This window comes from Lampetra fluviatilis, chromosome 40 (assembly GCF_964198595.1).
Source record: "Lampetra fluviatilis chromosome 40, kcLamFluv1.1, whole genome shotgun sequence".
Lineage (NCBI taxonomy): Eukaryota > Metazoa > Chordata > Hyperoartia > Petromyzontiformes > Petromyzontidae > Lampetra > Lampetra fluviatilis.
The window spans coordinates 3,435,176-3,507,264 of NC_136314.1; the positions used below are offsets into that span (position 1 = coordinate 3,435,176).

General features: G+C 45.3%; 1 protein-coding gene across 2 annotated transcripts; it reads left to right on the plus strand.

Annotated features, from left to right (window-relative positions):
• Positions 1-12,546: 12,546 nt before the first annotated feature.
• Positions 12,547-45,907, plus strand: LOC144946122 (dual specificity protein phosphatase 6-like). 2 transcript variants are annotated; one of them, XM_078874880.1, is made up of 4 exons: positions 12,547-14,488; positions 21,204-21,410; positions 28,628-29,002; positions 39,785-45,907. In XM_078874880.1, exons 1-4 carry the CDS (start codon positions 14,044-14,046, stop codon positions 40,198-40,200), a joined length of 1,443 nt encoding a protein of 480 aa, XP_078731006.1. In that variant the 5' UTR covers positions 12,547-14,043; the 3' UTR covers positions 40,201-45,907. The 2 variants fall into 2 exon arrangements, with proteins under 2 accessions (XP_078731006.1, XP_078731007.1); XM_078874881.1 differs by lacking the exon at positions 21,204-21,410.
• Positions 45,908-72,089: the final 26,182 nt, after the last annotated feature.

A 72,089-nucleotide genomic window follows, 5' to 3' on the forward strand; every position in this document is an offset into this window, starting at 1 on the left:
GCTCGAGATAGCTCAAGGGAGTCCCTCTAGAGCAGCGTTATTCACGATTATTTTTAGAGGTGGGCCACATTTCCCGCGTATTAAAAATCAGTGTGAAGGTTTTCATATTTGTGTTCTGTCGGGGGTTGCACGTCAGGGGGCCACATCAAAGGCCACCAGGGGCCGCCAGCGGTCTGCGGCCCTTGCAATGAAGTGGGAATTTGACCCACTCTTCCACGCTGGCTCGGCATCTTGAAAGAAGTTCAAGATCATTTATTAGGTATTGCCCTGTGAGCCATTCGGCTCTTGAATCGGGTGCAACCGTAACAAGCAAAAAACAAAAACATGAACAAGAAAACATGTTAAAGGGATAATCAACGATTTTTGGGTTTAGATCGCGTTATTTATAAATGTGTCGTAACCCTCCACCACCCGACACGGCCAATCAGTAAAAAAGTGTCACGTTGACAAAAGACAAATAGTTCACTGCTTTAGCCCACCGGTGTGTTGAAGCGTGAAACCACAACATTTACAATTTGAGTACGACGTTTCGCTGGTAATTGCATCCAGCATCATCGGGCAATTCGCCAGAATGGTGAGGCTCTGCTGTGTCTCCCGTTCTTATATAGAGCAGCAGCAGGGTGACGTCATCATTAACTCATTAACTCATCAGGTGCAAAGATTTGAGGGGGGGGGTTATTGTAATTATATACTTGATTAGTGATTTTTTTACTGATTGGCCGTGTCGGGTGGTGGAGGGTTACGACACATTTATAAATAACGCGATCTAAACCCAAAAATCGTTGATTATGAACAATATTGGTCGCGAAAGCCTACGTGTTAAAATGTTAAAGGGAATATGTGACTAAGTGCAAACAGAAAATCCAAGAAAAGGCAGCAAAATATTGCAGAAAAAACACCGTACACCAACGCTGTGTGCAAAAATCCCAGTGGGATGCAAGTCAAAACAACAACAACAACCACAAGACAACTTAAATTAAGGCCATCAGTCTTACTCCGTACTACAACAAACAAACATGGCCAAACCAGTAAACTTTTCGAAATCACCAAAATAAAGCAGTACCCACACTTTACCCCATCACACGCGATCTGCAGATTGACTCTGGTGTGCACATTTGTACTGCTGGATGGACAGAACTGGGAGGGACGGGGGGGTGGCAGGCGGTCAATAAATAAACGTGCATCATTGTTTCAGAATGTTTTTTTTACAAAAGCATAAAAAAACACCTGATTCATTGAATGATACTTTATTACGGACGTTTTCGATTTAAAGCTTTCGTGACTGCAGGGATTCATCTTCTTGGTTCTTTCGGTAAAGTCACATAGAAGGGAAGTAATATAAGAACAGGTCTGTCAGACGCTGTCTTTCCGACAGACCTATTCTTCACCTGAGGACGGCTGCTTGCGTTGTGGCCGAAACGTCGTGAGAATAATTTTATAATGTTTTATTTTTTATTATTTTATTATTTCCCTTCTACGTGACTTTACCGAAAGAACCAAGAAGATACGGACGTTTTATTCACAATTGGCTTTTTGTGTCGATATAATGTCATTTTTTTACTGTAAGCCTCCACCAGTCGAGAGAACCAATGAAATTAAAGTTGTCACGTGGGCAAAAATGCGAATTGATTTGGGTTCTTCATGAAACCAAAATGTTAAAGAGCCAGCGAGATTTTGACAACAACAAAAAGCGTTGCCAAGTCAACCCCACCGAGTCACATTTTAAACTTAATAAAACTATGAACTATCTATTTTACCAGGTAAGGCTCACTGAGCTGCATATCTCGGTTTCAGAAGCGAGCTGGCCACAAATATGCTCAACGAAGTGGCTCATCACGTGGAAATGTACAGCGGCCAAATATTCAAAACGCACGTTGATTCTAAAATGTGGACGGGGGAACAAAACGGACGACCCGGAGAAAAATCGACGAGACCACGGGGAAAACATCTAAACCTCTCTAATATACAGGCCTCAGCGTCGAGATTGAACTCACGACCTGTTTACAAGGCGAGGTAATTCACATCACGTCACCGCGTCGCTCCTAACCCAGCGACCTTCCGAATTGCGGGCTACTCGCTCGACCACTGAGCCACCAGTTGATTGCATCTCTCCCTTTCCTCCCCCCCCCCAGCCTGAGCTAAAACTTCTTTAAGTCCATTTCCAGCGGCTCTAATTACAAACCCTTGGGCAGTGGTCGATGATTGTACGTGTGCCTGCCTGCCCTGCTCCCTGTGTGCGTGCGTGCGTGCAAAGCGTGCCTCTTACTTTACAACGCATTCACTATTGGGGTCACCTCTCCCCAGTGACACACCTCTGTGGCATTAAGGCGATATCTAGGGCAGTGTGAGAACCCATAGTCGTTGCCTATGGTTCCAAAGTCTCACTTAGTCTCGCCTCATTAAAGGCAGGTGCACTGTACTGGGTACACACACAGAGCGCGACTGTTTGCATTCGCAAGAAGGTCAAGGACGTCCTCAATAACGATGATAAAAAAAGCGCAGCATTTGAAGGCGGCGCGATGGCCACCACACACATTTATGCGCGCATCGCATTCGGGGCTTCAAATCTCACTCGGCAATTTCCGAAACGGCGCTCGGCTGGCTTGAAGTAGGGATTATCGGCGTAAGGCACTACCACTAGAACCAGGGCCGTCCATGGGCTTGCCGACGCCTTAAAACTAAACCGGAATTTCAATATCACACCTGACGCCGTGACGTCAAAGCGTGCCCCCCACCCCCCCCCCCCAATTGCGGGGCCCAGGGCAGTCGCTCCGATTTACCGTACCCCACGTCAATAATAATAATCCTCAAGTGATTATCTAGTAGCCCGGAGCACTGCAGTGTTTGCGAAGGTTTATTGCGCGCCACCTCGCACAATCACCCCACCACAGGCTACGAGGCATCGTGAAGGACGCGATAAGGCGCGACGGATGCGGACTGTTCCGGTCGAAATGAAGCACCGCTTTTATTTTTTATTTATTTATCGAAATAGATATTTGACTTCATATATTACAGCATTTGAATGTAATCTAGCTCTACGGTAGTGGAGTTGGTGGATCACGCAGTGATTATCATTCTCCGTGCGTCTCTCAGCCTACTGGCAGGCGAGGTGACCAGTGGGTGACGCTTCAACAAATCCATCTGTGTGGATTTAATGGTAAACATGTTGATTTGTACACGCATGCTTCGGTGCACGCGTTGTGAGCTTTAGAAGCAAATAGTGTACCTCTAATATTTAAAATATGAATGACGTGGTTTTGTTTAGTACTTTATGCATACATCTCTGCTCACTATGTGCATGTAGTGCTCACGTTTTTTTTAATGAAACACCAGCAAGGAACTGGGGGGGGGGGCGGGGGGGGCAGCCTGTCACGAGCATCTGTTTCACTAATTAAAATGTTACTGGAGGGCGCTATTAATTCATTCGGTGTATTTGTTCAGATTAACTCAAGGCACCTGTACATACGACTGTATAGGAGGATCCACGAATCGCATTTAGCAATACGAATGGTGCACAGAAAGAGGGGATTTTGTTTTATTTGTTTTCATAGATGTTACAGTTTGCGGCAAGAAAAACATCGACGGGAAGAGGCACGCGTGCAGGATGGAGGAGGGCAGGTCACCGAGGCAGTCTTCAAGTGGCATTCAGAGGCAAACGGCCAAGGGGAAGACCTAAAAGCAGATGGTGTTGGTGATGGTGATGACCAGACTAAGAGCGGTCTATAAAGGACGTGTTGACTGTGCAACATGGGGAAGGGGGGCAATAGCTAAATAGTGGTGTTGATGAGATTCTAAGACCACACCTAAAGGAGTTCGGTTGTGACTTTTGCAACAGCTTCAGTGACTCAGCACCTGGCCTACAAACAGGCATTAGTCTGCCAGTAGTAGGGCGAATAGTTGCTCTGTAATGCCAACTGAGTAATTGCAGGTCATTTTTCGAATTCGAATGACAGTCAGTGGGGTCTTTGACGTCCACTATGTATATGTGTATGTTGAACTTCTTTCACACCGTACATAACCAACCGTGCTAATTGGAGGTGCAGGGGAAATACAACAAACTAAGCACACAAAGCAGTTTTGAAAAAATTAGTTTTCAATCTATATTTAAACGTGCATAGCTCCAGTGGCTTCCTAATATCGGAAGGAAGAGTGTTCCAGACAGCCGCAGAAGCACGTTTGAAAGCGTGCGATGCAGTGACCGTCTTTGTTTGATTACTAGCCAACAGCTGCTGCAAGGATGACCAGAGTTCTCATCATGGTTTATGTTCCTTGATGGAATCAGCAAAGTATCGTGGTTCATTTGTGGCAAGCACTTTGTGTGTAATATGTGCGACCTTAACACATTCCTGCGGAGGGAGCTGGTAGGAACGTTGGGTTGCTCGGTCAATGGCCAGGGTCAACGGCGGCGTGGTGTATTCCGCAAATATGCCCGACTGTGAGGGCGGGCACAAGCCGGCGTGAGTAGGTTAAACGTTGAGTTTTTTAAGGGCACCACGGGGTGACCAGCCCCTCCCCACCCAGCCCCACCCCTCCCACCCCCCACCCAGCCCCACCCAGCCCCTCCCCACCCTCTCCACCCAGCCCCACCCTCCCCACCCAGCCCCTCCCCACCCTCCCCTCCCCACCCAGCCCCTCCCTGCACGACGGACGGACACAATAATCCCCTGTGGGCTGGTGTAACCAGTAGGTTCCTACCAGTATAATGCATTCGTTCAGCAACGAAGCAGGCACGTATGTTTACGGTGAATACACTCGCAGTAATAACCAGGGCAGCCTGCTGAATTTGAACGCGCTACCTCTGGGCGACGTCACCTCCTCACATTATATATATGTATGGCCGTGTGGTGTGCATATGTAAAGAAGCCTATAATAATGATGCATAGAAGATTCACTCTTACAGAAGAGTTAGGGTTATAAACTTAATAATTGCAGCCAGAATAGTCTAGAACGCAGTTCCGTGAATTATATTGGCACACTATATACACCTCATATTGTTTTCATGAAAAAAATGTGTTCATACCTTGCATACCTTGTATGCCTATCTAGTGGCATTGCATTACGCCAAAATCGATTTTTCAAAGCCAGCCTCGCAGTGTCCCAGAAAATATCGAGTCAGAAATGAAGCACTGCCAACCAATTCAATTAACATCTCAGTTTTAGTTACCAATAAATTAACAGAACGCCACCATCGCAGTTATGTCAAGCAGACCTGCCTTGACTGCGTGTTAAATGAACAGGTCTGGTTGCATAAGCAGTGAGACGTCATACATATTAAGCTCGAGAGAAAGGGAATAATATAATTTTACCTGATTAAAAAATAACACCGTGTTCTTTTCAGTTACCTCTGGGCAAATTAATTTACATATTATACAATCACTGTTTATTGTAGTTGTGTTTCATAAAAAAAAATACCTGCTGCTCTGCTGCCAGTTCTGTGTTTGAATTCTGGAAAATAATGAAAGACATTTTAAACACAAAAATCACATTCGTCACAGCATGTTTTTTTTAATGGACACTCATTGGATTGACAAATGGTGTCTTGACAACAGAATCTTAACACATATCTCTCACAGGAATCTTAACATTCCTGTGAGAGATATGTGGCAAATAAACACTTAAATTTCGTCCATAAGGAATTCAAATGTGCCAAAAAGAAGGCACCTTAGTTTGAGTTGCCTGAAGCTCACTTTCTGGGAACCATGAGACTGCACGTACCTCTTTGTTGACTCAAACATGAGTCAGATTATTGATGTTATCGTGACGCAGCTAACAAGATGACATGGATGAACTCACTTAAGCGTCATGTTAAAGTGCTACAGAATCGTAGGCATCTAAAGATACACGGAGTCATCGATCCGTCGCAATCGTATGCTCGCAATGCACGATTCAATGTGTGACAATTGATGATTTTACAATTCGCGAAAGTATTTATGCGAATGCTTTGCTGGTGTTACATTCAGGCTAATAAAGGAAACAAAAAAAAAAGCGGTGTTCAGTGCTGGTTGGTGGGTGTGGTGGGACAAGGATCAATTTATATATCGTTCGCCACTGATATAAACCTTGGATGGGGAATCGAACTCTTAAAATACAGAAACACCGATGAGTCATATGCTAAAACGCACACAATGTAATGCTTATTGTACAAATCACTCTGAATTTATTGTATTTAAGAGATAAGTCTTCTTTGGTCAAACCGTGTAATAATGTAGTCTCAAAATAATGTGGTCTCATGCCACAAAGTGGTGGCTGTATATCCACTCAGACTCACGCGCATAAACACTGGAGTGGCATTATCAAGCCTGAACCCAGGAAGCCTTTATACTTTCTTATTTAATTTGGCCATTAACTCCCCATCCATGATCCATTCACAAGGTCTCTGACTCAGAGATGTATCTATATATATATGCGGATGGCTGTACGCTATTAAATGAAGATACTTTTACAATTTGATGGGCTACTCAGCTGCAGTGATGTTCTCTTCATCAAAATTGTCAAGCGTTCTCTTGGAAGACAAATTGATTGATCTTGATCCGTGATTAACTGTCCTCGATGGCTTGAAAGCCTCTCCTCTTGTTATACGTGTGTCACTGTCACGCTCACGGAGATTAAGTTGCACCCGAGGTGGAATACAGGGATAGCTTCTCGTATCAGTAGTGATGCGGTGGACCAATATCAGAGATCATATCATCCGCAATTTTACTCCACTTATTTTTCTTGGGGGGAAACTAGTGGATAATCACGGATATAGATATAAAGAATAGATCAATTGAATAGAGCCATTGACATAAGAATACACTTTCCGCTTACGTGTTAAATTGCTGCTTCCCTACAATAAGTCTGCTATTCTGCAGCAAATGACACGATGGAAGAAGATGGGAAAGAGGCGTTCACCTGTATTGGTATATGTTCTTCTGTGATTTGGAGAGTAACAGTGGTGATGCAGTGGTTAACACTTGTGACAGATGGTGTCTTCATAATAAAGTTTTTGGGTTAGATCGTGTTATTTATAAATGTGTCGTAACCCTCCACCACCCGACACGGCCAATCAGCAAAAAAGTGTCACGTTGACAAAAAACAAATAGTTCACTACTTTAGCCCACCGGTGTGTTGAAGACCTCCCTGGTGTGGGCAGGTTTTCATCCAGCAGTAGAGTGACAATTGGCTGTTAAATTCCTGGCAAACATTAGTGGTGAGTGGTATACATGGTGCGTGGTATCCATGGATTGAAAACATTAGAACACCATCATGTGTACAAATCTTTTTTTTTAAACAAGTGGTGTTTATAAATCATTAGAATAATGAAGCCAAAAATAATTACAGAATTGCAAACAGTACAAATGGGTACAACCACAGTTTAGATCGATGTGTGTCTCGTATGGTGGGGTAAAGTGTGAGTACCCAAGTTTGCGCTCCATAGCTCTCTATTGTTGAGTGCCTTCCAGCAGTTAGTGACCAGGGCATCACATATTACATAACTGATTTTTGGGTCAGATCGTGAAATGTAAATGTTGAGTTGTGTTTACCCTTCTCAAGCCGACACAGCCAATGAATAAAGTTATCACGTAGGCACACGTGCCAATATATGACTGCTTCAGCACACAGGTGTGTTGGAACAATTCACAACATTTTGGTATGACGTTTCGCTGGTAGTTACAGCCAAAATCATCAGGCAGTTGCCAAATATCAGAAAATGTCCTTCAGTTTTGGTGACTTCGATGCCATATGGTCTTTTGTGTGGTCGTCTTTGTATGCTTTACCAGTTGACAAACTGGTTACAATTATTGCAGCATCACCTGACTAATATACATTAAACAATAAAGTATCAGGAATGTACAACACGATGCTATAACGCACGTAAATTTTCTTATTCTTTGGGTCTTTCGGTAAAGCCACGTAGATAGAAAAAATAATACAAATAATAACAATATCACGACGTTTCGATCGCAACACAAGCAATCGTCATCAGGTGAAAAAGAGGGGGAAAGCTGCTGAGGCAGGCTGTTTATCAAGGTTTAGAGATGGGCGGGGCAGCTAATGTTAATGTAGGAGAGGTCTCCGTCACCTGCAGTAGGTCTACCCCAATCAAAGAGCTGTTTACCAAGGTTTGAGATGCTTGTAAATGTAAGCTTGGAAAATTGTTAGGAAAGAGCCATCACCACATAGAGGTGGAAAAGGATGGCAAGCCGCCATTTACTAACACAGCTAATGATGGCTGTTAGTGAATGTAACTCAGAGAGTGGAAAATAACTGCTAACATTGGTAGGTAGGGAGGGAACATCACAGCCAGTTATGACCTAAACTGGTTAATAACGTCCTTCCAATGATTACTCAGTTTGTACCCATCTTCTTGGTTGAAATTGTGTCTGTGTTTATACATCTGGATTGCTTCATGAACGAATCTTTGCTGATAGCCAGTGTTTTTGCAGAGTATCTTCGTCTTGGCAAAATACATTTTGTGTGTTCCCACCGCATTAAAATAATGATCAGCGACGGCTGAGGAATTGGTCCTACCGTGTTTCAGATCTGCCTTATGCTCACGAACCCGGTCCGAGACATGTCGCTTAGTTTCCCCAATGTAACTGCTGCCGCAGACACAGCTTAGTTTGTAGACACTGGGGTATTGCATGTCAGGGATCACATCCTTCACAGATAGGATCAAATCACGAATTTTACGTACTGTGTGAATCGTACCTGGATCTTGTGTTTGCTCATGATTTTAGAAATATTTTGGTGACCCCTGCTATGTATGGCAAGGTGATGGTTTTGATTGGGTCCTCAGATGGTTCTTTCCCAACGGTTGGGGTGATAGCTTTATGGATTGTGTAGTCTGAATATCCATTCTTCTTGAGGGCTTGGTGTACGTGCTCCAGTTCACTGGCTCGGTGGTGATGGTCGGAAATACGAGCTCTATGGTGTAGCGTTTTGATGAGGGAATTCTTCTGGGATGGATGGTGGTGAGAGTCAGATTTTAGGTAGGCATCCGTATGGATGACTTTCCAGTAGACAGTGTCCCATTGAGCCATCAGGTCTCTTTTCGATGAAAACATCCAAGAATGGTAACTTGCCATTCTTTTCCACCTCCATGGTGAATTTGATGGCTGAGTGTATGGAATTGATGTGGTTGAAGAATTGGTCCAGAGCTGGTAGGCCATGTGGCCAGATGATGAACATATCATCTACATATCTCTTTCACAAGGAAGGACGTAGGGTGGATGCCTGGATGGCATCTGTCTCGAATTTCTCCATGAAAACATTGGCTACAACTGGAGATAAGGGAGAACCCATTGGGGTACCTTCAACTTGTTTGTAGAATGTTCCATTCCAGGTGAAGTGTTGGTGAGGCAGTGTCTAACCAGGGCCAGTACACCAGCATTCAGTCCTTATTGGACCAAATCTTCAATTATTGCAATGGTGTCAGGCACAGGAACTTTGGAAAACAATGATACCACATCGAAACTGACAAGCAAATCACCTGGAGATAGTGAGATGTCCTTAATTGAAGATATCAAGTGAGCTGAGTTAAGTACATCTGAGGAGGTCTTACCAGTGAATGGTTGCAAGGTCTCAGACAGAAATCGGGCCAGTTTGTAGGTGGATGCGCTAATGGTGGAGACGATAGGACGGAGTGGTGTACCTTTTTTATGGATTCATGGTAAGCCATAAAATCTGGGTGGTTTAGCAGCAGAGGGTTTTAAGGAAAGCCGCTTGCTTGGTACGATTAAAGATGTCGAATCAGTGATGATGTTGTTGGTTTTCGTAACCAGGCGATTGGTAGGATCTCTATTAATTTTGGTATAGCTGCCATCATTAAGTAGGTCCTGAATTGTATTGTATGTGGTTCTGTCCATGATGACAGCAACATTGCCCTTATCGGATGAGAGGATGACTTTGTCATCTCTATTTTTTTAGTTAAAAAAGCTCAAGGCGCTCATCCTTGCTGTTGTTAATAGGTGTCTTAGCACTTTTGAGGATTTCAGCAATTTCCGATCTTGCGTGTACGTTGTTTATTTGGCTGACGTGCTAGCATATAATTAATCAGAAATTACTGTATGTGTATATATATACTAAAAGTAATTTATCCAGTCGAGAGTGTGAATTCTGGCCTCTTGTCAATACGTGTCTCATTCACAAAAGCTTTTTGAAATAAAATAAAATAAACTTTCTCAAGGTTTAACTGAAAGCAGCGAACAGTAACAGCCATGACATGTTCTTCGCTGGAGTCATACTGTAGCCTTCACTGACCAATGCAATGTTAGGCCAGTTGGATATTTGTTGATTTTCATTCATACCCTTGAGCTTGTTTGAGACGCAGTGCCTTTGTTTAGTTTGCCAGCCATGCCCTATCACACACACACATGCGCTGTAAAGCTTGTATGCCTTCCTTTCCTATGTGCGTTTTCCTTGGTGTTGCATTCACGAATGTACTCATTATGTTATGTTTATTTAAAATTAAAAAAAACACCAGTGCCGTTGTATACGTTTACGTGGGTTTTCTGAACGCCGGTTAAACTGCGTTTGCTTTTAAAGAGGAAATAAAGCCACGCAGTCTGTACAAACATGACGAACAATGATTGAGGAAGAAGCGCAATATTGTGGTACCAAAGCTGGTTTTGTTGGTTTTTATTTGATTGGTACATATGAACCAGTGGGCAATTACAGTACCGCCGGCGGTTTGACTGACATTTCATGAATGGGCAATCGTCTCTTTTAAAGAATGGGATTAATGAATGGATTTATATAATGACCGGGCAGTAACATTTGAACAAGGACATGGACAAAAAAAGGTAAGCTTGGAACGGTGATCAAATACGTGTACAGTACTGTAATGGAAACGTACACATCTTATACGTTCAACTACACCACGCATTTTACACGGGATGTTGATTGTAATGTACTCACGTCATTACCCTATTTAACCACTTCATGACCAAATTAGACATTTTCTTGGTTCTTTCGGTAAAGTCACGTAGAAGGGAAATAATAAAATCATAAAAATAAAACAATAAAATAATTGTATTAATAATAAAAAATAAAACAATACAATTATTGTATTAATATTAAAAATAAAACATAGTAAAATAATTGTTTTATTCTGTTTTAAATTGAAAATTAGACATTGTTTGCACTAAGAGGCCATCGATTTGTTTAACAGTATCAAGACCAACTGAGATTTTAATATATAGGACATTTTATTTGCTAGTGCTGCTGTTGTACCTGAAACGTCGAATATATTATTTCCAGGCAGTGTTGTTGACGAGTGTCTTGTTTTTATATACATAAGAGATGCATATTATTTGGTTCTTTCGGTAAAGTCACGAAGAACCAGAGTCCCTGCAGTCACGAAAGCTTCAAATCAAGATTATAAGAGATGCAATTTATGTTACTGGAACTGAATTATGCTCATTTCTGTATTCTATTACAAATCACAGAGACGTTTTAATAAGACCTGGGAATTATAATACACGCTCCATCCTCGTCTCTAACCATTAAGTGGCAACCTTAAATGTACATTTTGCGTGCAGTACTTTCTATGCGTTCTACTTTAACCGTGCCATTGAGCACCCATTGAAGGCCACTTTGTTGACAATGGCGCGCTCCATTCATGCACTGTCCTCTCTCCCGTGTCTACCATATGGGAGGTGACAGGACACACTGTGCAAACACACAATTACAAAGTCACAGGAATATTACACGAAGCATAGGAGGATGGGGGGGGGGGTAAATACATCTATACAATACATAAAGTGCGGTGCAAGAGTTAAAACTAAGCACTCAAATTCCGCTGCTGCTGCTGAGGATGAAAGTCCCATTCACAAGAATCACGCCCACGCGCCCCCATTCCTTAGAACCGCAAGAAACCCACGCGCGCCGAAAACTTTCACTAAACGTCCACAGGGCGGCTACCCTGGCACCACCGAGTTACATAACAAGCCGCGTTCGGTGCCTCCGAGGCGTTTTGCGATTTCAGAACGAAACAGTTTCCGGATTTAGTGGAGGGGGAGGAATTTAAAAAAAAATGTCGAAAAAAAACAAGTCCCCAATTCCTCACCCCCTTACCACCCCAACACCCCCCCACGTTACCGTGGCAACGGGCTTGACGTCACCCCCGAATCCTCGAGCCTATTGGCCGAGCACGAGAAAAGTGGGCGGGGTCGCGCGGGGTGGCTGGCGGGCAGGGGGGGCCGAGGGGGGTGACGGAGCAACGCGTTCAGAGGGAAGAAGGGGGGGGTGCGTGGGAGGGGCGAGGGGGGTGAGGGGAGGGGTGAGGGGGGGGACGAGCGGAGGGCGCGAGGGGGGGGACGAGGGGAAAGAGATTACCCACTATATCACATTTCCTACAACGCATAAGCCTAGCACGGTTTCCAACAGCCAATGGGCGCCGTGCGGGGCGGTGACCTGCGGCTTGCTTGTTGACGCCCACCGCCGTGCCTATCCGCTGTAGGTATTTAAAGGGCCCCTCCCCCCCACCCCCTTCCCTCCACCGCGTGAGGGTTATTAATGAAAGAGGCTGCGTGGCCGCGGCTTCTATTCATGAGCTCAGTCGCGACGCAGCAGTCGCCTGTGCCACCAGCATTCTGTCTACGTCCCCACATCACCATCACCACCATAGCAGAAGGCTTCCTTCCAGCTTACACCGAATCTTCATCTCGTCTCGCTACTTGGCCTATCTTGTTGTTGTTGTTATTGACCGGTGATAGCGGCCGAGCGCGGTCGATTTGTAGTATTAGGTCGTCGATAAGCGAGTGGTGGGTTTTTGTTTTGTTTTGACCGGTTCATTTTGTTTGGGGTTTTAGGGGGGAAAACAGCGTTGTTCCTTGGGGTAGGTGATGTGCGTTTGGCAATAGGGCTGTTAAGTTGGTGGGTTGGGTGTAAAGCAATGGTTTTGTTTACGTTAAGACCGTGTCGCTATACGTGCTGCCGCGTGTAATATCAGCATGCGAATGAAATGTACGATTGGTGAACGTTAATGTGTGGCGAATACAACTTATTTGCTCGTTCATTTAGGCGTTACGGTTTAAACTTTGGTCGCTCAACCCCGCGGGCAGTAGTTTAAGGTAGCAGGAGTTACGATGTCTCGCGAAGATATTCGCGCAACGTGTTAACAACGTTGACTTTTCTTTACGAACGTTTTGAGTTTTAAAACAATGGTACAGCTGAGCGTGCACATTAACAACAAGACATTGCTGGGCAGAGAGGGGCAAGGACAAACATTGACTTGTGCCTGCTAACGCCAGGAAGGAACAGGCTTCGGCACGAAATCCACGTTGTTTTTCCTTCACTGCAAGACAATTATTTTTTTAATTTTCAAACCGATAAGAATTAAAAACATCCTTTTTTTCGGAAGAACGTCGTGGCAGCTTTGGGGACCAGACGTTGTTGTCTCTTAATTCACTTGTGAGAGAAGTAACTTTGATCAAGGACCGTGAATATTGCGACTTTGAAGAAACGGACAAAACTCCAAGCTTCAAGAAATACTTTGGAAGATTGTTTACAGATCATCATCGCCGTCGTCTTTACGTGTAACCAAACATTTTAAATCACCCCCACCCATCCATCGCATATTGTTTTTTTAAATAACTGACATATCTCTAATACACCACATCAAGATACATATTAACAAATTATGCTCGTATCAGCAGAGTGATTGCGTAATTAAGTTTATTTGACTTTTTAAAACATTCTAACGCATCCTGTTAAACCTCGCCAAAACATTTTTATATTTATCAATCGTCACCGCACGCCACCCACTACAACTCGTTTAAGTCCTTAACATCGAACCACATTCACAAATTAAACAACCAATCGACAATCGTCCAACTCATCGCTGTGTGTCAAGCCCACGGCATTGTAGAATCACAACAACAACAAAAATTTCAATAATTCAACCAATTTTTGCCAACACCACACCAGAATCTTCATCATCGTCATCACCAAACGCAGCATTTACCACCAACAAAGAAGAACCTCCTTGTAGCTGGTGGCATTTGGGAGGCTTGACCCCAAGATCTGCTGCTAAAACAGCTGCCAATTGCCTCCTCGGCCATGTCCAACCGTGCCAGGAGTGTGGACTGGCTCCAGGCTCAGCTAGACAGCGGTGGGGCCCTCCTGCTACTCGACTGCCGCGCCCGGGAACTCTTCGAAGCGGCTCGCATCGAGGGCGCCGTGAACGTCTCGCTCCCCACGCTCATGCTGCGTCGTCTGCGGCGCGGAAATCTCCCAGTGCGATCCCTCTTCGGTAACGGCGAGCTGGAGAAGGAGCGAGTGGCGTGCCGTTGTCGGAGCGAGGTGGTGGTGCTTTACGATGACCGGGAGTGCGATGTCGATGGGAAGGATAAGGAGGCTGCGGGTGGTGGTGGTGGTGGCAGCCACGGAGAGTCGGAAGGGTGCGTCGGAGACGCGGACGGCGATGGGGAGAAGTGTGGGTCGTTGCTGAGGCTGCTGCTGCAGAGGCTGTCCGAAGACGGATGCAAGGCGTTCTACCTTCAAGGTAAAATGCACGACTGTGGTGAATTTGTTTTCTTCGACCTTATTCAAAAAGGGGGTCTAAATAAGTGCAACGGCATCGCAAGATGTATGCTGTAAACTAAACTAAAACTAATTTTATTTTGCCAGGTTAGGAGGATCACTGAGCGATGTAGCGCTTTCTTTTGCGGTAGCTACCTGGCCACAAATGATGGTTCAACTAAGTGGCTTGTCACTTGGCAATGTATAGCAGCCAAATAATATAGTGCGTGTTTGGTGCAGGTACAGATCCAGTTCGTGCCATACAGCAGTCGAGAAATACTGACCATCCACTGAAGTTGACTTGAGATTTCAAAAACGGAGACCTTAGTGGAGTAGAGCGAGACGCGAGGAGACGTGCATCGTGTGAGTCAATCAATTAAGGATGTTAAGATCAGAATCAGAATATGTATTCATACTGGAGAAATCCGATGAGCTATACAGCTCTTTTTCCAAATATCCAGGGTGTGATCGTGTAGTTGATGTTGGGTTTTCATTCGGAGGGCAACGTGGGAGAGATTTTAGGATTTGGGGTGATTTGGTGTTTATTTTCTGATTGTCAGAGAGAAGTCTTGCAGTAGTGGCACGATTTATTTGTAGAACTACACGGTAACATTTCTTCACAGAAAATCATTGCCCGTCCAGAGCAAAGAGCCGATGCGCTGTGGTTTGTTTTTGTTGCTTGCAATATAGTGTACATTGTTCTGTGCTTTGCAGCTGTGCCCCCTTGCAAATATAGACTTGTTGACTCATCCTGTTACCAAGAAAATAATAAAATATACCAGGCAAGAGTATAGTACTGTAATGGTGCATAATTCAGCGGAGACATCGCTCGAAAGGTTGACTTTTTTCAGTTACAAGGCAGCGTTTGTTGTCAATGGGCCATGCGTGGTGAGCTCCCACAGTCTTGGCGGGCCGGACGGACCCTGAAGCATTTTTGGTTTCATTAGGGAAGTGTTTGCTTGCTTTTGCTGCTGGTGGGGTGATGTCTTTGGTTGGTTGGTGATGGGGGTTTTGGTCTCGTATGATGTGAGGAGGCGTCTGACTGCCTACAACATTTGGCAGCCCAGCAGAGTACATGTTTACCAGGTCTCACTCGGGTGACGAAACACAGAAAGGTGGACACCACTGTCGGTTCGCTTTACACAAACGCTGCTGGACGCAACAACATTCCATCTGGAAGGCGGCCGATAGGCTGATTGATATATTTCTTTAAATTGGGGATATGGATAGGTGTTCATTTATTAAATAATCCCATGTGTGTTTCATTAGTGTCGCTTGTTATTGGTAAATCTTACACGTACAAAATAAAGTGGCACCTTAGCGCTCGACCATTGCTTTAAGGTCTGAAAGCGCTTGTGTTATATATAAAATGTATATAAAAAGATTGCTTGAGTGGCATCTCCCTTGGTGACTCCATACGGTTTATAAACTGGTCGAGATGTCACTTGAAGTGTTTTACGTGAGACGCCATGACTGCAAAAAGGCACGATAAAAAATATATAGGTGGTGATGAAGTCACAGAGTAGACCGAGCGATTACACTGTAATAAAAGCAATAAAAAACCTTTTGATTTATGACGATCGAGACAAAAAAAAAGTCCGGCAAGGAAAGACTGTGGAAATGGAAATAACACAGCAGAGTACGATCATACTGGCTAAAAACGTGCAAAATACATTTACTGAATATCGCTTTGCCCTAAATCAGGTTATACATAATGCAAAGTACCATCCTGGGGAAAAAAAATATTAGATTGTCAATGAATTGACAGGAAAAAAAATGCAACCCAGTGTAAAACAAGTCTAAAAATATGTTTTATGAAAATAGTGCACTATCTTCTGGGTGTTTAAGACCCCACGACATCAGTCGGTCACAAAAAGGCATTTTCATCTTTGTCTTTGCCTAAATTTTAGACTCCAAAATATGAAAAATAAATGACATTCCTTGAGTCTCTGTCTGCAAGTCTCCCTTTCAGAAGACTCTTTCGATGGAATACCTCCCTGATGTATTAAGGGCAACTGCTGGCTTGATTTGCTATTGAACAGCATTGTCAAAAGCTTTTGTAAAAATATTAAGCCGAAAGCAAATATAGTTTTGTGTATGTGGCCAGGCTTATCGTACAACCAAAAAAAGCACCCTTCTATCATCGTGATCATCTGTCAGTATTAGCAGAGGTCATAGTTCATTGCTCTTAGTGCTAGCAGCTTGCCTTGGTAAACAGTTTCGGCCTTCCTGTTTTTTCGCAGCAAGTTTAGCAATGAGAATTACTATCCTGTGCACTGTGCTGTGGGGTCAGTTGGCAACTTGCTCATGGTGGGGTCAATTGTGGCTACTCGCACGGCAGACGATCCATTTGGCCAGCGTGCAAGACGTTGGTAAAATGTCAAGATAAGACATCCTCTTCTTCCTACAGTGGAATAAGTACGGTGTCATTTAAGAGGTCTTTAGATCTTTGGGTGAGAACCTCTGCAGCTTTCTCGACTGGCCCAAGACAGTCATGGGCAAATATAAATGTTTTAACACGTGGCAGTGAAACGCCACAATGAGCCTACCTTGTGCGCAAGTAGACCTTCACCCGTTTAACACGTAGGCTTTTGCGACCAATATCCATAATACATGTTTTTTTTGGATTAGATCGTGTAAATATATGAATGTGTCGTTAAACCCGCCACCACCCGACACAGCCAATTCGTAAGGTTTGTCACGTAAACAGAACATGCCAATTCCTTACTAGTACAGTACACCAGTGTGTTGGAGAGCCAAGCCACACCATTTACATTCAGATTGTAAATGTTATGTGCTGTACTCGTAACGAATTGACATATTCTGTTTACGTGACAAACCTTACTAATTGACTTTGTCGGGTGGTGGCGGGTTTAACGACACATATTTACGCGATCTAACTAAAAAAACCTGTGTTATAGATCTTTACCCCCGTGTGCGCAAGTGTGAGCACACACACGCACACACGTATATGTAAAACAGAGACTTGGGCTTGGAACACAGTACCGCGATGATTTAACTGCGCATGCTGGACGTATTTCCGCAGAGATATGTCACCTATTTATATTAAATGTCAAGCTTGCGATCCCATTCACGGAGTCACATTTATGAATGCTAACTTCATCTGATCTGAAAGTTAAGCATAATAACTTGGTTTTACACAAGCACACCTGGCAATAACCAGACAGACTTTCATGAATGTCGCCAGCTTGATGTGTTTTCGTCGTCAAATGTGGGTTTTTGTTGTTGTTGGCATTTTAGCCCTTGCCTCCCCAATAACAAACCAAACACCACCAGCTCCTATACACTTCCCTATTTTCCATTCGTGTAACTAAAGCCATGTTGTTGATGCCACAAGCAATGTTGCCTGCTTTCTAGGTCTTTCTTGCGTTTAGGCAAGGCTCGGGTCACTTCCGCTCTACCTTCCCCCTCCCTTCTCCTTTCCCCCGTTGGTCTCTGTATCGTTTCCATTGTAAATGCAAGTTCTGTGATTTAACCGTGGTGCTGCATAGCGTTACAATGCTTTTAACTTGTGCCTCTAAGCTGCATTGGGAATGTGGTCTGTGTTGTGATTGTTCCAACCCCCGCAATTACCTAACAAGGGTCGTGGTATTTTAAATATTTATTTTTCCTCTGAGCAGTAACCTAATAGACGTCACAGAGATTTAGTGATAACAAGAAAAAAGATGGTTAAAGAAAAATATAGTGACCCACACGCAATGGTCCAGAATTGCTTTCAGAGAATAATAAGGACAAACCTTCCCCCCCCCCATGTTCTTTTATTTTTGCTCGCATAGATTAAAAACTACATATACTTTTTCATTGATCTGTTTGGTGAAATGCCTTCTTTTGGTTACACATCGGCATGCTGTGGGATCTGTTATGAATCCATCATCTTGTGTTTCTCGCAAGGCCGTAACGAGAGTAGAATAATGTTTAAGTTTTTTAATCGCCTATAGATTAACTACATTGACTTGTCCTTGATTTGATTCTTAATTGCCACGTGGCACACGGGATAATAATGCAAGTAGAGCTTGTTTCGTCTTGTATCTGCCATAGGAAAATAGCAAATCTGTTAGCCACAATCCACCAGTAAGTTTCTGCTGAAATGCAGTGATAATTTTACGAATTAAATTAAGAAGGAAAATGGTCCATGATGTCTAAGACTTGACTAATGATTCCGAAGACTCTCTTTGACAAGACTGAGACTAAAATAAAAAATGCTGACTAAATTTAGTTTTATGACATATCATGCTGTCTTTTTCTGGTGGTCGTATATCTGGTCTGAACCACATAGTACAGTCTATATGTTTATGAGCCGAGATCATATATTTAACTTTTGGTGCCACTTGGCATGGCATAACTATAGCAGTTCCAATTTATTCGTGGCCAATACCAGGGAAAGATGTGATAACTATTTGACACGAGTTGACTCTCAAATTATTCACTCTTAGCCATATAAATAAATTGGTTCGACTAAAGTTTTGCTACCCTAGGCGCTTCTAATTTCTGCTCTGGCCCATGAACGATATCAAGGAACACAAAGTATAACAAACAAAATGTTGCCTAATTATAATTCTAAACTGTGTAGTACCACACATCTCAAAAGCACCACATTTGTGAGTTTTGTTGTTTGGGCATGTCCGTCATGGGGAGCTGTAATGTGACCGTTCTTTGCCATGCTGGTGGTCAGTGCGAATTTGTGAATGGATGACATTCTGTCGTGCCTCTTGATTATCTGACTGATGTGGGAGCGCCCCCCCCCTATCCAGTGTAGCGACCGAGGTCCTCACGATCTTAAGCCTCTTTTGCCACTTGAAGGCAGTGCCCCGTGGAAATAAACGATGCCACTTTACCGTCAACCCATGTGTATATTGAAAATAAAATCTGAAAATGCACATTACCCAACATTTTGGCCAATAAGTCCCTTTTTATCACCACCAGGTTATTCTCTTTTAACGTTTTTACAAGCAATAACCAATACTTACATTAAAAATGCACTGTATATTAAGGACATATTATTTTTTTTACTGCTTTTTAACTTCTGCTTATTTTACGTGGACTTTTGATGGGGAAAAATCGTGTTCTTTTGCGAAAGCCTTTGCATTAGCACTACTGAAGGATTATCTGGCAATTGAATCATTTAATAATTTACCAATCCATTGGTGAGAACCTTTTACAGTCGTGCCAGAACGTGCAAGTACCAGATTATATTATTTTGCCATGAACTGAGAGCCGTAATGTGATTTTAAAGGCGGATGCGATTAAGTGACAGAATTCCTGCGAGAACTTGAGACTGCTTTGGCAGGTCACTCTGCAGGCTATCTCTGGCATATCTCACTTGCCTCATAACCCTGTGCAACCCGACGCGCTTCTTACACCCGCGTGTGGCTTCCATGCTGTCAATGCTCCTTCAGCGTGTTAGCCCCGTACAGTTGTGTTCTGTTTCCGTCGCTTCGTTTATCGAATCGAGTTTTTTAGCCAATGGTTTTGTTCGCTTTTGAAATGCCTGCATTTTTGCGCCCCGAGATTTGTCAATGTTTTTCCTCCTTTTGTAAAAAAAAATAAAAATCATCGCGTTCATTATACATTGTGATGCGAGTGCAGAAGCTTGAATCAAAGCATTTTGCCCTTCCTCAGCTGTCTTCTGTCAGCTCTGAAGAAGGATCATGGCTAACACATTAGCATGCTCTTTTTTCCTGTTATCGGCCAGTGTTTTTGGCAGTGCTGGTGAGCTTCTAGTTGCATAGCTGCCAATTGTTTTGATTCTGGGTAAACGCTCCACACCCAAATACAATTTTCCTTGCTGTACGTCAAGAGTAAAAGTGGCCATGAATCTGACGATTATACTGTCAAACTAATCCTCAACATTAGCTCATGAATCTCAGTGCCCAAGGCATGATTAGGATGATTAGTCATCACTGCTAATTTCCAACACACAAAGCCAGACTTTAGGCACACTCTATTATAATGTTTCAATATAAATGTATGGGCCTCAGAGAATTAGACTAAGGCACCCTTTTAATTCTAATTTTAGGATTTTGTGCTAGTCGCTTAACCTTTATTTGTTTCGTTTCCTATTTAACAATTGCACATTCCACTTTTGCTGCATCATGAATGATGGCATATCCAAGCATGCTCAACTTGTTTTGCGTTGGAGTCTTAAAAAGCATCACGGTTAAATTTTGACTTAAAACTTTCATGACTGCAGGAATTAAGATTCTTTTTTTTTTCGGTAGTCGCGTAGATAGGATTTTTTTTTAATATTTACATTTTTTTATTATATTTTTTAATATAATTTTTATGTTCTATCTACGTGACTTTACCGAAAGAACTAAAGCATCACGCTTATTTTTTTATATCTCGTTGTTGTACGTATCAAAGTGGTTCAGTGGTAGAGTAAGCAGCTCACAATTGGAAGGTTGCAAGTTGGAATTTTGTTTGTGATTGACTCACCCCATCATCCTTCCAGGGTCGATAAATTAGTCGTGCAGAGTGGGGAAGTCAACAGTTGTATTAGGGAAAGACTCGCTCCTGCAATGGGAATGTGAAATAGTAACCGCTGGTTCACGGCTGTTAACAGGATATATGCACCACCTCAATGTTCATTTGAGCATGAAATCGCATTGACTTTCATGACATATCATGGTTAACAGCCACTTGTTTGTTTATTGCTCCTGTACGGATCACGTGCGCAGGGGGATTCAGTCGTTTCCGGGCACGCTACCCCGAGCACTGCGAGACGTGCATGGACGCGGGAGCCGGGAGCCCCGGGGGACTCTGCACGTCACCGCCCACGGCCGGAGTCCCCATCTTGGGCCTGGGCGCCCTACGCATCGGTTCGAGCGACTGCTCTGACACGGAATCCGACCCGGACTCGAGCAAGCCCTGCTCGCTCGGAGCAGGTAACTCGCTGAATATACTATACTCTTTTAGTTCTTTCGGTAAAGTCACGTAGGTAAAAAATGAAATTAAAATTAATAAAAATAAAACAATAAAATCACGACGTTTCGGAGGCAACACAAGTCTCCGTCATCAGGTGGGACCGTCACAGCCAGATTTGCTGCTTGCTCCTGTACGGATCACTTGATGTAGCAAATCTGTCTGTGACGGTCCCACCTGATGACGGAGACTTGTGTTGCCTCCGAAACGTCGTGATTTTATTGTTTTATTTTTTTAAATTTTCATTTCATTTTTTACCTACGTGACTTTACCGAAAGAACTAAGAGTATGAATCCTTGCAGTCACGAAAGCTTCAAATCTAGAACTCGCTGAATGGTTTCCACTTCCCGCCCCCCCCCCACCTAAAAACCAACCCTACTGCACCCCCCCCCACTTCCTCCCATCATCATACTTTCGATTAGCACGGTTGGCTACGTAGGGTGCGAAGTAAGTTAAACGTACATACACACCATTGCAGATTTATTAAAAGATAATTTACATGTAAAATACGTGTCTTCGTAAGTAAAGAAAAAACTTAACAGGAATCTCCGAGCATGCTTTGCATATCAGGACGATGTCGCCGTTCTTGTTTGCGTTTTGCACGCAGCATTGTGATAGCCACCGGCTCCAGAGAGCCGCTCGAGATTGTGACATTTCTTATTTAGGTGGCAGGCGACAACATATGCTAGTTTCATTCTTATTAGGACTCATCAGTACATTGTATCCATCGCATGAGATTCATGATTTTCCTTTTGGAACTTTCATTCTAGCAATTAGAACCTTCTCTACTACCCCTGCCGTCTGGTTCTCGCTGCCTCTAATGGTCTACGTTGCTGACTCCCTACCCTTGTACAGATAATTGCTTCAAGGCTTCTACTTCCAACTGTGATTGGCTCCCTCCCTATGCTGCTCTGTCTTCCGCGCTCTCTTCTTACGGCACTGTAGGCTGCCATGTTGGCGTCTCAAATCTCCTGACCTATCCTTTCAGCTTTTTCCGAAACCTGTGCTCCCCACAGATGGTGCAGCATTCAGCAGTTTTCATTACATTTAGACGATCTACAAATGGTGTGTTGTGTTACTCATCGTACATTGGAGTTGTGTATGAAAAACCCATTGGCAGTTGGAGAGTGTAACAGTGGGCAACAGTACAGCAAGTAGGTCGATTATGTATTTGTGTGCTTGGTGGATTTCCTCCGGGCACTCCACTTTCCTCTCGTGAAATATGAAAAAAAAAAATTAAAGGAATTGGCCAAACAATGCAAGCGGGTCTTTGATTAAACATTTCTTGGGACGCAATTCTTTTCCCCAATTATATTCGAAGGTTGGATTTTAACAGGCAACCTTTCCGTCCAAGGGTGAGTGTGCCGACCACGAGGCTACTCACTGATGCACCCTGAGAGTGGAGGGAGAAATACAAACCTTTTAAAAGTATAAAATAACATTAAAAATAAAGAAGATACTGTTGAACCACATGTCTGTTTTTACATAGCACCAGTCAAAAAGTTGTGTTATTTATGTTGGCCAGCATGTTTTAAAGTAGCAGACAAGGGTGATAGTTTAAACACATTGAGAGTGAAATCCATGTCTTTGGCAACGTGAAACAATGGCCCACCGTGGCGTGGTCGTGTAAGCATCGATTTTTAAGTATTCTTTTATTCTCAAACGATTCGCTCTCTGTTCGAACAAAGGCATTTGACGTCCTCTCAGTGGTCGCCCATTTACGAAAATAAGCTTAGCAGCAGTTAGACTGACCAAGGAATGGTGTCCAGATTCATACAGCAGAGATTTGCTGCCTCAGTGAACCTACCTGTGAAACGGTAAAGGTGCAGCCCTGCGATTGCTTTTTGCTGGCGGAAGGGCCTCGACTAGAGGGAGTTCTGGAGGAACCTCTCTTTTTAAACGCTTTTATTTAACTCACTTTGTCTGTTGTCGTTGTCGTATCCCAAAATCTTGTAACTCAATTTTAACCCACTTCCCAATGTGGTATTGACTGCAAACTTGGTATACTTATATCATACCGATGACAATACCATATTTTATCATAAAAAAGAAACATTTTGTTTTTAAACAATTTTTTTACACGCTTTTTATGAACTCATTCTGTCTGTTGTTGTCGTATCCTCAAATCTTGTAACTCAATTTTAACCCACTTCCCAATGTGGTATCGACTGCAAACTTGGCATACGTATGTCATACTGATGACAATACTATATTCTATCAACAAAATAAAAATATATTTTTAAACATTCATTTTTATTTGTTATGTTTCGGCTTAAGTCTAATTGTCCACGCTCAACTGACGTTGGCTGTAAATCACCACGGTCCCTTACGTTATGGCAAGCTTTGCGGCCACTTCCTGGAGTCGTGGAGTTCTTCCATTACGAGTAGGGTACATTTAATTAAAGCGTGTTTTTTAAACTTATTTTTAAATATTACTTATTATAGAGTACTTTTGGCCTACTCTTCCACACTGATCTTGACGAGGTGGACGTACCCACGTTTTACCCCACCACACGAAACATTTTAATCCACTAATTGTGGCGTCCCCATCTATAATGTTAGGTGGACGGAGGAGGGGCGATCTAATAAACTTGAAACATTGTTTAAACTGCTGTGCCACGCTAACAGATGCAACCAAATAGGTGAACTCTGGATTACATGTCCAATGTGCTTATCCATAGCAACGTGGCAGCATCCCCTCATCTAAAATAAAGGTTTTATGACAAGTAATAGTGGGGGGGGGGGGTTGCACTGAGAGGAAAGGGAGGTCTTGATGTTTCGACCGACTGATCTCGTGGGAATACTGAGATTGCACAAATGAACTTGGTTTCCAACTCTCACTGTTGCATTGCATCTCTGAAGAGAATCGTTTTAGGATTTATAGTGTAACGGAATATAACCCAGCCTGCAATTGAAAATTCCGGTCATTGTAGTCTTGCATATTTTTTGCGTTGCTGCTGACTTTTTTGTGTATATTGTGTTGGGCACTTTTTTGTTAAACCTCTGTTATTTTCATTCTCCCCAGTGGTTTATTTTGTGCAGTATAAATGCTCGGATATTTTTTGCACCTCTGAAATAATGCGGCTTTTCCATTCATTCACCAGAGGCCTGAAAAGCAGACTTGTGCTTGTAATCCGTTGAATTATTTTTCTTCTCCATATTTTTGAGGGGGAAAAAAATTGCTTTCAGACGGAGGAGACTAGGTGCAACTCAGATCGGGCAGAAATTTCAATTATATTTGAATGTATATAACAAATATTTACTTGCTTTTAATGGATGAGAGCCTGTTGAGATCTATCTATGACAGCAGAGCTGGGAAGTATACACGTGTCAATGTGTGTGTGACGTATTTAACAATCTTCTTTGGAAAGATATATTATTTATTTGCACACTCTATAAGAAGGGTTTTTGGTCAATTATTTTGTTTACAACACTTCAAAATAGATCATCAATTCCAAAAGCCATGGAATCCATAATTTAATCCAACAATAATTTTGTGACGATTGGAACCGATTGGCGCGCATGAACATTCTGACCTCATGGCACGTTTAAATGGTATTGGTGACAACCATCGTAAGGCATCGTTGGTAGGCCTCGCTGCGTGCTACGTTCACACAGACGTGCGCACACACAGGGCTACACCGCCGTTTCTATTATTGCATCCTGGTACGCGTGGCAAACTTAAGGATTTTTTTTTATCAATAAGGTTAAGTAACTGATGTAAATTTTTATTTGATTATTATTTTTTACCTACGTGACTTTACCGAAAGAACCTAAGAGTATGAATCCTTGCAGTCACGAAAGCTTCAAATCTAGAATGATATTAACAACCCTAATTCTAAGCATAGTGGGAGAGATGGTTTAAGCGTGCTTGGCTGTGTACGGTGCAAAAGAAGTTCAATATACATAAACTGGCCAGTATGCCTTGCTATTTTTATTAATCTTATTTTACAACAAGGCTACACATTATTGTGACAAGTGGTGATGCATGTGCACTCCCACTAATTGGCTAATGTTTGTCCGGCAAACTATGCACACACTGAGCCCCACTCTATGGAGCCAAGATAAGACCCCGGGAGTGATGCTGTCCAATTTGCTGCACAAGCACATGCGAAAGTCAAAGGAACGTGACACAAAAAACCCCGTAACTTATATTTAAAATGTTACCAATAGTAATTTGAATATGAAAAAAATTGGAAGTATTTTCTCGCGTTTTGTCTATTTATTTGTATTCATTCTCAACCCCTGTGGCTTTCACACACCTCAGAGTCGTTCTCTCTCTCTCTCCGAGAGTGAGCGGATACAGTGCGTGTTCGTTACAAGTTGAAATTAATATGGTTAGAATGCTCGACTCGAAATCGGCAGGACAAATCCTGGTTGGGAGTTGACTTAGCCCATCATCCTTCCAGGACTTGATAAAAATGAGCAGTGTTCAGTCGGGAAGTCAGCAGTGGTTTTTCCTCATCCCTGCCATGTGACTGTGGAATTATCACCGCTGTCTCCGGGTCATATTAAGTCAAACGCTCAGACTTATTTGGACTCTTAAAATACAATTGCGCTAAATGTATAGGCACAAGCATTTCACACCAGTGTAGCGGAAAAATCTAAATTCCTTCAAATTTTCTCCTGATTTGGCCATTTTGCCAATGGAAAAGCAGTTAGATTCATATGCACTAATCACTTGACCATAAGGCTGTATTATTGTTCTCTTTATATGCAGTTGAAATTGTAATTGTAAATTCGTTTTACCTAACATATGGCTAATATTTGTAGTTACGTACAGTCTCTTGTATCTGTGGGGTGGAGTGGTGGCGTTGTGGTTGGTACACTTCGTTATGAACCTGGCGATCTGAGTTTGAGTCCATGCTCGGGCTAACATCTGTGATATCTAAACCAGACCCGACATCGCCCCCCCCTGCATCCACATTCATCAACCTGAACTGACCAGCACGGTGAAATATGTTCAAACAACGCCCACGTCCGACGTGGCATGAGACCATCATCCAATATTTGATTGATCATTTACAGTGTTGTATACACAGCACGTTTGAAGTGTTTATGAAGAATGTGCCATGCGGTGCGTATTTAAAGTAAGTACGTTTGTCTACAGTGTGTGTGTATGTGCAATTGTCATTTTGGTGTCAAAACACATCACGGCGATCCGGGCGAGTAAAAAATGTAAAATGCGCGGTTTCGTGCAAAGCCTGCAGCCGTGAACCCCACGAGTCAGAGAAACACATTCACTTTCATCTGCAGCTTATTCAAAATAGTGACGGAGAGTGGAAATCTGTTCGATTTAGGCACAGTCCATTCTCACCCGTTCTCTCGTTGCTGGCTCCAAAGTAATAAATATCGTGGGCGGAGTAGGGGGGGGGAAACGAAAGAACAGGGGGAGGACTGTTCAGTTTGGTCCTTAAGCACCTCATTTGCAGATCTGCCCCCTGCTTTTGAACCACATTAGGCCTGGGCGGGGGGGGGGCACAAAACAATGGTGCAACTCACGACGTATTAGCGGCAGCGACGTGACGCCAGGTTCATCCGGAGAGTCCCAAAAGTCGGACACGTGGTTTGCGGGGTAAAAACAAAATTCGCATGGAGCTGTGCTTATACTGCGAGTAAACCCTTTGCGACTTGTAGCTCGGATGCTGTGCAATTTGTGCGAAGGAGCAGCTGTTTAAATGCCGTATTGGCCACATTATTGATTCATATTCGAATGCGTTATATGAGAATATGTATTTATACTGGAGGAATCCGATGAGCTATAAAGGTTGTTTTTACAGATGTCCAGTAGGGGCGGGTCAGAACATTACAACAACAAACGATACAAAAACACGATCGGAGTACAAATTATAGGAAAAGTAAACAAATCACTTTTAAAAACTAAAAAAATGTTGAGCTTACCAGCTAAAGCCCACTTGAGATTTTACCTAGCCACAAATTATGACGTAACAAAGTGGCTTGTCGCGTATAATTTTTTTGCCACAAAATAATATGAATGATCCCAACGCACGTGCTGTTTGTTGAAGCACATCTGTAATTATAATTTTTTCTTCCTGCAAAGTTCATGATGTGTTTTAGCGAAATGTAGACAATAGTGTGAAAAAGCAAACGAATGTAATGTCATGGTCCTTTATCAGTCTACGGCTAAATGAAGGACTCCTGATATCTTTCTGTCATCGTCAGGGGTTGTTTGATCATACTTAATCACGCCGATCGGTGCGGGTTGGTGAAGGGAGGTGGCCAGGACCGGTTTGGATGTCACTCGCCACTTGATGTCAGCCGTGACCGGGAGCTGAACTCGAGTTCCCAGGTCCATGGCATAGTGCGCTTTAAGCACTGCGTCGCCAGCAGCCAAATATAGTACAGATAGCGCGGTACAAGTGAGAAATAGTGTGGATGAGGCAGACCGTACAAATGAGACGGTCCGAGAAATACTAAAAACTAAATCTCTTTTTGAGTGTAATCATGATCTCAAAACATAACAACCAATAGAATTTCACGGAAAAGCATGGTGAATTGCTGCACGCCTATTAAACATCGTAATTTTTTTGTTAAGGCAAGCGATTCGGCCTTCAAGCTACTTACTCTCTGATAGTGCACTCAATGCGACGTCACAAATCAGTGTTGCCATTCACCTGCTAAATTTGCGTGTGAAATGTTAACGGAAGATGAAAGTGGAGCATTCGACATTGTAAACCCCTTCAAGGGTTTTTTTTCTCGCACAAATCACAAGAGTGCACCGTTGTACATTTCAGAGGGGGTTCGGTGATTCATTCTTTGGATACCTGCCAAATTGATTCAAATATATTTCTCGCAGTCTGCCTTGGGCAAATTAATTGCACAAATTGTCATAGCTGGAGAAATTCTTTTGAAAAATTGTATCGGAAGATCAAGAAATTATCTGTGATCATGGTACATAATTTGTCTCGGACGATGACAAACAGCTTACGTAATGTGATCTTTTTTGCGTTTGAGTAAATATCTCACGTATATCTGCTAGCACCAACACATTTACACATCTCATGCGGCTGACTGGGATTCATTTTAACTGATTACTTGTTTACCGAATAAATCCCTATTTCCACAGGGTGTCTTACACACACACACATGATCCATCAACCCTGGTTGACCAACCAACATTTGATTAACCCAGTGTCATCCGTCCCTTACCTTCTCCAAGGGAGCGTTATGGCTGGCGACTCCTCCGAAGGAAGCCCAGGGGATTCGGACCTTGGACACCAGCACCACCACCACCATCAGCATCATCATCATCATCAGCAGCATCAGAGTGGAGACGGGCCTGGGGGGTGCCCATCAGGGGGTTCACCCTCCTTCCCTGTGGAGATCCTGCCCTACCTCTACCTGGGCTGCGCACGCGACTCTACGAACCTGGCCGCTCTGGCCGAGCACGGCATCCGCTACATCCTCAACGTGACGCCGAACGTGCCCAACGCCTTCGAGTCACGCAGGGACTTCGTCTACAAGCAGATCCCCGTGCCCGACCACTGGAGCCAGAACCTGTCGCAGTTCTTCCCCGAGGCGATCGCGTTCATCGGTGAGTCGCTGCGACGATCTGACCGAATTTTATCTATCAGTCCCTCCATAAAAACGCGGAGTTTTTTGGTGATTGTTGCGGGCAAAAATCGTTGATTATGCGGCACGTTTTCTTAAAAAAATGCGATGGAATATGCGGGATATTTATGCAATTTTATGCGATTAAATTGCGGGAACTTGCAAAAATTGCGGGAACTTGCAAAAACTGCGGTTTGATGAAAAAGAGAAAAAAAAGTGATTCCCCCAACACCCTATTCACTAGGCTACTACTTTAATGTAAAGAGTCATTTCTTATTACTTCCTATGATAAGCAAGCATACTACATCACAGAAAGTGCTGGGAATATTTAAGTTCTCATCTTGTTTTATTTCAGACCTTAACAAACAGATGGCTCAAACTTACAAAACATTGAGTCGAACAAGTTCTGTAGCTTTACAAAATGAATATGCTACAACTTCTGTAAAAATGAATAAATAAAATATTAAAAAATAAAATGTGTGCTTCCTGTTTTACAGAGGTAGCTATACAAAACAAACATCTTCTGTTAAAATAAGTGTTTTCAGTGCACAGTAACGTAAGCAATACAGTAACAGTACAGTCTTACAGTAATGTAAATTTACATACTACTAACAAAAAAGTGCAATCTTACAACTGTAAAGTTGCCTAAACTCCTGAATAAAACTAACTACGTAGCCTCTAACACTGGCCAATCATTCACCATCCTCATCCTCCATCCCCTCTCCCTCAGTGTCCATCTCCTCCCCCTCCACCATCTCCTCCCTCTCAAATGCTCCACTGCGGACTCGTTGGTTATGGTAAAGGAAGACCAAGGCTTTGAGGTTTTGGTTGGTAGTTGATCTTCTTTGGTTAGACAACACTAGTTTGTAGATGCTGTTGCTGCGTTCAGCATCAGCTGAGTTTGAGACAGCATCTTTGTACCGCTTGGCCAAGGAACTCGGCACAGGAAGTCTCTCCTGTAGGCCATCCCAAAACACATCCAAATCCACCACGCCGAATGGTGCAGCTCTGAGTGCTGCTGGACCAAGAGTCTTGAAGTAAGAATCAAATTCATCACCCTGCACTTCAGTGAAACCTGGAATGGCCTTGTAGCTTGCTACGGAGTCATCTAGGAATGCAATGTGGCGAGGGTCAAACACCCTAACCTCCTGGAGAAACTCAATGGCCGGCTGCCCATGTGACATGTACTTGGTGAGCTTTTCTTCAGCGTTTTCATATGCCTGACCAACTGTGCAGAGGATCTGTGTCTTTGTGGTGTAAGGTAAGTTAAACCCTTCAAAGTATTCGGCACACGCCTCATACTGCAGCTCTTTGTTGGCAGCAAAGACCACCTGCAGATCCTCCAGATAAGTGAAGATCTTTGTGGTCACAGGACGTCTGCTCTGGAAGATATCGAGAAGACTTAGGAAGCGTTTGCACTTGTCATCCATGATGTTGATCTGGACATTCAGGGACTGAGCTAGGTCTTGGTCTTGAAGCATCTCGTGGAGTCTCTCCGCAGACTGTGGAGCACTTCTGCTACACACCTATAAAAACACAAATAGAAAGAAAGGAATTAGGTCAAACATACAATATGTTCAATGCAATTAATTTTTTTACTTTGATCTTACTAAACTATTCATGTTTGTATGTGCAAAGGGGGTTAACTGATGAAGAAAAGGAAGTGTTAATTGTATTGAGGAATTATGTGAAGGAAGTTTTTACCTCGATTTCCATCTCTATGAACTCCTTGTACAGTCCAAAGTGCTGTGCGTGGTACTGCACTGCAGAGAACCAGGAGTTCCAGCGTGTTGCACAGGGGTTTGGAGGCATGACCGCCTTTTTTCTAGGCAGCTTATTTGACAAGAAGCAGAGGTATCTTCTCTTGCGTGATCCAGCATTGAAGAACATCTGGGAGAAACTTAGCATGAAGCTGTTCAACTGAACAAAAGGTTTGCGGAAGGCATTGCCAATGAGATTCATTATGTGTGCCATGCATGTGATGTGTATCGAGTTGGGGAACAACGACTGCAGAGCTGCTGTGAATGCCTTCTTCATGTAGGCTGCATTATCAGTGTCGAACACAATCACATCCTCGTTGTTAATGCTGTATTCTTGAAGGCACCTTACGACAGACATGGATACAGTGGAATGATTGCATTGCTCAAGGAAAACAGTATCTGCAAGGTAGGCCAAGATCCTCCCAGAATGATCCTTCTCAAGTGGTGCAAGGAGGATATTCAGGACACATCTCCCCTCGACATCTGGAGTCTCATCAAATATCACAGCAAGAGGTTTTCTGGCAAGAAGTGTCTTCAGCTCCTCTTTTTCCTTCTCATATACTGCTCCCAAGTACATATCTTGAAGCTGGTGAAACCCTGGAATGGCGCCGCCATTGATGCCTTTCTCATTCAGAAATTTCCTCAGTGCAGGGTGGTCAGTCTTAGACAGTGGGATGTTGATGGCAGTGCAGGTGGCAACCCAGGTTTCACAAATATACAAACAGAAAAATACTTTTGTATCATTGGGCTGTATTACACACACACACTAAGTCCAGTGTAATCTACAGAAAACTGCTGTATAAAACTGAATCATTTACAGTAAGCCTTTCACAGAACAGTAGTGTTTCTGCAAATAAAACATAATTCTTTCATGCCAAAATCAATCATCTTGCATGGGAAATTATACTACTGTTAGTCTATCTAACCCTAACGTTAACTTACATCCACACACAACATACTTGGAAATCTCATTCACACACAGCTCTCTCTGTTTCAATTTAACTATCAGCCTTTTCATAATTTTACAAGCTTTAATCTAATAGGCTACTGACCTTGATTCTTTCAGCCCTAGCAACTGTTTTGGAAGTTGACGCCTCGGTGTAGGTGAGCTGCTTCATCTTGGCTGATTCCGCTGCTGCTTTAACCATCCTCGAATGTTTGTCGGTTGCAAAGTGACTGTCCAGCGTCGACTTCCGCCTGTGGTCCAACACGCAGTTGCACGGAGTGCAAAATAATTTGCCCCCACTGTCATGTAACACACTGGGAAACTGCTTTGCGCGGTCTTTTGCGCTTATGTTTGTTGGCAAATGAGAAAGATTTGCGGGCTTCATCATGGTTTCATTGGCATCGCGGGGTTTGCAGCTTTTCAATGATGTCGCGTAATGAGTGACGTCACTTCATAACGTTCCCATGGCAACAGGGGAAATGGCTGCTCTTGTGTGAAGTAAACGCAACATTTTTCAACTTTCTGCTAAGATATATGTGACTTTTTGCAACGAAAATGCGGGGATTATGAAATCATGCAAGCTCGCATATTTTGCGCGCGGAAATCTGCAATTTATGCGGCGAAAGTGCGGCGTATTTGAAAAAACGCGCCCCCCGCATAAATATGCGGACTTTGGCTGATTTTGCATGGAATCATGCGATCGCATAATCACGTTTTTCTGGAGGGACTGATCTATATTAATATTGGAGGAATCTGATGAGCTATAAAGTTCGTTTTCAAAGATGTCCAATTGGGGCGGGTAAGAATGTTACAACAACAAGCAATACAACAAATTTATAGGAGTGGCAAAGTACGGCAAAGGTAAACGAATCTCGTAAAAATATACAAATAAAACGAAATAATGTTTCGTCTTAGCAGGTAAAGCCCACTAAGGTATTAACTTATTTTTCAGAAGCGGTATGGTCACGAATTCTTCGAACACAAGGCTATCAGGAAGGCCTATCACAAAGGGCACTATGTTTAACACGCGATTATAGGCTGCATAATGTTACTTTTATGGTTAATGAGAAAATAAAACTTTCCAAAAGAGACAGAAAAAAAATAGAAAACAGACAGTATAACTGAGACGTAGAACGAGATAAATAAAGAATAAATTATTCAATCATATTGTCGCTTTGGGTCTCGATAATTGATTAAATTGCTGGGGATAGGGGGAGGTTTATCCTTGCACTGCTATTGCCCACACCGCCCCTTTGTATGCCATGATAGGCTTAATATATATTGGCTAACAGCGCTTACCCAGCCTATACAGCTCTGTTTGTGATCATACTGTTCTATGATTTCTTTATTCGCTGCCAGACAGCTCGGTCAACCATTTGTCCTGCACTGAATTGAGGAAAAAAAATCAGGCCATTTTAGAATGACATCCAGCCGAACGACTGCCTCGCTCTGCGTACGACTATCCAGTTTCGCAGATTAAAAACATTGACCGGTTTTATCGTAAACGCTGGAATCAGGCTCCGCTGGAGTGTTTGTTTGCGTGCGGCGACCAAACTGTCAACAAACGGCATTTTCGAGACTGCAGAATGAGATCACGGTCCTGAGGTCACGGGCAGCGATGATGTCACCACATCTGCACGCTGCATTCGGAGAAATTCATCATCCAAGATGACGGCACGCGCCCTTAGTCAGACCTCGCAAAAGTAGCGTTTTCTTATCCTCTCCATCGCCCATCACGTCGCGCCCACCCCCCTTTGTCCCACCTTAGCATTTTGTTGACGGAGACAGGGTGAATGCCTCTGCTGTCTTGAGTGAGAATGGGATATAATGAGCATTAATTGCAAATTAAATTAGAATGTCGAAGCATCTCCCTGTTTAAACAAGCATTGGGACGGCGCTCTCGTCCGTTGGCGACACCCGAGGCATTTGTGGGAATTCCGTGTGATGCCTGAAGCATTGGTGAAAATTTCACGGTCAATTTCCATGTAAAGACCAATGTTGACTTTATACTGGAATACTGTTAACTTCCAACCAGTGATTTAAACTTAAAACCTTCCGATTGCGAACGAATTTCCTTCAGTGTTGCCTGGCCAGATTAACTCAACTCTCTATTTGAGCAGAATTAAAATAATAATTAAACATTTTGATTGATTAGAATAACACTCAGTACTTTGTTAATATTTCGTTTAATGCAGGCAAATGTACGGTTTCATAGCCACACGTAGTATTCCTATTACATGTAATTTTAATTGGTAATTAAATCATTTGCTCCATTCACTAAGTGGGGTCCATCATCAAAACAAACTGTGAAAACCAGTATTTTAATAGCATCCATTTTGACCGACCCAAAAAAAAAGTGAGCGTGGAAACACTATGACAAAGATCCCCCCCATCAAGCCTTAACAGACTTGGGGCAAGTGCTGTTAGCGAGCACCTATGAAGGTCTGCACAGCACACGAGAGGGTGGGTGGCCAACACCATGCCCGGCCGCCTTTGTCTCCCTAGTGGCGATGTTTACACATAACACCATGTAATCATTTGAGGCCGAGTCGACCTAGGGGAGGCCCAGGTCCGGTTCAGAAAATCATCACCGGTGTTCGCCGTGAGCGGGAATCAAACTCGGGTCGCTGGGATTCTAGCCCAGCGTGCTAACCGCTACACTACCGCTCCCCACATGGAAAAACACGCGCATATACAATCTTGATGCGCACATAACGTGTGTGAGCTCTCACACCCACGCGCTGCAATTGCATTGGTGTGCTCTTGGGAAAAAAAAATTCAGAAACTTAGGTTATTTTTTTTTACCAACTTAATAAAAAAAACACATTACAGCGATGAGCATCAGTGTTGGTATGCCGTGGGGTTTATTTTCTCGTAGCATTTGGCAGTTGGCTTACGGGTATTGTTGTAGTGTTTGAGAATACACACCGGGCGTTCTCAGATGGACGACGAATGGACATTTTCCAGGCACTGCAATGTAATCGCCTTGTCTTTATTAGTGACCAAACGCTCGTCTTTGTTAGTGACCAAAACGCTAGTACTCCAGTTGGATAAACTAGCATTGCCATTGCAGATGCTATGGGGGGTAGACGATCCACATTTATTTTTCAGGGCCAGGCCATACATGCTATATTAATTACAGCTGAATTGCTGAAGCATTGGCATTTTGCATGACTCTCAAAATCCATTGTGTTAAAATGTTTACCTTCATATGTATGTATTCTGTACTCATGTCGATGTGTAACCTGCAGTCGTTACACATACATAGTATGTATGTTAATACAGCACATGTGTTATTTTACTCGTACACCTTATTAATCGCATGTTCATAATAGAATGTTGGTTAATACACACAATTTAATTAGCTTGAATGGCCACAAAATGTTAAATCTTTAAAATGCCTCGAACAGTGGCGTAGCTTTCTAGCTTATAATTTTTGTCCAGGGCCTTAACAATTCACTCCTATACAAATCGGTGAATTATCATGATTCGGGCCACATTTTGTGAAATAAATGAATCAATTCCTTTTTTCTCTCGTGGTGCATGTATAATCGATAATGCAGTGGTATGACTAATATCTATATTGGTGGAAATGTGTAGAATCTGTCATGCTATGAATGTGTAGTCCTATAATGAATGCATATAAACTATTTAGTATTCATCTGTAGAACCTATAAATGTATGGATTCATAGAACATATAGTGGCTTAATTTGTAGAAGCAGATATGATTCGGGCAGAGCAGTGGTATAGCGCGCTGGCTGTATGAAACTGGCAACCTGAGTTACATTCCTGGCCAGAGCTAACGTTTCGTTGGCAAATTATATGTGACCCCCCCCCCCACCACTGCACTGACCCACACTGGCCAGAGTTCAAAAAGCATTGTCAAACGACTCATTTGAGCAACGGGGGAGGCTTTCGACCGGCAGTGGATTGATAAAGGGCTGAAAACTATGTTAATAAAGTCGGATCGATTCTTGAGCATATGTATCATGAGGATCGTCACATTGCTATTGTCTCGGGTATAGTTTTCTCCTGGCCCTGTGCTCCGCCTATGCATTGTTCCCTTTCACTTGCAGCGCTTTGTAATCTGGCGCACGAATGCAAACCCCTTTTCATCCTTATCTCCCGCGAAGGTTAATTAACCGCATCTCAGAATGGTGCGCAACAATTAGAATATGAAAGCTTAATTTAATCGGGGAAGGGAACAGCGGAGAGAGAGAGCAAAATCGCCGGTGGAGATGGCGAGTGTCATGCGATGAGTCACCGCGAGCCCCCCGTTGCAGGGAACAGCTCCAGCACTCTCTGCGTAGGTTTGCCGAGCCTTAAAATAGCATCGGGGAGACTCATCCATGTGAAAAAAATAAAGAAATCCTCAGCGTGGGTTTAAAATAGCTCCGATCGTTCTCCTCCATCCGAGAACAAATCGAAATCGGCAAATAGGTTTCTAAAAATACATTCTCTCCTCCTCACTCTTCTGGGTTTTTTTTTTGGGTTTCCCAAATTGTGCTCCGTGCGCATCGATTTGCCGTGGTCGTTCCCGGGCGGGCAAATTGCGTTTCTTTTTTTAGCTCTGTAACCCGGTGAACTGGCGAAACAATTGGCTTGAATTTAATGGGCACCAGGATCCACAGGATAAAATTGCGACGAAAATTGAACTCTCTCTTGAGAGAGAGAAAGGGGGTCGCTATAACACCGCCGCTGTGTACGTGCATGCAGAGAAGAGAGCCACTTGACAAGACGCTCTCGTTTAGCGGCGTTTGAAGCGAGCGCGTGCATGCGCTTTTGCGATAGCTATGAGCTGAATTATTTTTCCACTTGAATTTTTCCTCTGGATTTTTTTTTGCTTGGCACCGTAAACAAAAAAAAACACGTATTTTTAATCCAGGTAAAGCCGCCGCATTTTATTATTAGTTTTGATCGCTAGATTTACAAAATTGCTTCATAAATTAGCCGATTTGTGTGCGTGGAAGCATGCGCCTTTTGCAGTGTGTTTGTATTCCATCGGGCGTGTTACATTCATGCGTGTAATTGGACAATCGCTTCTGATTAAAGCCTCCCATTGCGATAAACGCCACAGCCAGAAGGCTTATCAATAGACAGCGCGATGCCAATGTGGCTCAGTTAACGCTGAACAGAACCCAAGGTAGTTCATGAAATGGGCTCAAAATCCCAATTTTAGGTCATTGCTAAAATTACGTCTCTTAACTTATGCTTTATTGGGTACATACATGGCATTATTTTATGTTGGTAATCATGACTGTCATCTTCAATATCGTGACTAAAATCATCATTATCGCCTTCTTCCAGACGGCGATTGTTGGTCCCAAAACTTACAAGTAACAATTGCGTTCAGGAAGGAACAGTATTAACAGGATGTTTTGTGTTCACGCAAATTGGCAGTCTGTTTGATAATAATCGCCACGGCAGTGCATTAACGTTAAGTAACTGAAGTTGGGTTCGTGCCGTTTGTCAGTCCCTCATCACGAGACCCACGTTGGCTGTGTACGGCCTCGTACGTCATATCCTGAACGTAGGTTGTTATTGAGCGGTGGCTATTGAAAATGGACATGGGCTCGTATGATTTTGTTGCTAATTTCAACATGGCAAAGAAGCACGAACAGCCGTGCGTTTATGATATGATTATGGACAAATTACAGGGCTTGTAAATGGGTCTAACAATACGTCTGGGTGGGGTTAACTAAAGCTCTTTTCCAAGCAATGTTTTACGGACCTGCATATATAACATGCAATGAACGCATGTATGTATGTACGAGTGAGTATAATGTGCAGTATGGGGAATGGTGGTGCAGTGGTTAGCACGCTGCGCTACGAACCTGGTGACCCGAGTTTGATTCCCACTCACAGCCAACACCAGTGACGATTATCTGAACTGTTCATGGGCCTCAAATGAGTACCTGGTGCAGTGTGTAAAAACATCGCCACTGGTGAGACAAAGGTGGTCAGGCGTGGTGTTGGCCACCCACCCCCTTTAGTGCCATTCCGGCTTTCATCGGTGCTTCTCGCAAACCGCACTTGCCCCAACAGTCTGTTAAAGGCTATATAGGGGTCTTTGTCGTAATGGTCAGCTGAGTTAGATTACCAACCACTGCTAACATAAATGGCAATTGATATATAACTTGGTATTTGTCCTCCCTGATGAGTACCTGGTGCAAATACAAGTGGAGAGTGATTTCTGAAATCTTTTTGGGCCTCAGCTTGGTCAAGTCTGCCTCAAACGAGCATCTGGTGTTGTGTTTGCACACTTTAGCGGGTACTCGGCTTTAAATGAGAATTTGGTGCGGTGTGTACACTTCAGCACGGGGGAGAAAGAGGAAGGCCTGGCATGGTGCTGGTCATTCTACCCCCTCTCTCTCTTGTGCCGTGCCAGCCTTTTATCGGTGCCCGCTAACAGCACCTGCCCCAACAGTCTGTTAAAGGCTAAATGTGTGCGTGTTGAACTTCTTTCGCACCGTACATAGCCAAGCGTGCTAAGCAGAGGTGCGGGGGAAAGACAATAGACTAACACAAACAAATGCGAGTGTGTGTGTGTGCTAGCAAGTACATGCATTTATGTACGTCCGCAAGCGCGCAAATGCGGCCGTGCACACAGCTCCACGTCCTTGCGTGTGATGCGTTGTGCGTATGTGCTCGTGCACTGTACGCGGTCTCGCGCGTGTGCCTGCGCGTACGTGCTTGTAACTTGGCCTCATTCAGGTGCCGGCCTTCCCCTACTCTGGCTTTTCCGGCTTTTCAAAAGCATCGGGAAATCCTGGTAGTAAATCGAGCCCCCACAGCCTGACGCCAGGAATCTTTTACCAGAACGTGGCTTCCCCTCTTGCCGGTCACACCCCTCTCTCCCTCCCTCGAACTCTCTCCCTACCTCCGTCCCTCCCTGCCTGCTGCCTATTTTATCGTCTCTGCCATGTAGGCTCAGGATCTGGCTCCAATCTGTCACCTCATCCTGCCCGGGCTCTCTTCTCTCCCTCTAGCTCACTCAATATATTTATAATTTCAACCCCTCTGGCTGTGCGCACACGTGCCGGATAAATATGCGCCTTGTTATTGGAGAGAGGTCCCAGAAAGGGTCTCCATTCATTTATATAACAAATGGCTTTCGGTATCTTTTTTTGAGAGCGTCGGCAGACAGGTTTGATTTCCGGTCGCAATAATTAATTTCGGCAGCATTCCGCAAGTGTTCGTCTCCGTCTGTCTGTAACACGTTTTAAAAAAAATGATATTCTCAAATATTGAATAAGCTGTTTGTATTTTTTCTAAACAACTTACCACTGTTTACACGTCATAGAAAAACACGTGGGAGGTTGTAACATGGGAATATCAACATAGATTGGTCAACATCCTCATTTCTGTACTAGCACCTACTGGCATCTCAGCTACTGGCACTTGATCCACCACCCCACCCCGTACCTCCAACAGATTGGCTTCTTACTATTTGGCTGCTTGAGGTGTTGTTATCTGACCTCGGGCCGCTTGATTGGTTTGGACGAACAAGCATTCACAGAGATGGGTTTCTCCATTTCGTGCCTACGTCCCGCAGTGCAAGCCACTCCAGCTTTGAATTCTTCATCTCATTGTCCCTGCTGCATCAATGCTGAGCAAGTATACAAACTTATGGATGCATTTGCGGACTAATTTTCCAACATCTTTGAGTTTAAAATGCTATGAACCACGACTCGTCTTGCTTGTTTCACACAAACTCATCTCAATGCTCACATGGTGGTCATTTTCTACATTGGTTGCCCGAGGTTCGCAAACTCTGTTCAACATCGTCGTCGACACGATTTGCTCAAATAAGTTACCACAATGTAAAAATAAATGTCCCTCTTTTGCCAAAATATCGATATCCAAACGCGGCTTTCGAAAATAAAACGCCCGGCACGGCTTCACGCTTGCTTTTCGACTGCGTTCGCCGCTAACGTATTCTAACTCTCGACCGTCTTTCTCCCAAACCCCCACCGTGTGCCCCCTTGCCCCCAATGTCTCCTTGCTGCTGTTTTGCCCGCCCCCGGCGATCTCCGTGGTTGTGCGCGGACGGCGCAGACGAGGCCCGGCAGAAGAAGTGCGGCGTCTTGGTCCACTGCCTCGCCGGCATCAGCCGCTCCGTCACGGTGACGGTCGCCTACCTCATGCAGACGCTCAACCTCTCGCTGAACGACGCCTACGACCTCGTGCGCAACAAGAAGGCCAACATCTCGCCCAACTTCAACTTCATGGGGCAGCTGCTGGACTTCGAGCGCACGCTGGGGCTTAGCAGCAGCGGCAGCAGCAGCGGCAACAGCAGCGGCAACAGCGTCGGCAGCAGGGGCAGCCCGCCGTGCGACAACCGCCCGGGCGCGACGAAGGGCGGCGGAGAGGGCGGGGCGGGAGACGGAGGCAGCGGCGGGGAGGCCGCGCTGTTCTTCACGACGCCCACGAACCACAACGTGTTCAAGCTCGACTCGCTTGGCTCCGCCTGAAGCAAGCTCGACCGCTGGCTGCCCGCGGCGGTTTGTGTCTTTCTTTCTGCCTCCTCCTGCTGCGTCCTTTGCCGTGGCCTCGCGGCCGCCGACGGGGATTGACGAGGCGGTTTCGAGAGTGTGGTGGTGGGGGGGTGCGTGCGTCGCTTGGCCCAACGGCGATGAAGCCGCTTTGGTCATGTGAGGTTCGGGGTGGAAAATGGAAGAGGAAGTTGTGATGGCGAATGTAAAGAAAAATACAATTACGAAGGCAATGGGATGAAATGGTAAATGAATTAGAAAGTGCGTTTTGTTTAACGGCGATTGGTTAGCTCCTCGTAGATGGCTTGGCGTGGCTTCCTGTCGTGGGGGAATCCTGGAGGTGGGAGATTGGTACTGTTGTTACCAGTCTTCAACAGGTCATGGGGTAACCATGAAGTCATTTGTGTGGGCTCTACCATTTATGGTGGCCTCGTAAAAATGTTTTTACCTGTGACGAAAGAAGCAACATTTTGCTTAAAATGTCTCTGTAACGTGCTATCACGTTTTGCTACTTTTTCTTGACCGCTAACGACTTGTGAAATTCAAGACACGTGTAAATAAAAGAGACCAGATATACGTGTAAAAAATGTACTTTTAACACAAAACGTATATGTGAAACACATGCATTTTATGAGCTGCGTTTTGGTGGAAGAGTTAAGTTTCCATGGGAGGAACGTGGAGGACGTTTGAAGACTTTGGGTCCTTTCGTCTTCACATGGCACCACCCGATTAGCACGGTTGGCTACGTACGGTGCGAAAGAAATTCAACATATGTACGTACGTGGCAACAACGAAGCATTTTTCAGTTCATCGTATTCCCGTTTGCGCTTCCTTCGTGTGCAAGATGCCACCCACCGACTCCCACCTCTGTTGTCGCCTAGTTCACAATGCGCTGTGCGGCTGATCAAAATACATATTTAGTGAACGAGCATTTACAATTGCTGCAGAGAACGCTAGGGGATGTTTTCTATTCTTTTTGAATGTTGTGGCCCAAATTTTGAAGATGATTAATTGAACACTATTGAGCATTATAAATCGGTTCATGTTCATTTGACAATGTTCTGAATGTATATTTTTTATGTAAAAAAAGTTTTGCAAGTGGAGCATTAATAATGGGGTGGGCAGGTGTTTTGCAACTGCTTGATTTAAAAATAGATATACATACAACGTAGTGCAAATGTAAGCCTTCGCTGTAATTTTGTATTTGCTTAAACACAAGTTGCCATATGCTTTGAAATTACATTTGAAATCAAAGTTTTTTTTGCCAAGCTGGCTTATCGTAAATGTTGAAGCTTCGAAGGTAAAGTGTGTTGTGGTTTCGTGATTATTCATCACATTTTAAAGAAAAATTAACCAGCCTCCAGGTTTTAATTGCATTTTGTTGATCATTGTCAAAACACTGTACGTGACCATTGACGCCTTGATATTAATTGTACGCATGATTGTAGCTAGAACTTCAAAATATCCCTTCAGCCTATTGCATTTGTTCGTATTTATTTTTCTTTCAGGAAAAGTTCAAAGCAAACATTTATTTTTAATCATGGTTGATCATGCAGTCCGTCGGCTACAATTTTTTTCAAAAATTTGTAACGAATCATTTTTAACGCACTGCGTTGTGTTTATAATTGTTTTAAATAAGTGGCCCAATTAACTTCTCAAATATGCGGCGCAGTTTTACTCCCTGCAGTCTGCCGAAACGGGTTAAAGATCTTTAGTACCGTATCTGCAGATTTCTAAAAAAATGTTGCGTCCTAAAACTTACGCGTAAAATTTTTTTTTCGTGAGCCTTGTAAACCATGCTCACTTGAACGATTAAAACTAAAGATTTGTTAATCGTCTACAGTTTTTATTATTACCGTCAATTAACCCACAGATTATTGCAATGGGAAAAAAAAAACTAGTGAAATGTAGAAAAAAAAATACTTCCTATGAATTTTTCAGCCAAAAAGAATTTGCCAACTTTTTTTGTTGTTGTTGCTCTTCTATGCCGCGATTATCTTGACGTCGTAATGGCAGTGCGTAGCCGAGATGTATGAAAGAAATACATCAGCAACTTCGTGCTCTGCTAGCCATTGAAGTTCTAATCCGCGTGTCATAGACACTGACGTACGTGGCCAGGTTATCTCTTGCCGCGAACGCAGCCTCTCGGGAGTGCGTGGGTTTCTTTTATTTTGGGCAGTGGTGGCTGCTGCTGTCTTGGCCCTTGTGACTGGCTGTCCAACTTGGCACATTCCAATTAAAAAGTGTTGATATACTGGCAAGACAATCGTACAGAAAAAAAAACCATTTTGTATTTTCTTTCCGTAATCTTCCGCAGGCGGAGGTGATAATGTATATTTTTTTCTTCTCGACTTTTTTTGAATGCGCGGTGTAGGGATAATTGATGCTTTTTAAGGAAACTGAAAGGCCATGTTTGTATATATTTATACATTATATATAAAATGGTATTTCGGTGGAACACGAAGGTACTCGTAATAAATATGATTGTTTGCTCTTAAGAGAATAAAAGGAACCCAGCTCTGTAGTTTGCATGTGCCCCCTCTGCAGGTTCCCCCTGCCGCTCCGCGCTAAACGGACCGACGTACATTTTTATGAAATAGCCGCAAGTCAAAATAACGGCTTGGCCCCACGTATCCGTACGGCGAGAAATAAACAACCCTGGGCGAGAGACGGGAAGCGGGACTCTCCGATTGGCTGCCCAGCCGGTGTAAATCGGTGCCGGCACGCGCCCATCTGCCCGTGACCTCTCCAACCTGTTTAGAGGCAGCGCTGTTATGCCCTTCATCTGGGTCCCAGCGAGGCAGGTGGGCTTGTGCCACCACACCCCATGCCCCCCCCCCTGCAAACGGCTCCTCTTATTCGTCGCACGCCGGACTCGATCGGCAACGTCCCTCTGAGGCCGAGGGGACACGTGGTGTGTGTGCCTGCTTCTTCGGTCACCAACAGCACGGTGCCCAGATCGCGCCCCGCTCTCGTCTCGATGACTCCCGCCACCGCAGGTTACTCTTTGTTGGATAAAACAAAAAAACCCTCCTCCAAGTGGCTTATTTGGTCGTGGTTTAGTTGCTCTTGAATTTCACTTTCCTTCCTGTCGTTTTTCCTCTTGGTCCAGCCCAGTGCATCCTGTTAATGTGATACCAGAGTCGAGGTTTGGCATTGGGTTGGTCACCTGCCTGGGTTTAGTTACTGTTTTCAAGGATGTGAAACGTGCTATTTGGTGACCTTGATACGTACAACTTTTTCCAAAGTGAAGCGATTTTCTACAAGTGTGTAATTCTAAAGACAATTGGCTTTAAAACATGACTTGCCTTTATCACTCTCAACCAATCACTTTAATTGCAGATTTTAAGCGGTGACCTTTAGGCTCAACAATGGCGTAACAACCTCGCAATGACGCAACTAAATATAAAGTTGATGTTTAAAGCGCGGACTGCAGCACTTGGTGTGATGTGAGCTCTTAACGTGAAAGAGTGCAAGGTGGAAATTATCATATTAAGAGCAGCTTGCGCGCCAGAGGATAAGCATTCTCTCGAGTGGGATAAAAATTAAAACAACGTTGAAAATTATTGCATATTGGGGAATTTTTGTTCTTTCCAAATATATATTTTACGCACAACTGTTTTTGTTTTAAACGGAACATGCAGGTGTTAAGACGTTGACCCCGTTTAGTCCATTCACGATGAGCATTAAGAGGATTAAGTACTTGGCCGAGGTGTGTATTTTTATTAAATGGTTGGACTTTCAGAAGTGTGCGCTGCAAATTTATCGCAGCATTTCACCACGGTGCATCGAGGGCGAATCGTGGTGACGTTTCAAACAAAACCGCTTTTTTTTCTCCCCAATCTTTCACCGATCTTAATCCTCGTCATTGTTGGCCCCTGCCAAGTCTTGCGAGAATTAACGGCGGTTGTTACGTGATTATTAGCATTGTGTCGGTGCTTTGACGGCTGTGCGTGCTGAAAAATTGTGTTTATGGCGGTTAAATCGACGTGTTTGTGAGTGCCATTAGAGACCATTTGGTTTGTTAATGGTTTTACAAATTAAAACATGGCACCATTTGACCAACACTCTTTAAGTTTTACAGTGTCACGGTTAACCTAATAAAAATGTGATTGGATTGTAATTGAAAAAAGTATACGAAGTGTAGCACTTACAAAAAAAGACGTATTTTAAAGCAAGTACTTGCATGCATGCTCATGATGTGATCGCAACACGAATTGTCGTGCGTGAACGATAACGTGACCGTAAAAGTCCATGCCCCCTTCCCCCCCCCCCCAAAACCAAAACATTCGGTGATTGTTACATGGACGCGCAACTTTCAGCAATAGCGATGGGGGCGAAAACAAAAAGTACGGACCACATGGGCAGCACGACGCTCGACGAAATTGTCTAAAAGGCCGACGCGGTTTTTGTTTTGCGCGCAGCTGGAGGCGGCTCGTAGAGGCGGGTCCCAGTTCTGTCCCCCGTTGCACAGTTTTGCGCCCAACCTCCCTCCTGTTGACCACCCACGCCTGCTGTGGCCAAATTGCGAAATCTTTCGGCGGGTCAAAGGTGGCCTCGGTTCGTCGTCCGCCGCCGAAACTCGGACGCGGTCCGATAACGTCAGCGACGCGGAAACGTTACAGTGCATGCCGGTTGCTATATCTGATATGATGTAATGCTGGTGAGCGTTAAGTCCTTTTGGGGGGTGGGAGATGAGGAGGCATGGCCGTTAGAAATCTGTGGAAGCCCTCACTTTTTGGGGAATGGTACTTTTGCTATTGCTCCCCAGTGCATTGTTGTTGTTGTCTTTGGCGAGTTTGATGGTTGTGGGTTGACGTTTTTTTGCTGTTACCCTACGTAATTCCACCTAAGACATGATGATTATTTTTTATTTAAGCTAAATAACCTGAGAACTTCCATATATTTCTAATCGTCCCGATCATTGTGTGGCATAAAGAGATGCGTAGGCAAATGTTAAACCTTGAATATTAACTTAAGAGACGCCAGCCATTCGTACTTTGAAACAATCGGAAATTGCAACACGGTGAGCGGAAAGTCACCTAGTCTAACGCCATCATTGTTTATATTTAAAATGTTCATTATCAAGTACCAAAACTTGTGCCACGCTCTGAAGTAAAGTGTGGATGCCAATGGATTTATAATTCCTTTTGATGGTAAAAGCTTCCTTTTAAACACTTTTTTTTTCCGGAGCCGCAACGTTTTTCAAAGCGAGACAATGTTGTTCATGCGATCTTGTGAAATGTAGCACTTGAGAGTATTTTTTGTTTAAAAAAACAAATTTCCAGTCACGCAGTAAACTGCCTGTGCGCAGGAAATTGGCAACACACTTTTTGGCGCTGTACAAAGTTAATATTGCTCGTCAACAGAATGTCCCTAACGCAAGTGTTTGAGTGCGTGCATTGCAGTAAATCCACGCTGCTGCAAATGGCTCTTATTGGTAAATAGTATTGGTGCTTTCAAACACAACTTCTTCGTACAACTGAGCAGCCTGCTTCAGGTCAACATATACGTATATATATATTTTTTGTAAATCTCTTCTGGAAAACTTGGAGGCAGCGTAATCTCTGGAATCCGTTGCGAAAAAGTGTTGGAGTCCTTTTTCTGTATCACGATGCAGTGCTTTTTGAGCGCCATGGAATTTGTTATGATATTTTGTCCTGAAAATGAGAATAAAAATGCCTTCGATGCCATTACAGTTCCTTTTGCTGCCCTTTGATGAAATCGTGTTTGCGTCGGTTCATGCGTACACTGCCGCTGTTATAAGCACTGCTTGGGTGGTGCTGTGGTTAAGAACACCTGTGTATCACATCCATAGAGGTTATGAGTTCAAATTTATTCCAGGTTTAAATTATCCCGTTATTCCATCGGGATTGCTCAAATGCATGCCATCTTGCGGAAAATGAGCAGGGGTTGTCCAATGCACATTACAAGAACGATGCCCTTCATACTGGTAGGGACCTCCTGGTTACACCAGCCCACAGGGGATTATTCTGTCCGTCCTTCATGCATCCGAAAATGGGAGGGGTGGGTCTGGGTGGAGAGGGGATGGTGGGGAGGGGCTGGTGGGGCGGGTGGGGGGTTGGAGGGGTGGGGCTGGGTGGGGAGGGGAGGGGCTGGTCACCCCGTGGTGCCCTTAAACGTTTCACCTACTCACGCCGGCTTGTGCCCGCCCTCACAGTCGGCCATATTTGCGGAATACACCACGCCACCGTTGACCCTGCCCATTGACCGAGCAACCCAACGTTCCTACCAGCTCCCTCCGCAGGAATGTGTTTTACTCCGAAGAACATTCCTGCCCTTCCACTTTGACTTGTCGAGTTCCAGAATGCCACAGGCGACTTCCTTGACGCTGCGTTGGGCTCGTTTGCTGGTATTGCATCGTTATGCAGCACGCGCTGGAGGTGACCGTGTGACTCGGGAGGCCCCTTAGCTGGTACCGTTGAGACCCTGGGTTCAAATCCAGGCACCAACCCATGGGGCCTCAGGTGTAGCAGGTTTATCGTTTGGACTCTGTCACCATGGGTGCCACGGTGCGAGATGTTAACTACCTCGCATTGTATACAGGAGTTTGTGGGTTCGATTGCAACCCTGAGGCCTGTATATTTGGAGTTTGCATGTTTCACCACGATTGCGTGGATTTATCTCCGGATCCTCTGGTTTTTCCCTCCACATTTGTAAACTTGCATTTATAGTATTTGGCTGCTATAAATTGTCACAGACACCACTCCGTTGAGCCATGGTTTGTGGCCAGATCACTTCTGAAAAAGAGCTGTATATCTCAGTGGTTCTTACCTGGTAAAATAAACATTATATTCTTGGTTCTTTCGGTAAAGTCACGTAGAAGGGAAATAATCAAATAAAAAAAATATTAAATAAAAATTCTCACGACGTTTTGACTGCAACACAAGCAATCATCATCAGGTGTGAAATCCACAGCAAGAAAATTTGTGTTGCAGTCGAAACGTCGTGAGAATTTTTATTGTTTTCTATTTTTCTTATTTTATTATTTCCCTTCTACGTGACTTTACCGAAAGAACCAAGAATATGAATCCCTGCAGTCACGAAAGCTTTAAATAAAAAAAATTAACATTGTTTAGTTTAGGTTTTAGTTGAACTTCACGCGCAAAAAATTGCTTAGATTTTTTTAAAAGTGGTAATTCACAAAAAAATATTGCTTTGAGTCTCATTGGACAACCCCATGTAATTTTAGGCCGTACGGGGAGAAGTGCCACCCATTACCGATTTCTCTTGTGGTAGTTTTGATTTGATTTTTCTATTTACCTTCAATTTTTGTCTTCATTTGCTTTAGCTTCTGTCACTTTTGGTGACGCAACTGAGACTCATCCCGGTCTCGCGCGAGTGCTACACGCTGTTAAACAAACCAAAAACAAACGATGGAATCTCTCTGCGGCAGCCGTTCTTTGGCGCACGCGACTCGCCGAGATTTCCGAATGGATTCCTCAACCTCGTGACCGGACACCCGATAACACAATTGCAATGAATTGGTCGGAGAAAGCCCAAGCACGGTCATTCGGTGGCCGCCGCTCAAGACAATAATTGTCTTCTTCAAAAATAACTTTGGTACAAAAACAAGGAGTCGAAGAAAGACGCTCAACTTTGACCCGCATCAAGTTATCGCCTCTCCACGTGAGACAATTCTTCAACTCTTTGCAGGCTTATTGTCTCGTCTCGTATCATTACCGGAGGATGCACTGATGCTTCCGCCGAGTATTTGCTGCGTACGCGATGTTCCTGTGATGTTAAAGCAAAACAAAAACCCTCCATTAAATGCTTGTCGCACGTACTCCCTTGAGAATTTGACATTCTAGCCCAAGGAGCTCTCTCAGCTGCTTCTAAATATAACAGATATTGATTGGAACGAACAGAAAAAAAACCCTCATTGAATATTCAAGCAGGGTCGGAGTATCTCCTCCATCAAGGTGAACTTGTCTACCAAGCTCAGTCACGATTCTTCTGTTGAAGCTTACAATCGCCGGTGAATTTTCGCACGTTTAATTCGTGCAAGAAAAAATCGTGGTTGATTTGTTTCCCCCCCCCTCCCCCCCCCCATTATATTTCCTGCGTATGTCAATATGTTCAGGAGTTGAATGCTAATGTCGAGGTCTGCCAGCCACGAGTTGAGAGTTCGCGTAGTTTTTGTTGCCCTTCCTTCGTTGAAAGAGCGCAGACTGACGGTTGCTTTGCTGTACGGTCCATCGCTTTGGCTGCATGGCCACACTCGCACCGCTGTGGCTCGTGTCTTTAATGTTCCGTTCATGAAGGAGACGACGTGCACATCGGCCTGGTGATGTCGACTGACTTGAGTGACTGATTTTAATGACAACGATGTTCTGGAAGGGCTAGACATCTCACATTTGGCACGTTCCCCTTCAACGTAGTGTTCCGTTTTTGCCGTCGCTTATTGGCAAAGGTCACCCGCAGTTAAAGGGGCCTTGCAATCCTCATAGATTATCGACGAGTGGAATAACACGAACAGATTGACTTGACGATTATAGTCGAGTCGACGTTTATAACGAGAACAATACACACAACAACAACAACAAAAACAACAACACTTTGTTTTCATCTGAACCTTTAAAAAACAACATTCTAGAGGTTGATCACCTTTTACGCATAGAGCAGGGTAAACTGAAATGTCTGAGCTTGCTTTGAGTCTCGTCCTCATCAAAGGGTAAAACGTGATTTTCTCAACCAAATTAGCAATGAGGCGGTGCTCATCCTCCGTTGGCAGCCGTGAGCCAGTGGTGAGCATTCCACATTACCATGACAGGGTCGAGTCTATACATAGGACAACCACTGGTCAATCCCTACTTACAATATATATACCCAGTATATATTTAGGATAAATACACCAACCCTATCATCAGTGAGCCATGCAACTTGCACCCCACGGAGTGTTACGCTCAAGCGATTAGATAACAAGTCAAGCCAACTTGCAGGTTACAATTAGACAATGAATCCTTGTCCAGAGCTAGTAAACGCCACGAGCGCATTACAGAATAAAAACGTTGCCCATCACAGGCATGCGCAGGTGTTTGCAGGTAAGGGTGAAGGTGCCAGCCATTGTTGCATTGGTAACACCTTGCAAATGAGAAATTTGATAATTCACCACTGACTCTAAAGAGAGTGTGTGTGTGTCTGTGTTTGGGCGTGGTGCTGCTCACCCACCCTCTAGTGTGCCGGGCCGGCCTTCATAGGTGCTCGCTAACAGCACTTGTCCTAACAGTATGGTGAAGGCTATAGGGGTATATTTGTCTTTGCGTATCTACCTGCTGTCCGGGCGTGATGATATCAACGCCACCCCCTCGTGTGCCGTGCCAGCCTTCTTAGGCGCGCGCAAACAGCACGAGTGTTTGATCCCAGAGAGACGTAGAGCTAAGACAACTCCCCGGCTGGGATTTGAAACCCATTCCTCGGTAGTGCGGTCTAATACCAAGTCAAATTAATTCACAGCGATTCCTCAACATACGTACCGACAAACGTCTGAAACAAATACACTAACAATGATTATAATTCCCTCTGTAAATTAGTACTGAATTAACTAACAGCCCTTGGTCGATCCACTGCTGCGTCAAGGCATCCCCATGCTGGGGAAAGGGGAGAAGTGGGGGTATGACCATACTTCACCGAGCGGGTCAGTGTGTGGGTTGGTGAAGAGAGGGCCCGGGACCAGTTGAGATGTCACGCGCCAATGATATATGCAGTGGCTGGGAATCACACTCAGGTTCCCAGGTTCATTACACAGTGTACTAACCATTGCGCCCACCACTCCCCGTACTAATTGGAATGCACATCAAACCATTATAATGCAATTTTTTTGTTTTACTTATTTGGATACATTTCAGCTTTGAGAAATCACATATATCTGGCTGTCATGCGATGAACATTACTCTCTCTGGATAGGCGAGTGAGTGAGATCGCTGTTCTCCCTAATGTGTGGCTCAGAGGCCGCGCGAAGGCGATTCTGAGCGGTAGCTCTGTGAAGCCCACTTCCGCAGGCCACTCTCTCCTCGCACGGAGAGTAGCGCCGCTCCGCCGAGACATCCGAATGCCGTAATGGGCCCTTCGTCTCGCGAGGTGACGGCGCCGAAAAGCACAATTGTGGGATGCAATGGTGGGGGAAAAACTTAACCCGTAAATACAAAGTTTTTCACTATAAATCCTTTATATGTGTGGCGGCTAGAGTCCTCTAGTCCCCTGGCTTGAGATGGCTGCCACCTCTGGGTCAGATGATTGCCTGCCACCATTAAGCAATTGGTAATTAAATATTTTTTAAAAATTCCTAAAATCTGTAAAGTTATGCAATTTTTTTTTCCACGAAAATAAATTGTCACGCGCAACGAGTCTGTGTGCAAAATGTCAGCTCGATTGGATCACGGGAAGTGGGTTAAAACACGACCGAAAGATTTGCACGGCCGTAAGCGCGCGCAAGCAAGCAAGTGAACTTAATATAAAGGATTTAAAAAGAGACGCATTCTTTTTTTAACAAGGAAAAAAACCCCAACAAAAGTGGGACGATCGTCAACAGTGGAGGGAGGGACAGTGACCGTACTGTGGCAGTACACAGCGCAGGGTGTGGGGCGGGCAGGAGACTTGGAAAATCGTGGCGCGCGGACCTAACCCCTCTCACTTCCTCAGAGCGTGAGAAAAAGCTCACACTCGGAAACAAGCCTCCTCCGCATCCGAAAAAGGAAAAGGAGACTTGGGAGGGAGGGAGGGAGCCGTGGGGGGGGGGGTCCGATCGTGTAGGGGAGGGAGTGGGGTGATGTTGGTGGATGGATGTTGTGGACTCCGTTACTTGAATTCTCCCCTCCGTTGCCTTGGCAGGCGAGGCGGCTGGTGTGATTCCAAGGCAGCATGCTGTTCGCGTGGATTTAGTTACAAAACATCCCATTTGAGTGTATTTATTATTTCTCTTGTGTGGGAGGTTTTTGGGTGGGGGAGTTTGTATCTGTGGCTGGCCGACTTGGAGAGAATTTCTTCCTCTTCGACCGAGGCGTGCGTCCGTGCAAGGAGCGTGCGTGGGAGGGGGAGTGGTGGCACGGCGGTTAGCGCACCGCGCTCTGGGGTCCACCTGACGTTTTATTTCCATTAGTGGCGATTTTCTCAATCGCCCCCGCGGCTCTCCCTCGAAGACGACTCGGCATTACGCGTGTGCCCGGAGCCGTGTGAAATCATCGCGGCTGGGGAGACAAAGGCGGCCGGGCGTGATACTGCCTACACCACAGGCGTTCGCTCAACAGTTGAACTTCTTCCGCACCGTACGTAGCCGAAGGACAACAAACCAAACGGGCAACGAGCAGTTGCGAAGAGAAGAGTTATCGATCCAGACGATTGGAAAGTTCGCACCGCCTCCAAGTGGCGTGCTCGTGTCGAGGGGGAAGGGGCCCCCTGCGATGACGCACGGGGGGGGGTCATGCGGTGCGGCCGCCTCTTCTTCTGTTGGAGCACGCGTGGATGATAATTGTTTTTTTATCCTTTTATCTGCCAACAAAATTGTCATGTTTGCATAGACCACAACACCTGCAGTCATAATGCAAACAAAAAACACAACTCTGATAATGTATGCGCTGTCCTTGAAGTTGATTGGTCCACACCCGAGACAGCTTTCCTTAGAGCCTAGTCTCACATGGTGTTGGACCAGGAGCTATCATACACGCGTGGTTTAGGGGACGTCCATAAATGACGTCACGCACCTAGGGGGTTGGGGTGGGGGGTCAGACATTTGTGACGATGGGGGGGGGGGGGGGGGGGTTGAGAAATGTGACGTCACATCAAAATGAGCAACTTTAAATAAATATAGACAACACGTTCTAATTAATTGAATAGTCTTTTTAATAAATGTGTTCTCCTACAACATCAGAGCGCCACATTAAATACGCACTACAATAACAATACTGTACTTTAACGCGATTTGAAGCATGTTTTATTTGGGGGGGGGGCAGAGCTTTGTGACGTCATATTTGAGGGGGGGGGGGGTCTGACTTTTTGTGACGCCGGTGTGACGAGGAGGGGGGTCAAAAATCGTCCAAAATCGCGTGGCATCATTTATGGACGGCCCCTTATACTCCTTTGACGAGACCGTGATCGTTCGTGTTATCCTGTGCTGGCGTGTGGAAGTGTTGCCGTGGGTTCTTGGCCGACGTCGCGGGGAACACGTGCCTTGCGACGTGAGCGGGTTTAGTATCGACTCGGACGGGTGGGTGGTGGTGATGGTGGTGGTGGGGCCGCTGCGTAGTTTTTGGTTCTCAGCGCCGCTCTGCTCGGCTGTGGCCAAGCGAGCAAGGTGTGGTTGATGTATCTTGGGCTAAACAATGAAAACAAGAAAGTAGGAACAGAAACTAAATGGTGCCGTGCCAAGCTGGCACGCGTGTCGACTCGAGCCTTAGCAGACTGTAGGGGCAAGTGCTGTTAGCGAGCAGCACCTATTAAGGCCGGCACGGCACACGAGGGAGTGGGTAGCCAGCACCACGCCCGGACGCCTTTGTCTCCACAGTGGCGATGTTACCACACCGGACCAGGTTACTCATTTGAGGCTGAGTCGACCTAGGGGAGGCCCAGGACCAGGTTAGATAATCGTCACTGATGTTGGTGGCCGTGAGCGGGAATCGAACCCGGGTCGCCAGGTTCGTAGCGCAGTGCGCTAACCATTGCTCACACACACGCACACGCGCGCACGCTTCACACACACAGAGTGTTATTTTCACAAGCGTGATCTTCCAGCAAGCTTTGCTTTTAAAAGAACAACAACAATGGACACCTGACAGGGAAACCTGGCTTCTCGCACCACAGCTTAGTCCGGCCCCAGCACGCATTGACGTGGACCCGCTCTACCCCTCCTGGAATTCGGCGAAAAGAAAGAGCAGAGGAGTGATTGGGGATTTGGGGGGCTTAAATCAAGATTAAACGTGAAGGTTTAACAAAGGCTGTGGTGATATTCACGGGACTGTTTGTCCTATGCATTCCGCAGGAGAAAGGCATTTTTTCTGAGATCCAAGAATGATCGTTTCAACAATAATAATATAAAAGCCATGTATGGAATTAAAATTGTGTCCCGTGAATATTACACGCCGTGTGATTGCTGCGTATATTTGTACATATTACAAACTTAATGTTGCTCTGCCTTTGTAGGGTTTTCGTTGTTATTTGTTCCATATACGCATCAAATCCCAACTAATTCAGCCCTCTCCTCGCTCGTCGCAAAGCTCAGAAGGGCCATGCCCGGATGGTGGCTGAGCGAGAGACTGCCTGGGATACCACGTGTTGCAAGCCTGGGCCCCGAGGTATCAAAGAGATGACAGTGCAGAAACAAATATTCATGCATCCATCTGTGTGGAGATCATAGTGCTACCCCCCCCCCCCCACTTCAAAGGCATGGGGAGGTGTATCTGCGTACCCTGTTTCCTACACCACATGAAGCCAAATGAAATAGTCCAAGCACCCCGATGTGGAGGGGCCCTCCTGTTAAAAATTGTATTGAGACTTTGGGTCATCCTCAGCCCTCCCCCTCTTCCCTCCATGCCCAGGATTTCCCTAATTAAGTCTGTTATACCCCCCCCACCCATTTAAAAGTCCATCCAACCCCCGCCACGATGTCCCCACTTGGCTGGGGCAATTGGCTCTCCCCCCCCCATCGTTCACCCCCCCCGCCACCCCCTCCTCTCTTCAATGGTACAGCCGCGTTGGGACCCGCTCATGGTCGGGGTGTGTGTGCTACGCAACGTGCTGTGACGGGCTCGCGTTTTGCTTCAATCAACAACAACAAAATATGATAAGAGGGTTTTCCCCTTTTTTTCTGGCAACAAAACAGGTGTTAAGATATGCTTGGTTCTTTCGGTAAAGTCACGTAGAAGGGAAATAATAAAATTATACAAATAAAACAATTACATTCTCACGACGTTTCGATTGCAACACAAGCAATCATCATCAGGTGTGAAAACCACAGCAAGAAAAGCATTTCCCTTTTACGTAACTTTACCGAAAGAACCAATAATATGAATCCCTGCAGTCACAAAAGCTTTAAATCGAGGTGTTAAGATGTTAAAACACCAAACTGAAACCTTTTACAAGGAATCATGTCTGCATAAACGCAATGCTTGTGGTCAGAATGCAAACAAAAAACATACTCTGATAATATATGAATTGTCCTTGAAACTGATTGGTCCACACCAGAGACATCTTTCTTTTGAGCCTCGTCTCAAACGGCGTTAGAACAAAATATTGTTAAGACTCAGTGAGGCTCTCCTGGGTAAACAATTGCCATTGTTATCGTAGAAGTCACACCGCATATACAATGTGTAACGTCGCGTTATGCATTCAGACACTGGACATGCACAGGAGCCAACGTGAAATAAGCCACGAAACCGACATTAGCGCTTTGTCACTTTATAAAATCTAAACTACAAACTCTGTTTTACTTTATTTTACCAGGTAAGGCCCACTGAGCAATGCAGCTCTTTGTTCAGAAGCGACCTGGCCACAAATGATAGCTCAACGAAGTGGCTTACCGTCACGTGGACATTTATAGCATCATCCGAATACTCTAAACCAGTGGTTCTTAAAATGTACTGCAGTCTTGCAACCCTTTGGTTCTACAACGTTAAGAAATGTACAATGTTAATACATACACTCGGTTTTGAAAGAAACAAAGTGATCGTATGTAAGTGTCCCGTGTTTCATTTGTGTTTCGATGATTTACCTTCTAAAAGAAAGGGCATCTGGCACGCCCGGGGGGTCATTGCACCCCAGGCTAAGAACCACCACTCTAAACGTCTGATGTTGATTCTAAATATCTGAAGTTAAACTCGGGGGATGACTCTAGATTTGAAGCTTTCGTGACTGCAAGGAGTTATGCTCTTAGGTTTTTTTCGGTAAAGTCACGTAGGTAAAAATAAATAATAAATTATAAAAAATATTGATACAGTAAATCTAGCTGTGACGGTCCCACCTGATGACGGAGACTTGTGTTGCCTCTGAAACGTCGTGATTTATTATTTTATTTCTATTATTATTTATGTTATTTTTTATTTTTATAATTTATTTTTATTACTTATTTACTTTTACCTACGTGACTTTACCGAAAAAACCTAAGAGTACGGAGGATGACTTCGTGCCGACATTGGGTTGGTGTGAGGGAGTGGAGTGGGGGAGTGACTATTGTCAGAACATTTTGCTTGCATTTGTCTGACCACGAGGTGAATTTATAGGCTTTAAGATTGACGCGACTGAGGATAAGCGCGTTGACACTCTTGAAGGGACCTATTCTTTGTTTGTACCCCCTCCTCCTTTACATTTGAATTCCTCTTGTGGGTGTGTGCGTGTGTCCACGTGTGTGTGTGTGGGGGTGTGAGGTTGAACGGTGGCGCAGTGGTTAGCGCACCATGCTGGGAAGCCAAGCCACCCGAGTTCGATTCCCGGTCACGGCCACCAACACCGGTGACGATTATTTGAACCGGGCCTGGGCCATCCTCTAGGTAGACTCGGCCTAAAAACGAGTACCTGGTGCGTTGTGTAAACATCAGCTGGGGGTATACCCCACCCCCTCGTGTGCTGTGTTGGCCTCTGTGGAGGTGCTCGCTAACAACACTTTCCTCAACGGGCTATACAAAGACTACACCGGGGAGCTTTGTCTTTGCTTCGTGTCTGTGTGAGGAACTGCGGTGCAACGGTTAGCGCAGTGTGCTACAATCCTGGCAAACTTGAGTTAGACGCCTGCTCGTGGTCAACTTCAGTGGTACAGTATTTTAAAAAAACCCGCTCCTCCTCTGCGTGGCCTCAGCCTTATTGCCATACCTGGTGCTGCGTGTAAACATCAGCCCTTGGGGAGACAAAGGCGTGGTTCTGGTCACATCGTCCCATCGTGTAGCGTCTGGGCCTTCATAGGTGCTCGCTTAAGAGCCCTTGCCCCCAAAACACCTATGGAGGCTGTACGGGGGATCTTTGTCTTTGGAGTTGCATCACAAACCCAGCGACTCGGGTCAAATTCCTGGCCGCGATTACAAACCATAGCCTGTCACATTCAGCTGCTCTTGACGTTGTCCAGACCCTCACCTAGGTCGACTCAGCCTCAGATGAGTTCCCTGTCACCGTTTGGTCAACATCAGCAAGGGGGAATCGGCAACCAAAATAACAAGGATAAGCATCTTTTTTTTCGAATTCGGTGTATATATAAAAAAAAATAGAACTCAACATTTCAAGAGCCACTTTAACACGGAGGCTTTCGCGACCAATATCATCCATAATAGAGGTTTTGTTGGGTTAGATCGTGTCAATATATAAATGCGTCATCAAACCCGCCACCACCCGACACAGCCAACTAGTAAGGGTTGTCACGTAAACAAGACACGTGGCCAATTCGTCACTAGTACAGCACACCGGTGTGTTGGAGAGCCAAGCCACAACATTTACAATCTGAGTACGACGAATCTGGCTGTCGCCTGATGAAGCTAGTTGTAATTATTGACGAAACGTTGTACTCAGTTTGTAAATGTTGTGGCTTGGCTCTCCAACACACCGGTTAGTGCTGTACTAGTGACGAATTTGCACGTTCTGTTTACGTGACAACCATTACTAGCTGACTGTGTCGGGTGGTGGCGGGTTTTAACGACGCATTTATACATTTACGCGATCTAACCCCCCACAAAAAAACCCTCTATTATGTATTTCAAGAGCCTAGACGAAGGTGGTGGTGGTGGTGGTGGTGGAAATGCACGCAAGGCTTTCGGCTACAGCACCTTCGCCTTGAGCGGGGTGCTCGCTAACAAATGTTGCCCCAACGGTGTGAATCTGGGACGGCAAATCGGGGGGTGGTGGTGGTGGTTGCGTCTGTCTGTCTTAGCCCTGCGTGGTTTCGTGGCACTGCAATGAACTCGTGGTCAGGATGGAGGTGGTGGGTGGGTGCAGGACCGGATGAAGATTTGTATGCCCCTGGGCTACAGGCACTGTGAGGCCCCCAGTAATATTTTCAAATGAAAAACAAAGGTAAAGAAAAATAAAATGGTATTTTTACACGGCTAACAACAAATACAATTCAGCAATTCACCAACGAAATTACTTTTCACTTCATCTCTGGAGGCACTCCAGCTGACGAAGGCCCCTGGGCTTGCAGCCCCTAAAGCCCCGTGCCTGAATCCGGCCCTGGGTGGGTGACTGTAGGTTCGGATATTGCTTCGGCTGTGCGGTCATGAGAGCAACTGCACACTCACCAGGAAATACAGGCAGCCAACAGCTTGACAGCCTTGGCAGGGATTTCAATCCCTGCTGACAACAATATCTCGAGCACACATCTGTCGAGTTTTTTTTTCCCCGCGTGTGTGTGTGTGAAAGCGTGGGTGTGCGTTCGGTGCGTCTGTGCGTGTGTGTTTTGGAGAGTGGTGGCAGAGGGGTTGCAGCACTGCGTGACAATTGCCCTGATTGTCCCGTCGGTTGACTCAGCCTTAAACGTCAAACGGCGCTCACGACACAGCACCTGCCCATAACGGTCAGCACGACTATACGGGGGACCTTTGTGTTTATTTGCGTGTATAATTCAATTGGCATAATAACAATTGAAATTGTTATATATATATGCTGGCGTGTGCCTGCTTACACTTACAATAGGACGAGCCTCATCTCCATGTTCAGCCCTTATCGGTGGAAATTCCACATTCCCATCGCAGGGGGCCATTTCAATCCATAGGATCACCACGATGGACTTCGAACAAAGTGGTACTGATTTTAAAAAAACAATCCCAGAGGGATAACAACCCCTTTATATTTCACCTCCTGCTTAAATTAATTAAATGAAGACCTCCCCCTCTCCCTGCTCCCCCTCCGAGCCACATCCACTCTGCCTTGAGACAGCTTGAGCAGCGGATGTCAGGAGTTCAAAAACTCAAGGAAACAACAACTCCCGAGAGAGAGCGTTTATATTCAACAAGGCTCTAAAGAGTGCAAAAACTGCGTGCAGTAGTCAACGTCTCGGTGCGATGGCGCTTGTCCATAGCGGAGAAAATGACCCTTGTCCAGACGAGGCCAGTCCATTCGCTTTCCTGTCCAGGGCAGTGTTATTGACAAACGTTTCTTCAGAACTGCTTTTCATTTCTTCAGAAATTTTTATTTTCGTATGTGTTGTCCCCCCCTCCCCCACACCGCACCTCCGATTAGCGCGGTTGGCTACGTGCGGTGCGAAAGAAGTTCAACGTACACTAATCGCTTCGTTTTACATTTCAAACTAATCGCTTCGTTTTACATTTTAAACGAATCGCTTAGTTTTATATTTAAAACTAATCGCTTAGTTTTACATTTCAAACTAATCGCTTCGTTTTAAATTTCAAACGAATCGCTTCGTTTTACATTTTAAACGAATCGCTTAATTTTACAGACAAGGTGCGTCGTCCACTCCGCTTGGGTTCGACCCAAAGCGCCTTTTGCGTGACAATTTTAAACACCAGGACCCATCGGGGAAGGGGGGGGTCACAGTGGCTCAAGATAGAATGGTTCTTGCTTCACCATTGCCCGCTGGGACAAAGGTGCCAAGCGGAGGTGCTGAATATAAAGGCCCTCCTGTGTATGGTGCGGTCTCCTAATATAGGTGCAGGGCACTGTATGGCAGTAACAACAACAACAACATCAACAACAACTGCTGCTGATGCTGCACCGGGCAGCTGTTGCAGCGGGCAGTTTGGGCTAACTCGCCACGTGGAAGGTTCGCGGTTAGAAGTCCAGCGGCGGCCCTTGGATGTTACTGACATCAGATCCACCTGGTCGGGTGTCATTCGCGAGAATTAGTCAAAGGTGGTTAGGTGATTGTCGGCCACTTTGTGTGCACGTCGAGCGTCGCCAACCGCGCTGGTCGAAGGTGCGGGGGGGAAGACAAAAAACTCAACGCAAAAGCACTTCTGAAGAAATTCGATTTTAATCTCGACGATGATTTAAAAGTGCATCGCTCCAAGTAGCTTCCTAATATCGGAAGGAAGAGCGTTCCAGACGGCCGCAGAAGCACGTTTCTGAAAGCGCCACGCGATGCGGTGCCCGTATTTCTTCGATGATGAACCAGAAATGACGCTGCTGCGAGCATGACCGGGGGTCACTTTATGGTTTATGCTCCTTGACAAGATCGTGCTCATTGGGCGCAGGCCATTGTGTGCGGGCGTCAGGGTACATCACTCACCGAATACGAAAGTTACCCCGCATGTCACTCAGTTGGGATTATCCAGTACGGCGCGTCAATAGCCTCATAATGCCCCCCCCCTCACAGGGTCACTCCTGCGAATGGGATTCTCCTGTAGACTCCTGCCTGCTCACCTGGCGAGAGAGAACTAAACACCTGGACGAGAGGTGCGGTGTGCGCCGCTGTCCACTGCATGGCCTGTGCCCACACACGTGTCCGAGAGCGCGCGCGTGTGTGTGTGTGTCGCATGTGCCTTACGTGTGTGTGTGTGTCGCATGTGTCTTACGTGCGTGTGTGTGTCGCATGTGCCTTACGTGTGTGTGTGTCGCATGTGTCTTACGTGTGTGTGTGTGTCGCATGTGTCTTACGTGCGTGTGTGTGTGCGTGTGTGTGTCGCATGTGCCTTACGTGTGTGTGTGTGTCGCATGTGCCTTACGTGTGTGTGTGTGTGTCGCATGTGTCTTACGTGCGTGTGTGTGTCGCATGTGCCTTACGTGTGTGTGTGTGTGTCCACTGCATGGCCTGTGCCCACACACGTGTCCGAGAGCGCGCGCGTGTGTGTGTGTGTCGCATGTGCCTTACGTGTGTGTGTGTCGCATGTGCCTTACGTGCGTGTGTGTGTCGCATGTGCCTTACGTGTGTGTGTGTGTGTGTCGCATGTGCCTTACGTGTGTGTGTGTGTCGCATGTGTCTTACGTGCGTGTGTGTGTCGCATGTGCCTTACGTGTGTGTGTGTGTGTCGCATGTGCCTTACGTGCGTGCGTGTGTGTGTCGCATGTGCCGTACGTGTGTGTGTGTGTCGCATGTGTCTTACGTGCGTGTGTCGCATGTGCCTTACGTGCGTGTGTGTGTGTCGCATGTGCCTTACGTGTGTGTGTCGCATGTGCCTTACGTGCGTGTGTGTGTGTCACACGTGTCTTACGTGTGTGTGTCGCATGTGCCGTACGTGCGTGTGTGTGTGTCGCATGTGCCTTACGTGCGTGTGTGTGTCACACGTGTCTTACGTGTGTGTGTGTCGCATGTGCCGTACGTGCGTGTGTGTGTGTCGCATGTGCCTTACGTGCGTGTGTATGTGTCACACGTGTCTTACGTGTGTGTGTCGCATGTGCCTTACGTGCGTGTGTATGTGTGTCGCATGTGCCTTACGTGCGTGTGTATGTGTCACACGTGTCTTACGTGTGTGTGTGTCGCATGTGCCTTACGTGCGTGTGTATGTGTGTCGCATGTGCCTTACGTGCGTGTGTATGTGTCACACGTGTCTTACGTGTGTGTGTGTGTCGCATGTGCCTTACGTGCGTGTGTATGTGTCACACGTGTCTTACGTGTGTGTGTCGCATGTGCCTTACGTGCGTGTGTATGTGTCACACGTGTCTTACGTGTGTGTGTCGCATGTGCCTTACGCGTGTGTGTGTCGCATGTGCCGTACGTGCGTGTGTATGTGTCACACGTGTCTTACGTGTGTGTGTCGCATGTGCCGTACGTGCGTGTGTATGTGTCACACGTGTCTTACGTGTGTGTGTCGCATGTGCCTTACGTGCGTGTGTATGTGTCACACGTGTCTTACGTGTGTGTGTCGCATGTGCCGTACGTGCGCGTGTGTGTGCCCCGATGTGTATCGGAACTCGATGTGAGGAACAAACGTTGCGGATCCCATTATCCGCAATTGTTCCTCATCTGCGAACCGAATAATTGATGAGCGTGGATGATTCGGATGAATTTGCGGTACAACTCCTCTTATCGATGACAATTTTTTTTCGGGCGATTGGAAATCTGCAGATAAATCACGGATGATAGGTGTGAAAGGGGTACGGATAATGGGAGCATTCACAAACCCCTAAAGCTCCCACGGAGTTGTGGGTAATAGGGTAGCGGACGAGATGAATTATCCTGTGTGTTGTCTATACTTGTAGGTGGAGCGGTGGCGCAGTGGTTAGCAGAGTTGCGCTATAAACCTGGCGACCTAAGTTCGATCTCATATTTACAGCTCTGATCCAGTGGTGGACATTCCAGATTCCGATGGCAAAGGCGTGTCTGTCTGCCCCATAAAACAACAATGTTGAGTCAACCCCCAAACCACGATTTGAGCTCAAAACAGTTTGATTGCATGCCGTTCCGCTCTACCGAGTTGTTCTCACTATATACAGCACCCCTCATCCACGAAGTAGACTTGAGTGTATTATTCATGATTACATATTTACACACATACATACATGCAAGGCGGATAACTTTTCACCGCTCAGGGGTGCCTCAATTTGTGGTTGAGATTCAATTCAATAATTAATTTTCCCCATGTGAAGTTGATTGTACATTCCATAATAGAGGTTTTTTTGGGTTAGAGTGCGTAAACATATGAATGTGTCGTTAAACCCGCCACCACCCGACACAGCCAACTAGTAAGGGTTGTCACGTAAACAGAACGTGGCCAATTCGTCACTAGTACAGCACTCTACCGGTGTGTTGGAGAGCCAAGCCACAACATTTACAAACTGAGAACGACGTTTCGCCAGTAATTACAACTAGCTCCATCAGGCGACAACCAGATTTGTGGAGAAATCCTCCTGTCTCGTTCCTTAAATAGAGACGTAGATGTGTTGGTGTGCTGTAGGAACACAGGCTGTGGTGGTTTACTTAGAATGCGCGGGTTTGGGTCAACATGGCCATAGTCGCACAACTGAGGTTCGGTCATACAGGTAGGAACAATGTTCCACACTGCCCACCAGGGATTATTTGTCTGTCTGTCGTGCATACATATATATATATAATATAAACAGCTCTTTGATTGGTGGAGACCTACTGCCGGGTACGGAGAGGGGAGGTGCCTAAGGGAGGAGGGTCAGGGGAGGGGCCTAAGGAAGAGGGGAGTCATGAGAGGGGCCTGAGGGGGGGGTCAGGGGAGGGGCCTGAGGGAAGGGGGGTCAGGGGAGGGGCCTAAGGAGGGGGGTAAGGGGAGGGGCATAAGCAAGTGGGAGGAGCCGATAGTTAAGGGGGCTGGCTACCTGGCTGGCTGCCTGGCTACCTCAAGTGAAGTTATCTTTTATACAGGTAGGAACAACAGGTTCCACACTGCCCACCAGGGATTATTTGTCTGTCTGTCGTGTATATTTGTCTGTCGTGCACGAATGCGCTGTCCAACCAAGTTCCTACCTGCCCACTCCGAAGGAACGTGTTTAACTTTCCACAGCCATTAGAGAACACCCACAAGTTAGTGACACCATCGTCATCGTCGTCATCATTCAAATTCTGACTTTACATAGCCACTTCCGTGACCAGTTACATGCTAATTCCTCACATTAACATCATGATAATCCCCCAGTTACATGCTAATTTCTCACTTTAACATCATGCTAATCTCTCACATTATCACAGCTACTTTTATGCTAAATTCCTCTGTTGACATGTAAACTCCTTTGTCAAGGCGCTCTCCTCCCACTCAGCTTAAATACGCTGCCAAGCTTGGCAGTGTTCATTGGAGCCCTGTCTTTCCGACAGCTCTGTGTCTTCACCTGAGGACGGCTGCTCGTGTCGTGGCCGAAACGTCGTGAGAATTTTATTTTTATTATGTTGAATTTTTATTATTTAATTATTTCCCTTCTACGTGACTTTACCGAAAGAACCAAGAAGATCATTCAAACGGTTGAGAAAAGTAATGGGGCTTGCTTGGGCTCGGACACGTGCCTGAGATGGATTATGGCCACGACAATTTAAAAGGATAACGACGGAATGGCAGCCAAGGAATGGATCGAGTTCGAGAGCTAGTAACATCAACCGGGGAGATGGAGCGATGAAATCCAGTTCGTGCGCAGATAATCGCCATTGGTGTTGGTGCTCTCGGTCCAATTATTAACATGGCAGGATCATGGAATTTTTGCGGAGGAATCAGGGCAGGGGGGGGGTAGGCCATCATCCAGCAGTAGATTGACCATGGCTGATCATGATGATGATAAATGATGACGAATACAAATGTCCCAACAATGCCGAAATGTTGAACTCAGAATTGCAATACAATGCGATAGTTTAGAAGCGCACGCACACACACACACTGTACAGTGTATTGTTTGTCGTGACTCATGTGTCTTGTGTAGGAAGGAAGAGGGCTGGGACCCAGGGTCGTGGGTTTTATGAACTCGTTTTTTTATCTCGTTGATAACTCGCGGAAAAAGAGTTGAACTTTGCGTGCGAGTGCACGGCACGGGGTACAGATGCGACGCATGTGGTTTTTTGTATTGACAAAGGTCCACCGGGTAGCCTTTAACAAACTGTTGGGGCAAGTGCTGTTTCGCTCCGGATGATCGCTGCGAAGTATGATCTGTGTTTTGATTTAGTGTGCTGATCTTAAAGGTGCATTGAAAAATGTTGATACTCCGACTGATGCTCCTACTGTTGCGGAGTGACTCATGCAGCCAGCTATGGCTGCAGAGTTTGGTAGTACATGTTGTTTACGACGTTTATTGTGAAAATTCGGTCACAGTTCCTATGACCACTGTTTCATTGCTTTTATGGCTTTATTTTGGTCATTTTCGAAAAGTTTTTTGGTTTGGCCATGTTTTTTTGTTGTAGTACAGAGTTAGACTGATGGCCTTAATCTAAGTTGTCTTGTGGTTGTTGTTGGTTGTTTGACTTGCATCCCACTGGGATTTTTGCACACAGCGTTGGTGTACGGTGCTTTTCTGAAATATTTTGCTGTCTTTTCTTGGATTTTCTGTTTGCACTCAGTCACATAGTCACTTTAAGATGTTTTTTTTCATGTTTTTGTTTTTAGTTTGTTGCGGTTGCACCCGATTCAAGAGCCGAATGGCTCACAGGGCTACACCTAATAAATTAACTTGAACTTGAATGAGCGAGCAGCACCTATCGAGGCATACACGAGCGGGTGGGGTGGCCAGCTCCACGCCCGGCCACCTTTGTCTCCCCGAGTGCTGATGTGTTTTTTTTAGTTTGCACACCGCATCAGATATACTCATTTAAGGCTGAGTCGACTGAGAGGGATCCCGGTCCAAGACCGATTCAAATATTCGCCACCGATGTTGATTATGAGCTGGAATCGAACTCGAGTCGCCGGGTTCGAAGCGCGGTGCGCTAACCACTGCGCCACCGCTCCCCACGCCCACGCACAGCCTTTGCTCGTACAGTCATTTGGGTGGCCCTCACCGATACACAGCAAAGACAAAGAACCCCCGTATAGCCTCCGACAGACTGTTGGGGCAAGTGCTGTTCGCGATCACCTATGAAGGGCGGCACGGCACACGAGAGGGGGGGGGGGCGTCCATAAATGACGTCACGCACCTAGGGGGGGGGGGTCAGACATTTGTGACGATGTGTGACGAGGGGGGGGGGGTGAGAAATGTGACGTCACATCAAAATGCGCAACTTTAAATAAATATAGAATTGTTATAACAACACTCCTACAAAATCAGAGTGCAGCGCACATTAAATACGCACTACAATGACAATAGTTTAAAGCGATTTGAAACATGTTTTATTTTCAAAATGGAAATATAGTTTTGGGGGGGGGGGGAGCAGAGCTTTGTGACGTCATATTTGAGGGGGGTCTGACTTTTTGTGACGCCGTGTAACGAGGGGGGGGGGTCAAAAAGCGTCTAAAATCGCGTGAGGTCATTTATGGACGTCCCCTTAGGGGGATCTATGTCTTTGTGCTTATTATTATTAATTGAGGGGGTGATGGTGTATTTCACTCAGCCGGTTTATCCATAACACTTGGGGTCTGTTTCGTGATCCCACCAGCGGACCTTCTGACACTCTGCGTGACCTCAAAAAACGTACACCTAGTCTGGCACATGTACCGTGGCGATCGCGGCTGTTGTTGTTGCTGCTGTTGTTGCTGTTGTTGTTGTTGCTGCTGCTGCTGTTGATGATGCCGTAGTGGTCAGCATATTGCACACGACCCTGGCAGCGCAGGTTGGTTTCCTGGCCACGTGCACCAAAACACAACTACTTGTGGTCAGTGGACCTGACCTGAGTTTCCCTTTCGGGATGACTCGGACGAAAATGCTTTGCCAGTGCGGTGTGGGGAGGCGGGGGGGGGGTGTCAGCATCGTCGCTTGGTAGATACAAATGTGGCCACGCGCTCGAGTGGCGCTGGGCTAACCCCTCCAGCCCGCTCTGTTCGAGCTCGTGACCTGCGTTGGGCTCAATGTGTTTTCACTTTGGATGTCTGTGCGTTGAACTTCTTTCGCACCGTACGTAGCCTACCGTGCTAATCGGAGGTGCGGTGGCGTGGAGGGGGTGGGGAAGGACAACGACCTACAACAAAGGATGAAATTTCGATTTAAAGCTTTCGTGACTGCAGGGATTCATCTTCTTGGTTCTTTCGGGAAAGTCACGTAGAATGGAAATAATAAAATAATAAAAATAAAACATAATCAAATAATTCTCACGAAGTTTCGGCCACAACACAAGCAAGCCGTCCTCAGGTGGAGAGCACGTCGTGAGAATTATTTTATTATGTTTTATTTTTATTATTTTATTATTTCCATTCTACGTGACTTTACCGAAAGAACCAAGAAGAACAAAGGATGAAGTTCAGATCACAATCTTGATTTGAAGCTTTCGTGACTGCAATAATCCATCATCTTTGGTTCTGTCGGTAAAGTCATCAGGTGGGAAAGCCACCTGATGACGGACGCTTGTGTTGCACCCGAAACGTCGTGATTTGTTTTATTTCATATCCACGTGACTTTACCGAAAGAACCAAATAGTTCGGATGTACACATTTCGGATTTACGAATCATTTCACAATTGGTGTACGTTCGTGTCGATGCTAACAAAGGTGAAGTCGCTCAAAGCCACGTGACACCTTCTGTTGCAAAACGAAAAGAAACGCGCAGCGGGTTCCATTCTCTGGGCCAAGACCGCGGGGCGGCCCAGAACCACGCTGCCGCTGGCCTGGGAATTACCCCAGGGAGCGTAGAGCCTGTGTATAGTAGTGTATAGTGTAGTGTATAGTGTAGTGTATAGTGTAGTGTATAGTGTAGTGTATATTAGTGTATAGTGTAGTGTATAGTGTAGTGTATAGTGTAGTGTATAGTAGTGTATAGTGTAGTGTATAGTGTAGTGTATTGTAGTGTATAGTGTAGTGTATAGTGTAGTGTATAGTGTAGTGTAAAGTAGTGTATAGTGTAGTGTATAGTGTAGTGTATAGTAGTGTATAGTGTAGTGTATAGTGTAGTGTATAGTAGTGTATAGTAGTGTAGTGTATAATAGTGTAGTGTATTGTATAGTAGTGTATAGTGTAGTGTATAGTGTAGTGTATAGTGTAGTGTAGTAGTGTAGTAGTGTATAGTGTAGTGTAGTAGTGTATAGTGTAGTGTATAGTGTAGCGTATAGTAGTGTAGTGTATAGTATTGTATAGTGTAGTGTATAGTGTAGTAGTGTATAGTGTAGTGTAGTAGTGTATAGTGTAGTGTATAGTAGTGTATAGTGTAGTGTATAGTGTAGTGTAGTAGTGTATAGTGTAGTTGTGTAGTGTATAGTGTAGTGTAGTAGTGTATAGTGTAGTGTATAGTAGTGTAGTGTATAGTAGTGTAGTGTATAGTGTAGTGTATAGTGTAGTGTATAGTGTAGTGTATAGTGCAGTAGTGTATAGTGCAGTAGTGTATAGTGTAGCAGTGCCAGGGAACGGGAAGTTTGGACCGCCCGACTCAACATGCTACTATCGCCGCGACCCTCACGAGTACAGGCGGGTTGAGAAATGAACCAACGGTTTCCATTCTCGGGTGAGAGGACAACGATTTGTTCGCAAGCGAAATGGCAACGCTGATCGAGGTCTGCTCACCACGAGGGGAGGGCTTCAGGAGAGAGTTTGTGCAGTTGTTGCTGTCCAGCCTCCATTGAAGGAGTGAAAGGCTGCGGTAGTTTCGAACATGGTCCATAGTTTGGGTTCCATGGCCACAATCACACAGCTGCGGATTTAATGTTCAATTCGTGAAGGAAATGGTGAGCGGGTGAGTTGATGGTTACACCTGTGGTGGGTGGGTGGGTGGGTGAGTGGGTGAGATGGTGAGTGGGTGGGTGAGTGGGTGGGTGAGTGGGTGAGATGGTGAGTGGGTGGGTGAGTGGGTGGGTGAGTCGGTGAGATGGTGAGTGGGTGGGTGAGTGGGTGGGTGAGTCGGTGAGATGGTGAGTGGGTGGGTGGGTAAGTGAGTGGGTGGGTGAGTGGGTGGGTGAGTGGGTGGGTAAGTGGATGGGTGAGTGGGTGAGTGAGTGAGTGGGTGAGTGAATGAGTGGGTGGATGGGTGAGTGGGTGGGTGGGTGAGTGGGTGAGTGGATGGGTGGGTGGGTGGGTGAGTGGGTGGGTGAGTGGGTGGATGAGTGGGTAGGTGGGTGGGTGGATGAGTGGGTGGGTGAGCGAATCAGTTGATGGTTCCAACCCCCGGTGTCTTCAAGGAGGAGGAGGGTCACAGCCAGGAGGTGTGATTATGTTTGGGTCTCAAATGAGGGTGGCCTTCTCATGGGTGCCCCACCTGTGCCGCGTGCTCGGGCCACCTTAAACGCAACTTCTACCCCCATCTGGCCCGTCGTTAGTTCCAGCCAGCGGAGCAGTGCTGTGAGACCTGTTTCATGTCACTTGCGCTATTTCCGATAATTGTGAAATTAAATCGGATGTCGAATATCTAGGTTTTATTTTCGGATTATTATCATTATTTTGCAATAATCTGCAAAAATTTCGAGAGAAAAAATACATCTGAAAATGAAGAGCCGTACTTTGTCGGCGCTCACGACAACACTTGCTCCAGATGTCTCACCAGGAGTCCGTGCAAAAAGGGGCCTTCGTGAATCCGTGCTCACGTACTCATTCATTCATTCATTGATTTCACCACATGTATTTTGTACGTAACGTAATCGCTTTAATCAGTGTAAAATGCTAATGGCGACGGGGAATTTATGCCACCACACAAGCACCGGGGCTTGTGGGCTATTGCCATCATCAATTTTTTGCAGTCATTAAGAGAACAACATGAATACGAAGTGAACTTGTTGTTCCTTCCTGATGATTACCGCACTCTAATGAGATCCAACAGCGATTAAGTCCGATTACTATTGCTTTAAGTAATTTCCTTTTCCCAGCCACTGTTGTCATGAAATTAGTGCCAGCGATTGCATGTTCTTTGGCAATCATTGAACGAAATAAATGTTCTCCGTTATTGGCACGTTATGCAGCGATTAACGTCGGTGTGTTATAGAATCGGGGTACAGAAATTACACTCATACCGCATCGACAATACGTTATATTAATTCAGCCATGTGTGAAAAGAGCTTCATAGGCAACACTGTCAACACACTTTTTCTGGCATGAGGTATTCCAACGGTTTCAAGGTAATTTTGGAGTGCTGATTCCAAATCTGGCATCAGTTTTTGTCTATCACATCAGGTTTTTGAGATATCAAATATTGCATTTTCAATAAAAACTGCAGAATAAAATATAAAAGAAATGTGGATATCTACATAAAATTATATTATAAACACACTATCCTAAAAATACAGCACCATATTTTAACACTAAAGCAGTCACTGACTCGCAACAACTTGCAATTATAAGTGACAGAGTTAATTTCGGGTAAAATCAATGAAAAGGGGTATGCCGATAGCATAAAAATGAGATGTGATAGAGCAATTCTGAGATCAGATTTGGAATCAGCACCCTAAAATTAGTCTAGAACAGCTGCAAAAGTCTAGGCCAGAAAAAAATGTTTTTTTTTGTTGACCAGTGTAATCAGATTCCTCCAGTATAAATACATTTTCTTATTCAGTAAATTGTAAAGGTGCGGCCCTGCAATTTTCTTCTCCAGCCACTGTTGGCAGAAGGGGCCTCTACTCGACAGAGTTCCAGAGAGACCCTCAGGTCTGGATTGGTATTTTCGCCAACATCTTGGAAGAGGTGGGAGTGTGCCCACACTTTACCCCACAACGCAAAGCGGACACATTTGCACTGCTCGTTTAATTTGTTTTATTTGTTTACCAGGCAAGGCCCATTGAGCTGTGTAGCTCTTTTTCAGAAACGACCTGGCCACAAATGATGGCTCAACAAAGTGGCTTTTCGCGTGGACATTTATACTGGCAGCCAAATACTTATGAACGTACATTTATTCTAAATGTGGAGGGGAAGAAAAACGGAGAAAAATCCACACGACCACGTCAAAGATAGAGATGCAGTCTCCAACTATACAGGCGTCATCAGGGTCGGGATCGAATCCACGAGTCCACGACCTCCTGCGTAGCAGGTGAGGGAGCTAACATATCGTTGGGAGGTTGAACAGAGGCGTTGGGGGATTTAAGAAGCTTGCTTCGATAGGCTGATGGACGAAAACACAAACCGTGTTTATTGTACACGTGACGATACATAATAGAATTGGGCTTTCTTCGCTTTCAACCATGAAGCAAAGCACAATGAGTTTGTGTGCAGCGCGTGTTTCAATGTTTCTCGTTGGGCAAGAAAAATCACTCTGCCTTGTTTGCAAGAATGTGCGGCGATGAACGTGGGCCAACCCCGCATCGTCGGCAACAATTTGTAGCGGTGGCGTCTGCGTCTGTGAGCAGCAGATGGTGAAGCCAGCACACCTAATGGTTTTGGCTTAGTTGGCCAGTGTCCACGGGGGGGGGGGGGAGGAAATTACACGGAGCTTGTACGTTGTGGGAATAGAGCTGCTGCTGCTGCTTTGGGACGTCACAAATGACGTCCCAATCAGGTCTTCCTATCGGCGAGCGTAATCTGCAATGGCTTGGGCAAGCCCAAACCTCAACCTTGTGTGCGTACGCTCCCTTTGCTATACTGCGTAGAGCGTGCTTGCGTGGTGGAGTGGCAGCGTAGTTGTTACAGCACACTATGAATTCGATTTCAGGCCACGGCTGAGATAAAGTTGCTAGATTACCCGAACCGGTCCTGGGCTTCTCCGCGGTCAACTCGGCCTTAAATCGGTTCCTAGTACGGTGTGCAAACGTCGGTGCTCGGTGCTAGAGAGGACACCAAGGGATAGAGTCGGCTGCCACTTTGAACCTCCGGTCAGCGCGCTTGGCTACGTACGGTGCGAAATAAGTTCAACTTGCGTAGAGAGACAACTTTGGCCGGGCGTGGTTCCGGCCGCCAAAAGCACTCGCCCCAACAGCCTTTCCCGGGCTATACGGGGGACCTTTATCTTTGCGCGCGGCAATTCCCGGCAATGGGTATCGTCGCTGTGTAAGTGGCATCCGACCCTATCCTTGGTCATCCCCTGGATCATCTGGGCGCTAAGTGAGTGCCCCCCCTGCCTGCTGCTGCTGCGTTGTGTAAACATCAGCGCTGGGAACACAAAGTGTGGCCCAGAGTGCCTGCACGCAGCCTCTCCCGTCGTGCTGTCCTTCAAGAGGCACTCTCCAACATCGCTCGTTCCTACTGGGAAAGCGTTGCCAGCATTGCAACCACGGCCACTGCCGCTGCACTTGAATGGCTTTTTATTTAGCCTGGGCGAAACCAAATTTCTAGCAGACGAGGTTCGCAGGCCACTTGTGTGCATCAAAATTGGATTTTTATTGACGTTACATTCAGAACAGTGTGCATCAGCCAATGCCATTTGTGAATTTAATCAGATGTCAGTCCTGCTAGACTGGTTACAACAATTGTTTTTATCATCATCGATTTAAAAAAAGAATAAAAATGTCTCCCCGTCCAAAACAAGCAAAAGGAATGCTCCCTCATTCATCGGTATTGTCGAGTCAGCGATGGGAATTCCACATTACTATGGTGGGAGCCAAGTTTTTACATGGCACAATCAATGCTGCCGTTCGCCAAAAAAAACCAAGGTGAAATCAAAAGGTCACCAATCACAACCATTACCGCAAACGCCACCGCGTGCCCATTGGCCTCTCTTCCTTCCTTCTGCCAGGTGTCCGCTTTTTTTTTGCAATGCCACCGACCACTCTCGTCTGGCCTCAGGTCTTCCCTTGGCTACACATTCGACACGTCCTGCGAGTGTTGTAGCCGACAAGAACACGTGCCGTTTTTTTAGTTTGCCGAGTCTCAGACGGTGGCCTTCATGAGCTCGTTCTCTTAGTCAGAGTCCGCGAACGCTGTCAAACATTGCACGTTTAGTCTGCTCAGTTGTTACCCATTGCGTTTTGCAACTCCTATCCCCCCCCCCGCACAACCGCAGTATAATCAGGTCACCTCATCAGTGAACTCGTAATTCTGTTTATACAAGTACCCTAATAGGCGAAGGGGGGTAGGCAAGCAAAATAACAAGAAGTTACATTTTCTTTCTAATTCGGGTTACTCAAAAAAAAACTCTCAACATTTCAAGAGGCGCAATGCACTGTGGGTGAATACGATACGGAGGTCCCGTAATGATTAGCGTCACGGGGCAGGCTTTAAAGAGCCACACGCAGATCCAGAGTCGCAGGTTTGCCCACCCCACCGCACCTTGCTTCATTCCTCTCTACCTTGCACTGAAGGCTCCCGATAGAACACTCAGCAGCGTCACTCAAAATCTGCTTCGGAAATTTTTTTTTCGAACTGTTACAGCCTCACGTCGGTATACACCACACTGCTATACACTACACTATACACTACACTACTGTTCACGACACCACTATACACTATTTACACTACACTATACACTACAGTACCATACACGACCCCACTACACCACTATACACTATTTACACTACACTATACACTACACTACTGTTCACGACACCACTATAC

Bases quoted from the DNA above. Each gene is read 5' to 3' on its own strand.
- LOC144946122 (XM_078874880.1), top strand. From the start codon at position 14,044: ATGTCCAACCGTGCCAGGAGTGTGGACTGGCTCCAGGCTCAGCTAGAC. The intron at 21,411-28,627 runs GTAACTCGCTGA...ACCTTCTCCAAG, and splicing joins GCCCTGCTCGCTCGGAGCAG to GGAGCGTTATGGCTGGCGAC. The intron at 29,003-39,784 runs GTGAGTCGCTGC...CGGACGGCGCAG, and splicing joins CGAGGCGATCGCGTTCATCG to ACGAGGCCCGGCAGAAGAAG.